Below are 72,089 nucleotides of genomic sequence, written 5' to 3' on the forward strand. Positions count from 1 at the left end.
CGGCTGTTCAGGGCTGTGTGTCAGGTAGGAGGCTGAGTACAGAGGCTGGTGATTTTATCAATAAGAGTTTATCAGTAGGAGAGCGATTGTTTCAGCAGTAAAGAAAGACTTTGCATACAAAGACAGTTATGTGTGTGGTTTAGGACACATGAGGGGACATTAATAAAGTAATGCTGTGACACATAGGGCCATGAGAGGGGCCAGCATAATATGCTATATGTGTGTCATTCACACATATAGCATCTTATGCAGGCCCCCCTCATGGCCCTATGTGTCATAGCACACATCCCCTATAACAGTGCATCATCTATAGGTCCCCCATAACAGTGCCATCCACAGATCCCCTCCATAACAGTGTCATCCACAGATCCCCTCCATAACAGTGTCATCCACAGATCCCCTCGATAACAGTGCCATCCATAGATCCCCTCCATAACAGTGCCATCCACAGATCCCCCATAACAGTGCCATCCACAGATCCCCTCCATAACAGTGTCATCCATAGATCCCCTCCATAACAGTGTCATCCACAGATCCCCCATAACAGTGCCATCCACAGATCCCCTCCATAACAGTGTCATCCATAGATCCCCTCCATAACAGTGTCATCCACAGATCCCCTCGATAACAGTGCCATCCATAGATCCCCTCCATAACAGTGCCATCCACAGATCCCCTCCATAACAGTGTCATCCATAGATCCCCTCTATAACAGTGTCATCCACAGATCCCCTCGATAACAGTGCCATCCATAGATCCCCTCCATAACAGTGCCATCCACAGATCCACTCCATAACAGTGTCATCCATAGATCCCCTCCATAACAGTGTCATCCATAGATCCCCTCCATAACAGTGTCATCCACAGATCCCCTCGATAACAGTGTCATCCACAGATCCCCCATAACAGTGCCATCCACAGATCCCCCATAACACTGCAAATAGACCTCTACCACAATTCCCTTAAAATATCGCATCGCATATCGTTATCGCATCCTGTTTGGGAAAAGCTGGTCTACTGTGATAATATAAACAATGGGGGTTCTACAAAAGAGCTATTGTGGGGCAAAATTCATATTCGTGTTTACACACGTGTTTTAAAATGAATGCTTTCTCCTATTATAAACAAGTAAATAAGGACACAATGCTGTGGGGCTGGTATGCAACTTTTTCCAGGGCTGGTTTTTATCCCCAGTCCGGCCCTGCGCATAGCTCCCTGTCCCGTCGCCTATCACCGCCATAGGCTTCAGGCCTAGTAGGCCTGAGGCCTATGCGGTAGTGAAATCCCGGCGCAAGCGTGCGTGATGACATCATCACGTGCCTGTGCCGGGACACAGCACATTGACGTGTGCCTGCCTCATCCCGCCTTCGTCTGCGATCAAGTGCCTGGCCCTGGACGGTAAGTATTTAGCTTTTCATTTTTTTTTCCAATTTTAATTTTTTTATTTCATGTGCCTACCTTGGGGGACATGTGGGGGACGAGACACAGAGGAGGACATATTAGGGAAGGGACCTCGAGTACATGGGAGGGGGAATGTGGGGCTGTGTGGGGCTAAATTTTTATGGGAGGACTACTATGTGGGGGCAAATTATTATGGGAGCCGGACCACTATGTGGGGGCAAATTACTATATGGGGCAGTGTGGGGGCACATTACTATGTGGGGGCAAATTACTATGTGGGGGAAATTACTATGTAGGGGCAGTGTGGGGCAAATTACTGTGTGGGGGCAGTGTGGGGCAAATTACTGTGTGGGGGCAAACTACTATATGGGGGCAGTTTGGGGGTGTGTGGGGGCAAATTACAATGGGGGAATTACTATGCGAGGGCAGTGTGGTGGAAATTACTATATGGGGGTGTTGCTATTGGGGAGGCACTGTAGGGGCAATTCTATTATTTTTGGGGACACTATACAGGGATTATTACCTGGAGCACAATATAGGGTGTTATTATTACTGGGGGTCTCTAGGGGACATTATAATTGCTGTGGACACTATAGGGACATTTAGGGTAATTTATCAAACTGGTGTAAAGTAGAACTGGCTTAGTTGCCCATAGCAACCAATCAGATTCCACCTTTCATATTTGACAGCTCTTTTGGAAATCCAGTTCTACTTCATACCAGTTTGATAAATGACTCCAATTATGTCTATGAGGGTCACTATTTTTTCAGCAGTATAGTACCTTGGACATTGGGGGGCACAACGGGCACAGTATTGGGAGTGGCAGCAGGATGACACTGTGGGGACACCAGGATGAGGAGGAATTGAGAAATCTAACGTGTCTGTGCTACAAACTGTAGAGACGAGATGCGGCTGAAAGAATTTGCCATGGTGGTCTGGGTCAAATGGAGGAGAAGAGGAAAGAGAAGGTCTACATGACAGGAGATGTCACTGGATGTAAGAGGTATGTGGTGCTGTATTCTCCTCCATGTCTTTTTTATTATAATTATATGTATTTTAAATTTGGCGACCAAATTTTTCAGTTTAGGACCCAATTTTTATTTTTATTTTTTTGTCTGAAGATGTCATATGGCCTAAGAAGAGACTGTGGCGCTGACGAAGCACTGCATCCTCTTCATACAAAAAAGGGGGGGGGGGAGCCCAAGTTGATTAGACAGCCCCGGGCCTATCATGCACTTAATCCGCCCCTGCACTTCAGCCCCCAGTGCTTAAACACCCTGAAAGACCAGGCCACTTTTTACACTTCTGACCTACACTACTTTCACCGTTTATTGCTCGGTCATGCAACTTACCACCCAAATGAATTTTACCTCCTTTTCTTCTCACTAATAGAGCTTTTATTTGGTGGTATTTCATTGCTGCTGACATTTTTACTTTTTTTGTTATTAATCGAAATTTAACGATTTTTTTGCAAAAAAATGACATTTTTCACTTTCAGTTGTAAAATTTTGCAAAAAAAACGAGATCCATATAGAAATTTTGCTCTAAATTTATAGTTCTACATGTCTTTGATAAAAAAAAAATGTTTGGGTAAAAAAAAAAAATGGTTTGGGTAAAAGTTATAGCGTTTACAAACTATGGTACAAAAATGTGAATTTCCGCTTTTTGAAGCAGCTCTGACTTTCTGAGCACCTGTCATGTTTCCTGAGGTTCTACAATGGCCAGACAGTACAAACACCCCACAAATGACCCCATTTCGGAAAGTACACACCCTAAGGTATTCGCTGATGGGCATAGTGAGTTCATAGAACTTTTTATTTTTTGTCACAAGTTAGCGGAAAATTATGATTTTTTTTTTTTCTTACAAAGTCTCATATTCCACTAACTTGTGACAAAAAATAAAAAATTCTATGAACTCACTATGCCCATCATGAAATACCTTGGGGTCTCTTCTTTCCAAAATGGGGTCACTTGTGGGGTAGTTATACTGCCCTGGCATTCTAGGGGCCCAAATGTGTGGTAAGGAGTTTGAAATCAAATTCTGTAAAAAATGACCAGTGAAATCCGAAAGGTGCTCTTTGGAATATGGGCCCCTTTGCCCACCTAGGCTGCAAAAAAGTGTCACACATCTGGTATCTCTGTATTCAGGAGAAGTTGAGGAATGTGTTTTGGGGTGTCTTTTTACATATACCCATGCTGGGTGAGATAAATATCTTGGTCAAATGCCAACTTTGTATAAAAAAATGGGAAAAGTTGTCTTTTGCCAAGATATTTCTCTCACTCAGCATGGGTTTATGTAAAATGACACCCCAAAACACATTCCCCACCTTCTCCTGAGTACGGCAATACCAGATGTGTGCCACTTTTTTGCAGCCTAGGTGGGCAAAGGGGCCCATATTCCAAAGAGCACCTTTTGGATTTCACAGGTCATTTTTTACAGAATTTGATTTCAAACTCCTTACCACACATTTGGGCCCCTAGAATGCCAGGGCAGTATAACTACCCCACAAGTGACCCCATTTTGGAAAGAAGACACCCCAAGGTATTCCGTGAGGGGCATGGCAAGTTCCTAGAATTTTTTATTTTTTGTCACAAGTTAGTGGAAAATGATGATTTTTTTTTTTGATTTTTTTTTCATACAAAGTCTCATATTCCACTAACTTGTGACAAAAAATAAAAACTTCCATGAACTCACTATGCCCATCAGCGAATACCTTGGGGTCTCTTCTTTCCAAAATGGGGTCACTTGTGGGGTAGTTATACTGCCCTGGCATTCTAGGGGCCCGAATGTGTGGTAAGGAGTTTGAAATCAAATTCTGTAAAAAATGACCTGTGAAATCCGAAAGGTGCTCTTTGGAATATGGGCCCCTTTGCCCACCTAGGCTGCAAAAAAGTGTCACACATCTGGTATCTCTGTATTCAGGAGAAGTTGAGGAATGTGTTTTGGGGTGTCTTTTTACATATACCCATGCTGGGTGAGATAAATATCTTGGTCAAATGCCAACTTTGTATAAAAAAATGGGAAAAGTTGTCTTTTGCCAAGATATTTCTCTCACCCAGCAGGGGTATATGTAAAATGACACCCCAAAACACATTCCCCACCTTCTCCTGAGTACATGGATACCAGATGTGTGACAATTTTTTGCAGCCTAGGTGGGCAAAGGGGCCCATATTCCAAAGAGCACCTTTCGGATTTCACAGGTCATTTTTTACAGAATTTGATTTCAAACTCCTTACCACACATTTGGGCCCCTAGAATGCCAGGGCAGTATAACTACCCCACAAGTGACCCCATTTTGGAAAGAAGAGACCCCAAGGTATTCGCTGATGGGCATAGTGAGTTCATGGAAGTTTTTATTTTTTGTCACAAGTTAGTGGAATATGAGACTTTGTATGAAAAAAAAAAAAAAAAAAATCAGCATTTTCCACTAACTTGTGACAAAAAATAAAAAATTCTAGGAACTCACCATGCCCCTCATGGAATACCTTGGGGTGTCTTCTTTCCAAAATGGGGTCACTTGTGGGGTAGTTATACTGCCCTGGCATTTTCCAGGGGCCCTAATGTGTGGTAAGTAGGTAAATGACCTGTGAAATCCTAAAGGTGCTCTTTGGAATATGGGCCCCTTTGCCCACCTAGGCTGCAAAAAAGTGTCACACATGTGGTATTGCCGTATTCAGGAGAAGTTGGGGAATGTGTTTTGGGGTGTCATTTTACATATACCCTTGCTGGGTGAGAGAAATATCTTGGCAAAAGACAACTTTTCCCATTTTTTTATACAAAGTTGGCATTTGACCAAGATATTTCTCTCACCCAGCATGGGTATATGTAAAATGACACCCCAAAACACATTCCCCAACTTTTCCTGAGTACGGCGATACCAGATGTGTGACACTTTTTTGCAGCCTAGATGCGCAAAGGTGCCCAAATTCCTTTTAGGAGGGCATTTTTAGACATTTGGATACCAGACTTCTTCTCACGCTTTGGGGCCCCTAGAATGCCAGGGCAGTATAAATACCCCACATGTGACCCCATTTTGGAAAGAAGACACCCCAAGGTATTCAATGAGGGGCATGGCGAGTTCATAGAAATTTTTTTTTTTTGGCACAAGTTAGCGGAAATTGATATTTTTAATTTTTTTCTCACAAAGTCTCCCGTTCCGCTAACTTGGGACAAAAATTTCAATCTTTCATGGACTCAATATGCCCCTCACGGAATACCTGGGGGTGTCTTCTTTCCGAAATGGGGTCACATGTGGGGTATTTATACTGCCCTGGCATTCTAGGGGCCCTAAAGCGTGAGAAGAAGTCTGGAATATAAATGTCTAAAAAATTTTACGCATTTGGTTTCCGTGAGGGGTATGGTGAGTTCATGTGAGATTTTATTTTTTGACACAAGTTAGTGGAATATGAGACTTTGTAAGAAAAAAAAAATAATAATTCCGCTAACTTGGGCCAAAAAAATGTCTGAATGGAGCCTTACAGAGGGGTGATCAATGACAGGGGGGTGATCAATGACAGGGGGGTTGATCAATGACAGGGGGTTGATCAATGACAGGGGGGTGATCAATGACAGGGGGGTGATCAGGGAGTCTATATGGGGTGATAACCACAGTCATTGATCACGCCCGTGTAAGGCTTCATTCAGACGTCCGTATGCGTTTTGCGGATCCGATCCATCTATCAGTGCACCCGTAAAAATCATGCGGACATCTGAATGGAGCTTTACAGGGGGGTAATCAATGACAGGGGGGTGATCAGGGAGTCTATATGGGGTGATCACCACAGTCATTGATCACTCCCCTGTAAGGCTTCATTCAGACGTCCGGATGCGTTTTGCGGATCCGATCCATCTATCAGTGGATCCGTAAAAATCATGCGGACGTCTGAATGGAGCTTTACAGGGGGGTAATCAATGACAGGGGTGTGATCAATGACAGGGGGGTAATCAATGACAGGGGGGTAATCAGGGAGTCTATATGAGGTGATCACCACAGTCATTGATCACGCCCCTGTAAGGCTTCATTCAGACGTCCGGATGCGTTTTGCGGATCCGATCCATCTATCAGTGGATCCGTAAAAATCATGCGGACGTCTGAATGGAGCTTTACAGGGGGGTGATCAATGACAGGGGGGTAATCAATGACAGGGGGGTGATCAGGGAGTCTATATGGGGTGATCACCACAGTCATTGATCACGCCCCTGTAAGGCTTCATTCAGACGTCCGGATGCGTTTTGCGGATCCGATCCATCTATCAGTGGATCCGTAAAAATCATGCGGACGTCTGAATGGAGCTTTACAGGGGGGTGATCAATGACAGGGGGGTAATCAATGACAGGGGGGTGATCAGGGAGTCTATATGGGGTGATCACCACAGTCATTGATCACGCCCCTGTAAGGCTTCATTCAGACGTCCGTATGCGTTTTGCGGATCCGATCCATCTATCAGTGCATCCGTAAAAATCATGCGGACATCTGAATGGAGCTTTACAGGGGGGTAATCAATGACAGGGGGGTGATCACCACAGTCATTGATCACGCCCCTGTAAGGCTTCATTCAGACGTCCGGATGCGTTTTGCGGATCCGATCCATCTATCAGTGCATCCGTAAAAATCATGCGGACATCTGAATGGAGCTTTACAGGGGGGTGATCAGGGAGTCTATATGGGGTGATCACCACAGTCATTGATCATGCCCCTGTAAGGCTTCATTCAGACGTCCGGATGCGTTTTGCGGATCCGATCCATCTATCAGTGGATCCGTAAAAATCATGCGGATGTCTGAATGGAGCTTTACAGGGGGGTAATCAATGACAGGGGGGTAATCAATGACAGGGGGGTGATCAGGGAGTCTATATGGGGTGATCACCACAGTCATTGATCACGCCCCTGTAAGGCTTCATTCAGACGTCCGGATGCGTTTTGCGGATCCGATCCATCTATCAGTGGATCCGTAAAAATCATGCGGACGTCTGAATGGAGCTTTACAGGGGGGTAATCAATGACAGGGGGGTAATCAATGACAGGGGGGTGATCAGGGAGTCTATATGGGGTGATCAGGGGTGATCAGGGGTGATCAGGGGCTAATAAGGGGTTAATAAGTGACGGGGGGGGGGTGTAGTGTAGTGTAGTGTAGTGGTGCTTGGTGCTACTTTACTGAGCTACCTGTGTCCTCTGGTGGTCGATCCAAACAAAGGGGACCACCAGAGGACCAGGTAGCAGGTATATTAGACGCTGTTATCAAAACAGCGTCTAATATACCTGTTAGGGGTTAAAAAAAACACATCTCCAGCCTGCCAGCGAACGATCGCCGCTGGCAGGCTGGAGATCAACTCTCTTACCTTCCGCTCCTGTGAACGCGCGCGCCTGTGTGCGCGCGTTCACAGGAAATCTCGCGTCTCGCGAGATGACGCATATATGCTTGACTCTGCGCAGGGCTGCCACCTCCGGAACGCGATCCTGCGTTAGGCGGTCCGGAGGTGGTTAAAAAACACCCATTTTGGGCAAGATACTAAATTAGCGGCCTTTGCTGCATTTGTCACAGTGAAATACAAGCTTGAAATACTGCAATTATATTCTGGGTTTAAAAAAACACCAATTTTTTGCAATACCCTACATCTGGGACCTTTGCATCATTTGTCAGAGTTAAATACAGGTTTGAAATATAGCAATAATATTCTGGGTTTAAAAAAAACACCCATTTTTTGCAATACCCTACATGTGGGGCATATGCTGCAATTGTCACAGGGAAATACAAGCGTTAGATATTGTTATTATATTCTGTTAATAAAAAAACACCCATTTTCGGCAAGATACTAAATTAGCGGCCTTTGCTGGATTTGTCTCAGTGAAATACAAGCAATAGGTACTGATGTTATATTCTGTTATAAAAAAACAACTATTTTGGGCAACATACTAAATTAGCGGACTTTGATACATTTGTCACAGTGAAATACAAGCTTGAAATACTTCAATTATATTCAGAATTTTAAAAAAAATATAAAATTTTGCAATACCCTACATCTGGAGCCTTTGTTGCATTTGTCACAGTTACATACAAGCATTTGATACTGCTGTTATATTCTGTTAATAAAAAAACTGCTATTTTGGGCAAGCAACTAAATTAGCGGCCTTTGCTGCATTTGTCACAGGGAAATACAAGTGTTAGATACTGCTGTTATACTGTTGATAACAAAAACACCCATTTTGGGCAAGATACTAAATTTGCGGCCTTTGCTGCATTTGTCACAGTTAAATACAAGCTTGAAATACATCAATTATATTCTGGATTAGAAAAAACACCCTTTTTTTGCAATACCCTTCATCTGGGGCCTTTTCTGCATTTGTCACAGTGAAATACAATCGTTAGATACTGCTGTTATATTCTGTTATTTAAAAAACACCTATTTTCAGCAAGATACTAAATTAGCGGCCTTTGCTGCATTTGTCACAGTGAAATACAAGCGTTAGATAATGTTGTTTTATTCTGTTATTTAAAAAACACCAATTTTGGACAAGATACTAAATTAGCGGCCTTTGCTGTATTTATCACTGTGAAATACAAGCTTGAAATACTGCAATAATATTCTGCGTTTAAAAAAAACACCAATTTTTTGCAATACCCTACATGTGGGGCCTATTCTGCATTTGTCACAGTAAAATACAAGCGTTAGATACTGCTGTTATATTCTGTTATAAAAAAAACACAAATTTTTTACGTCACAGTGAAATACAAGCATTAGATACAGCTGTTATATTCTGTTAATAAAAAAAACTGCCATTTTCAGCAAGATACTAAATTAGCGGCCTTTGCTGCATTTGTCATAGTGAAATTTAAGCTTAAAATACTCCAATAATATTCTGGGTTTAAAAAAAAAACACCCATTTTTGGCAATACCCTACATCTGTGACCTTTGCAGAATTTGTCATTGTGAAATACAAGCTTGAAATACTGCAATCATATTCTGAGTTTACCAAAAAAACACCCACTTATTGCAATACCCTAAAAGTGGGGCCTATGCTGTATTTGTCACAGTGAAATAGAAGCTTTAGATACTGCTGTTATATTCTGTTATTAAAAAAACACCCATTTTGGGCAAGATACTAAATTAGCAGCCTTTGCAGCATTTGTCACAGTGAAATACAAGCTTTAAATACTTCAATTATATTCTGGGATTGAAGAAACACACATTTTTGGCAATACCCTACATCTGGGGCCTTGGCAGCATTTGTCATTGTGAAATACAAGCTTGAAATACTCCAATCATATTCTGAGTTTACAAAAAAAAACACCCATTTATTGCATTAACCTAAATGTGGGGCCTATGCTGCATTTGTCACAGTGAAATAGAAGCTTTAGATACTGCTGTTATATTCTGTTATTGAAAAAACACCCATTTTTGGCAAGATACTAAACTAGCAGCCTTTGCAGCATTTGTCACAGTGAAATACAAGCTTTAAATACTTCAATTATATTCTGGGATTGAAGAAACACACATTTTTGGCAATACCCTACATCTAGAGCCTTTGCAGCATTTGTCACAGTGAAATACAAGCTTGAAATACTTCAATTATATTCTGGGTTTGAAGAAACACACATTTTTGGCAATACCCTACATCTGGGGCCTTGGCACATTTATCAGTGTAAAATACAAGCTTGAAATACTGCAATAATATTCTGGGTATTAAAAAAAACACCCATTTTTGGCAATACCCTATATCTGGGACCTTTGCAGTATTTGTCAGTGTGAAATACAAGCTTGAAATACTTAAATATTATTCTGGGTTAAAAAACAAACACCCATTTATTGCAATTTCGAAAATGTGGGGCCTATGCTGAATTTGTCACAGTGAAATAGAAGCGTTAGATACTGCTGTTATATTCTGTTAATTAAAAAAACACCCTTTTTTTGCACTACCCTACATCTGGGGCCTTTGCTTCATTTGTCACAGTTAAATACAAGCTTGAAATACTCCAATCATATTCTGAGTTTACAAAAAAAAACCACCCCCTTATTGCAATACCCTAAATGTGGGGCCTATGCTGCATTTCTCACAGTGAAATACAAGCGTTAGATACTGTTGTTATATTCTGTTATTAAAAAAACACCTATTTTGGGCAAGATGCTAAATTTGCAGCCTTTGCTGCATTTGTCACAGTGAAATACAAGCTTGATATACTTAAATTATGTTCTGGGTTTAAAAATGCACCCATTTTTTGCAAAACCTTACATCTGGGGCCTTTGTTGCATTTGTCACAGTGAAATACAAGCGTTAGATGCTGCTGTTATATTTTTTAAATAAAAAAACACCCATTTTTTGCACTACCCTACATCTAGGGCCTTTGCTGCATTTGTGACAGCGAAATACAAGCTTGAAATACTTCAATTATATTCTGGATTTAAAAAAACACAAATTTTTTGCAATACCCTACATCAAGGACTTTTGCTGCATTTGACACAGTGAAATACAAGCTTTAGATAATGCTGTTATATTCTGTTCTTTAAAAAACACCTATTTTGGGCAAGATACTAAATCAGCGGACTTTGATACATTTGTCTCAGTGAAATACAAGCGATAGATACTGATGTTATATTCTGTTATTAAAAAAACACCTATTTTGGGCAAGATACTAAATTAGAGGACTTTGATACATTTGTCACAGTGAAATACAAGCTTGAAACACTTCAATTAAATTCTGAATTTAAAAACAAACAAACATTTTTTGCAATACCCTACATCTGGAGCCTTTGTTGCATTTGTCACAGTGAAATACAAGTATTTGATACTGATGTTATGTTCTGTTAATAAAAAAACTGCTATTTTGGGCAAGCAACTAAATTAGCGGCCTTTTCTGCATTTGTCACAGGAAAAATAAGCGTTAGATACTTCTGTTATAATCTGTTGATAATAAAACACCTATTTTGGGCAAGATACTAAATTTGCGGCCTTTGCTGCATTTGTCACAGTGAAATACAAGCTTGAAATACTTTAGTTATACTCTGGGTTTAAAAAAACCTCCCATTTATTGCAATACCCTAAATGTGGGGCCTATGCTGCATTTGTCATAGTGAAATACAAGCTTTTAATACATCAATTATATTCTGGGTTTGAAGAAACACACATTTTTGGCAATACCCTACATCTGGGGCCTTGGAAGCATTTGTCAGTGTAAAATACAAGCTTTAAATACTGCAATAATTTTCTGGGTTTAAAAAAAACACCCATTTTTGGCAATACCCTACACCTGTGACCTTTGCAGCATTTGTCATTGTGAAATACAAGCTTGAAATACTCCAATCATATTCTGAGTTTACAAAAACAAACACCCACTTATTGCAATACCCTAAATGTGGGGCCTATGCTGCATTTGTCACAGTGAAATAGAAGCTTTAGATACTGCTGTTATATTCTGTTTTTGAAAAAACACCTATTTTCGGCAAGATACTAAATTTGCAGCATTTGTCACAGTGAAAAACAAGCCAAAATCGGAGCAGGATCCTCTGAATCACCTCCCCCAGGAAAACTACGAGACAATGCATCGTTGATGTTTTTAACCCCCGGGTGAAAAGTAACCACAAAATTGAACCTAGTAAAGAACAGTGACCATCTAGCCTGTCTAGGATTTAGACCCTTGGCAGTTTGCAGGTAAGCCAAGTTCTTATGATCAGTATATACCGTAACGGGATGAGACGCCTCCTCCAACCAGTGAGGCCATTCCTCAAAGGCCAATTTGATGGCCAGCAATTCCCTATCTCCTACATCATAATTCCTCTCGGCGACCGAGAGCTTCTTGGAAAAAAAAGCACACGGACGCCACTTGCCAGGAGATGAACCCTGCGACAACACTGCTCCAACCCCCACCTCTGATGCATCCACCTCCACCATGAATGGCTGAGACACATCGGGTTGCATCAGAATGGGAGCAGATGCAAAACATTCCTTAATAGCCGAAAAGGCCTGCAATGCCTCATCCGACCAGACAGAAAAGTCAACGCCTTTCTTAGTCAAATCGGTCAGGGATCTTACAATGGTAGAGTAGTTCAAGATAAATTTTCTATAATAATTGGTAAACCCCAAAAACCGCATCAAAGCTTTCTGATTCTCCAGTCGGTCCCATTCCAGAACCGCCCGGACCTTTTCGGGGTCCATACGAAAACCAGAGTCAGAAAGCAGGTAACCCAGAAACGGAAGCTCCTGAACAGTAAACACACATTTCTCCAATTTAGCATACAATTTATTCTCCCGAAGGATCGACAAAACCTGTCTCACGTGATCCTGATGAGTCTTCAGATCAGGAGAGTAAATTAGAATGTCATCCAAGTAAATTACAACGAACCTTCCCACAAAATGATGGAAAATGTCATTAAAAAATCGCTGAAACACTGCTGGCGCATTAGTTAACCCAAAAGGCATAACCAGATTCTCGAAATGACCCTCATGTGTGTTGAAGGCCGTTTTCCACTCATCCCCCTCCTTGATTCTGATCAGATTGTAGGCCCCTTTTTAAATCTAACTTGGAGAACACCTTGGCTCCAACAATTTGATCAAAAAGGTCAGAGATCAAGGGAAGGGGATACGGATCACGGACCGTAATGTGGTTCAATTCCCGGAAATCCAAACAGGGTCTAAGCGATCCATCCTTTTTCTTAACAAAGAATAACCCAACTGCGACCGGAGATTTAGATGGCCTAATATGACCCTTTGCCAAACTCTCGGTAATATACTTCCGCATGACCTCTCTTTCGGGTTGAGAAAGATTGTATAGCCGAGACTTTGGCAACTTAGCCCCTGGGATGAGATTAACCGGGCAATCATATTCACGATGAGGAGGCAATTCCTGAGCCCCACCTTCCGAAAATACATCCGCAAAATCTGAGAGATACTGGGGTAAAACCGTAGTAGACACCCCAGAGATAGAGGCACTAAGACAATTGTCCGAACAAAATTCACTCCAACCAATGATCTGCCTTGCCTGCCAATCTATAGTAGGGTTATGTTTTATCAACCATGGTAACCCTAAGACCATAGGAGCGGGCAAGTCCTTCATGACAAAACAAGAGATGATCTCAACATGTGAATCACCCACCCTTAACTGAATACCATGAGCGATATGAGTGAGACTCCTTTGAGAAAGATGGGAAGAATCGATTGCGAACACCGGAATCTCTCTTTCTAAGGTGCAAGTACTTAGGCCCAGATTTTTAAGAAAAAGATAATCAATAAGGTTTACCCCAGCACCACAATCAAGGAATACTTCAAAATAAAATTTTCTTGAGTCTAGCGCCACCATAGCTGGAAGGAGAAAATGAGTATTGCAGGGAGATTGCATACTTGCTTGCTCTGGCAGCCCATTCATAATTCCAAGAGTCAAGGATGTTTTTTTTTTTCTTTATGTAAACCTCTTTGTGGTTCTTTATCATCAACACGCGATTTAACAAAAGGACAAGCATAAACAAAATGACCACTTTCTACACAGTAATAACATAGCTTATGCAACCTCCTAAAGTTCCTATTACCAGAACGGAACAACACCTGACCCAGCTGCAGGGGTTCCTCCCCTACCCCAGAATTACATGTCATAATACTCTGGGGAACTGGTGGGATGAAACCACTCACAGAAGGGATCCCTCGCGTGGAGGGGACCTTACACCTCTCTCTAATGCGTCTATCTAACCGCACTGCCAAAGACATAGCATTCTCCAATGTATCCGGATACTCATGAAAAGCAAGGGCATCCTTTAGTCTCTCAGACAACCCCTGACAAAACTGACTACGAAGCGCGGGGTTATTCCACCCAGACTCCGTAGCCCATCTCCTAAACTCAACACAATATACCTCTGCAGAATGTTCTTCTTGTAATAAAGTACGCAACTTAGATTCTGCCATCGAGACCTGATCTGGGTCATCATAAATTAATCCCAAGGCTTTAAAAAATTCATCCAACGACCGGAGGGCCAGAGAACCGGTCGGCAGAGAAAAGGCCCAGGACTGCGCGTTCCCTTTAAGCAGGGAAATGATTATTCCTACTCTCTGACTCTCATCACCAGATGAAGACGGCCGCAGCTGAAAATACAACTTGCATGACTCTCTAAGGCTAATTTCACACGAGCGTTCGGAGCGGATCCGTCTGATGTTTCATCAGACGGATCCGCTCCGATAATGCAGACGTTTGCATCCGTTCAGAACGGATCCGTCTGCATTATTACTTAGAAAATTTTCTAAGTCAGAAAGTAGCCTGAGCGGATCCGTTCAGACTTTACATTGAAAGTCAATGGGGAACGGATCCGCTTGAAGATTGAGCCATATGGAGTCATCTTCAAGCCGATCCGTCCCCATTGACTTCCATTATAAGTCTGGACGGATCCGCTCGCCTCCGCACGGCCAGGCGGACACCCGAACGCTGCAAGCAGCGTTCAGGTGTCCGCTCACTGAGCGGAGCGGAGGCTGAGCGCTGGCAGGCGGATGCATTCTCAGTGGATCCGCCTCCACTGAGAATGCATTAGGGCCAGACGGATGCGTTCGGGGCCGCTCGTGAGCCCCTTCAAACGGAGCGCACGAGCGGACACCCGAACGCTCGTGTGAAAGTAGCCTAAAGCGGATAAAATCATCTACACACCCAGAAAACCGATCAGGAAGAGCAACCTTAGGTTTAAGGCTGGACTGACTCCCACCAGCGGAGTCATGAAGCAGAAAATTCTGACAAAGTGAAAATGCATTGCGGAGGTCAGCTACCTCCCAAGTTAACTCCTGCATGCGATCAACCAACGAATCAATTGACTCCATCTCAAAGCTGCTGAGAAATGGCAGTCTAGGTTTTGGTGGGTTATAATGTCACGCTGGACAGGATACAAGATACAACAGAAATCCATAAACAAGTGTCTAGGCCAGAAGCTGGGTAAAGGTCACCTCCTTACAAATCCCTACCAGCTCTCCCTAGACTTCTGTGCCCACGTTCAGACCCTAGAGGTGGGAATAAACATGCCCCCGTGCCTAAGGCTGAAGATTCCCTAAAATCCCTAAGATGGTGACAGGGGGAAAGAGACAGCTTGCTTCCTCGGACCTGGAGGAGGCAGGAGTCTCTCTAACAGCCTAGACAGAACACACACAAGAAAACAAAACCAACTTACCTTGTCACAGAGCAGATACAGCAAATCCTTCTTCCTTTCCTTCCTTCCTTCCTTCCTTCCTTCCACTGAGCAAGATAGAAGCTATAACCCGCACAGGACACTGGGAAGGGGCGTAATTTAAACTCATACAAACGACCCCACCCAGTGCACCTGATGGGAGGCAGATACAGCTCAACTCCAAAACAAAAAACTACACACGTGCTGCTAACCTGGCAGACCTACGCACATAACCTGAGCAGGGCATGACATAAAAGATTAAATACCGTTACATTTTTGGGCTTCAACTTCCCATTTTTGGGTCTAAAGTACCTCCGAGGCCTGCACATGTGACAGGCTGGCACATAAATTCAGCGAATCCATCTGTTCCATTGTAGGGGTGACATATCCACCATTTTTTATGGAAAAAAAAAACACCTTGTGCTTCATTTGAAAGAGTGTTAACAAATACAGTTAAATGCAGTTAAATCCATCTGAGAACAAAAATTTTTTTTGGGCAATAAATTACCTTTGCTGCCTGCACTGCATAGCAACCTGCATAGCAAAAAAAAAACCCTGCTCTGCATTGTTCACAAGGAACTTAATTCAGTAAAAACATCTGTTTAATTTAGGGTTAAAAAAAACCTTTTTTTTGGGAGCAATAAAGTACCTTTGCTGCCTGCACTGCATAGCAGACCAGGCAATAAGTTTAAAAAACTCGTCTGTTCCATTGTTGGGTGACATTAACCCATTTTGGCCATCAAAAAAAACCCTGCTCTGCATTGTCCACAAGGAACTTAATTTAGTAAAAACGTCTGTTAATTTGGTGGGTGAACACAAAAAATGAGGAGAGCGTCAAACAAGGGACGTGGCCCTGGTTGTGGTGCTGCTGGTGTTGGTGGAGCTCCTGTTGCAGGGAGAGGACGTGGTCGATCTGTGCCAGCTACACGCCCAAGTGAAACACCTTCCTCAGGTGCGAGTAGGCAACAGAATCTTCAGCGTTATTTGGTAGGGCCGAATGCGGCTCTACGAATGGTGAGGCCAGAAGAAGTACAGGCGATAGAGCCTGAAACGAGGCATAAACGTTCTAAACCTGAGCACAAACTGCATGACCAGGCATCTAAGTGCAAAGCACGAGCTGCAGTGGAGTAGACACCTCAAAAACCAAGAAAGGTCTCTGGCTCCTCCTACTTTCTCTTCTGCTGCAGTCTCGGCCTCTTCATCCCCCTCTGGAGTGACAGAGGCACCTGTCACTCCGCAAACAGAGGATGTGGCAGCAACGCCACCACCTCGGTCACCAAGCATCTCCACAATGTCCCACGGAAGCGTTCAGCTGTCTATCTCCCAAACACTGGAGTGAAAGAGGAAGTACCCCCCTACCCACTCGCGATCCCTGGCCCTGAATGCCAGCATTTCTAAATTCCTGGCATTTTAAATGCTGTCATTCCGTCTGGTAGACACGGACAGTTTTAAGAATCTGATAGCGGTGGCTGTCCCACAGTACGTTGCGCCCAGCCACCACTACTTTTCCAGGCGAGCCATCCCTTCCCTGCACAAGCAAGTGGGGGACAAAATCAGGTGTGCACTGCGCAATGCCATCTGTGGCAAGGTCCACATAACTATGGATACGTGAACCAGTAATCACGGTCAGGGACGATATATCTCCCTAACAGCACACTGGGTAAATGCAGTGGCACCTGGGCGACAAACCCCACACTGCGCAGGAGCTGTGGACAGGCATGCATGGAACAACAGACCAATGAGTGGTTGGTGCCAGTGAGCCTCAAGCCCGGCCTGGTGGTGTGCGATAATGGGCGAAATCTCATAGAAGCTCTGGGTCTAGCCGGTTTGGCGCACATCCCTTGCCTGGCGCATGTGCTGATTTTAGTGGTGCAGAAATTCCTGAAAAATTACCCGAATATGTCAGAGCTGCTGCAGAAAATGCGGGCTGTCTGTGCGCGCTTTCGGCGTTCTCACCCTGCTGATGCTCGCCTGTAAGCGCTGCAACGTAACTTCGGCCTTCCCGCTCACCGCGTCATATGCGACATACCCACAAGGTGGAACTTCACCTTGCACATGCTGGCCAGACTGTTCGAGCAGCAGCAGGCGATAGTGGAGTTTCAGCTGCAGCACGCTCGGGTGAGTTGCTCTGCGGAACAGCACCACTTCACCACCAATGACTGGGCCTCCATGCTAGACCTGCGTGCCTTGTTGCGCTGTTTCGAGTACTCCAACAACATAGCCAGTGCTGATGACTGCGTTCTCAGCGTTACTATTCCACTTCTATGTCTCCTTGAAAAAATGCTTCAAGCGATGATGGAAGAGGATGTGGCACAGGAGGAAGAGGAAGAGGGATCATTTATAAGGGTTTCAGGCCAGTCAGTCATTCACAAGTGGCTTCGAGGGTGGGTTCCTGCACCAACATACGCCAGGTACACAATTGTCCAGCCAGGGCACAGTTCTGGCGGATGACGAGGTGGAGGATGAGGAGGAGGAGATGGAGGAGGAGGAACCATGTTCACAGCAGGGTGACACCCAAACCATCTCATGGCCATCACTGGTGCGTGGCTGAGGGGATCCAGACGATACACCTCCCACAGAGGATAGCTTGTCATTGCCTCTGGGCAGCCTGGCACACATGAGCGATTACATGCTGCAGTGTCTCCGCAATGACTGCTGAGTTGGCCACTTTCTAACTTGTGCTGATTACTGGGTGGCCACACTGCTAGATCCCCATTACAAGGACAACGTACCATCTTTAATTCCATCATTGGAGCATGATCGGAAGATGCATGAGTACAAGCGCAAGCTGGTACACATGCTTCTGATGGCATTCCTACCTGACAGCGGTGGCGCAGTGCAAGCACAAGGGGAAGGCAGAGGAGGAGGAAGAGGTCGCGAACACAGCTGGGGCACCGCCAGCACCTCAGAAGGCAGGGTTAGCATAGCCGAAATGTGGAAAAGCTTTGTCAGCACGCCACAACAACCAGCACCACCAGCTGATATGGAACATCTTAGCAGGAGGCAGCATTTCAGCAACATGGTGGAGCAGTATGTGTGCACACGCCTACACGTACTGACTGATGGGTCTGCCCCCTTCATCTTCTGGGTCTCCAAATTGGGCACATGGCCTGAGCTTGCCCTCTACGCCTTGGAGGTGCTGGCCTGCCCTGCAGCCAGTGTATTGTCTAAACGTTTGTTTAGCACAGCAGGGGGCGTTATCACAGACAAGCGTAGCCGCCTGTCCACAGCCAATGTGGACAAGCTCACGTTCATTAAAATGAACCAGGCATGGATCCCACAGGACTTGTCCGTACCTTGTGCAGAATAGACATGTATACCAGCCTCACCCAGCCATTGTTGTACTCCAGCGCACTTTCTCTTTGTGTTATTTTTTATATTTCCCAATGCTTTGGGGTCTACCCAAATTTAAACAAAAAAATAAAAAACAAAAAAACTGTGTTGGCTACCTCCTCCGCTTCCACCTACACTGCCACATCCACCACCTCCTCATCCTCCTAGACCTAGTTTATTATTTTTTACTTTTATGTATTTTATGTTATTTTAAGTCATTTCCCTATCCACATTTGTTTGCAGAGCACTTGCCTTTTGCAGCACTCTAGCCCTTTCCATTACTTTTTTTAGAGCCATTTTAGTGCTCCAAAGTACGGGTCCCCATTGACTTCATTGGGGTTCGGGGTCAAGTTCGGGTCCCAAACTAGGAACTTTTTTGCGAAGTTCGGCCGAACCAGTCAAACCCGAACTTCCAGGTGTCCGCTCAAATCTTGTTTTTACTCATGCCTTGCCTAGCTATGACTCATGTACAGCGCAGCAGGAAGGTTATCATGGCAGCCATAGCCATAAGGAAGCTTAAAAACTGTCCAGGCTGACATGGTAACCGATAGGAGCCCTGTGATTTCACTGGGGAAGGGGGCTCTAATCAGAAGGCAGAGGGAGCCACATCCCTCTGCCTTACCTAACAGATGCCGTGATCAGTGTCAATTGTGGCATCTGAGGGGTTAAATGAAGGGGTTCGTCGGGATCACCATTCTCCGTCATTGTGGCCCAGTGTCTGCTGTATGATACTGCTGACACCCACTGCAGCAGCCCGCTCCATACATTCCCTCAGCCACTGTGATGTAAATCAAATTTCTTTTCAAAGTTTGCCGAATCAGCAGAATTGAATTTTTCAAAACTTCGCTCATCTTTATTCACAACACTACAAATAAATATCAGTTGTTGTGTTATGTGTAACAGCAGACCAAAGCATACAGTAGTACAAAGTATTTATGAATAGATGAATTGTTAAGCAAATTGTTCAGCAAATGATACCATTTTTATTAACTTTATAACAGTCCTTTTTAAATGTGGAAGATTACCGGAATTACAGGAGCTTTTACTTGGATACCAATTGATAAAAGCTGCCCTATCTTAAAGGTGGTTTTAAAAGAAGAGATACTCATATCCACCGATCCCCCATCCCTACTATTTCAACGCTGCCCAGGCCACCGCTGCTCCCCACTTCCAGTTTTGTTTGCCACACACAGGAAATGCCTCAAAATGCTATGAAGTTTTTTCTGGATAAACCTAACCAATTCAAGACTGACGCATTTACCTACATTCCTGACCAGACGTAGTTGATGTCTTTTTTACTTTAGTATTTTTTGTTGCTATTTTTGAAACCTGGGAAAATGCAAAAAAAAAGAAAAGGAAAAGACATAAAGACAAGAGCTGAAAAGGAAGAGACATGGCTGCCACTCATTGAGCGCTGTGAGAGGCAGGAATGGTAAAGAGGCAGGAATGCCTCTCCATCGCTCATACAGCGATGGAGAGGCAGGAATGGTAAAAATGTCTCTGCCTTCTTTATGGGGAGCCTTGCTGTCATAGTGGGCTTCCTGCTCATAAGTGTGCATCTGCTAACTCTGCAAGGATGTTCAGGAACATCCTTTCAGAGTTATATGCTGACCAACTGTACTTTTAAACTCTATGTTCATATACAGTGTGGCAATGTGAACATTGAAGTGTGCAGTAAAGTCCCGGGGAAGCATGATGAAAGGGGTGTTGTTTGCACCGGGAGGGGCCCGGCCTTGGTGGAGTAAAGGCCCATAGATAGGTGGCCACCAATAAAGTTAGAATAACTGTTTCCAGCTAGTCTGGGCGGGCTTTTACTGCGAACAGGCAATGTGCTGGGTGGATGCCTGTTCTCCATGCTCCAGTCCGGGACTTAGAAAATGCTCACGTCCAGGGATTCCATTTAATCTGGTTGCTGGAATTGGGTGTATCTCACTCTGGAGAGTGTGCATACAGAGGCCTGGTGAGGCTCTGTCAGTGTGGTCTCAGCTAGGCAAAAGAGAGGCCACGAGGCTATGCAATAGCCTGGACTTTGGGGGACTCAGCGATGCCCGGGAACAAGTGTTGAAGAGTCAGAGTCGGGAGGACTGCTAGAGCACAACCCCCTCCAAAGGTACTGCACTTGTTACAGCCTGAGGGCTGGTGGACTGTATGTCTGGGGGAAGACGCACCTGGTTCCATGTGTGAACGCTATTTGGATCTGAAAGATAATTCTGTGATAATGACCCCCGAATAAGAGACGATCCCTACAACACCTTCAATAGCCGTTGGCCGACAGCTTTTATCTTTCAACTCTCTTATACACATTGTGGGGATTCGCTCTGGTAGGCAGGCAAAAACAAGGTTGTAAAGCAAAGTTCAGTGTTTTATTCACACAATTGGAAAAACAAGCCAAAAGTAACGGTGTTCAGTTTTGGTGCCTGTTCACACCGCACAAAGTCCACAGTGCAAAAAACCTTCACCTGGTCAGCAGTCTTCCACCCGCAGTCCACAGCAGGCTTTAGAGGCCTGTTTCCCCAGCATGCGGCTCTCAAGACACAGCTTCTCTGTCATGGAGGATTATCCACCACAGCTGAACATGCTGGCTGGGTTTTTATATCCCAGCCCAAAACCCGGCCTGGAATCGTGGGGAACAGCCACCCACCCTGCTCTTAGGCTGCTCCCAATAAGAACCGGCCCAGATCGGCTTTACAGCCATACTAAAAGCTGAAGTGTTAGACTGCAACTGCAAAACTGACATTTCAGGGAAAAACCCAGTTCTTACCTCACCGAGGCCAGGAACCTCGGTAACACGTATGTTCCCCTTGTTTCTTCTTACAACATACACACTTGGTTTGGCTGAGCATGTATATGTTCCGGAGCATGTAAAATTCAAAGTGCCCAATCCTTTTCTCACCCCACATGGAAGTAATGGAAACAGCATAGAATAGCTTATTTGGCTGTTTCCTAACCTCAGCTCCTTTGGCTGTCCCAAAGGATGGGTATTCTAAACCGCAACCAACCTCCCCATCAACCCCCCTCCCCGTGGTATATTATTTAAGGGGGTTTTACAGTTAGTAGATGTTGACGACCTACCCTTAGGATAATGAATAGACATGAGTGAATTTCTTAAAAATTCGATTCGGACGCTTCGCCCAATTTGCCAAAAAGATTTGATTTGATCTGAATTTATTTGTGACGAACCACATTAAAAAACAGCTATTTCCTGGCTGCTGAGAGCCTGTATAGTAGTGTAGAACACTGCATTGCAGAAACATGCATGGGGAGTCCTCTGTGGTAGTGAAACAGTACTGTGAGTCAGTATGATATGCAGATGACAGTCGTCACTCTTAGAATCACTTAACACTTCACTAATTTGGTCAGTTACGGGGCCAAAACTGACAAAATAACTCAAGCGTAAACTCAACCTTACATGTTAATGTTAGCGTCAGGTATAAAGAACCGTGCAGCGGCTCAAGATTCTACTATAGAGTGAAAGAACGCATTTCTTTTACACCGTCTTCAGCTGATTCCACATAGATTTCTACAGAACCTGTTCTATTACACGCTGAAACAAGTAGTGTTCCCCTGACAGAGTGGAGAAGAGGGTGTCAGGATTACGTTTGTGTTGACATCACTGTTTATTTTGCCCTTCTTCTCATCCGTTATAAGAACAACCCAAAAAAAATGGATCCTGTCTTTTGAGCATCCCCCTTCACACATTCAGCATTTGCTCAGTAATCCATCAGTATTTCTAAGGCCAAAACAAAACAGAGATGACGCGTGAATAGAATATTTCCATGTCCATGCTTTTCGCTTCCAAATCATGATCCAATCCTGATGCAAAATAGGGACCGTGTGATACAGGCCTTACGGCTGCTCCAAAGGCAGGATCCATTGTGTTTCTAATTTTTCCATCCTTCTGGCAGATCAGAAGAAGGGTAAAATAAATGGTGATGTCAACAAAGCCAAACTGGGACAATAGTGGCCCAGTGACAGAGTGGTGAGGGTGGCAACAGCATGAGGAGTCAACACAGTGGCCCAGTGACAGGATGGTGAGGTGGCAACAGCAAATTCACCCCAAAAGCAAGGATGAACGGACATACTTTTATACACTGCTCAAAAAAATAAAGGGAACACAAAAATAATTCATCCTAGATCTGAGTTAATTAAATATTCTTCTGAAATACTTTGTTCTTTACATAGTTGAATGTGCTGACAACAAAATCACACCAAAATAAAAAAATGGAAATCAAAATTTTCAACCCATGGAGGTCTGGATTTGGAGTCACACTCAAAATTAAAGTGGAAAAACACACTACAGGCTGATCCAACTTTGATGTAATGTCCTTAAAACAAGTCAAAATGAGGCTCAGTAGTGTGTGTGGCCTCCACGTGCCTGTATGACCTCCCTACAACGCCTGTCCATGCTCCTGATGAGGTGGCGGACGGTCTCCTGAGGGATCTCCTCCCAGACCTGGACTAAAGCATCTGCCAACTCCTGGACAGTCTGTGGTGCAACGTGACGTTGGTGGATAGAGCGAGACATGATGTCCCAGATGTGCTCAATTGGATTCAGGTCTGGGGAACGGGCGGGCCAGTCCATAGCATCAATGCCTTCGTCTTGCAGGAACTGCTGACACACTTCAGCCACATGAGGTCTAGCCTTGTCTTGCATTAGGAGGAACCCAGGGCCAACCGCACCAGCATATGGTCTCACAAGGGGTCTGAGGATCTCATCTCGGTACCTAATGGCAGTCAGGCTACCTCTGGCGAGCACATGGAGTGCTGTGCGGCCCTCCAAAGAAATGCCACCCCACACCATTACTGACCCAATGCCAAACCGGTCATGCTGGAGGATGTTGCAGGCAGCAGAACGTTCTCCACGGCGTCTCCAGACTCTGTCACGTCTGTCACATGTGCTCAGTGTGAACCTGCTTTCATCTGTGAAGAGCACAGGGCGCCAGTGGCGAATTTGCCAATCTTGGTGTTCTCTGGCAAATGCCAAACATCCTGCACGGTGTTGGGCTGTAAGCACAACCCCCACCTGTGGACGTCGGGCCCTCATATCACCCTCATGGAGTCTGTTTCTGACCGTTTGAGCAGACACATGCACATTTGTGGCATGCTGGAGGTCATTTTGCAGGGCTCTGGCAGTGCTCCTCCTGTTCCTCCTTGCACATAGGCGGAGGTAGCGGTCCTGCTGCTGGGTTGTTGCCCTCCTACAGCCTCCGCCACATCTCCTGATGTACTGGCCTATCTCCTGGTAGCGCCTCCATGCTCTGGACACTACGCTGACAGACACAGCAAACCTTCTTCCCACAGCTCGCATTGATGTGCCATCCTGGATAAGCTGCACTACCTGAGCCACTTGTGTGGGTTGTAGACTCTGTCTCATGCTACCACTAGAGTGAAAGCACCGCCAGCATTCAAAAGTGACCAAAACATCAGCCAGGAAGCATAGGAACTGAGAAGTGGTCTGTGGTTACCACCTGCAGAACCACTCCTTTATTAGGGGTGTCTTGCTAATTGCCTATAATTTCCACCTGTTGTCTATCCCATTTGCACAACAGCATGTGAAATTGATTGTCACTCAGTGTTGCTTCCTAAGTGGACAGTTTGATTTCACAGAAGTGTGATTGACTTGGAGTTACATCGTGTTGTTTAAGTGTTCCCTTTATTTTTTTGAGCAGTGTATATTTAATATGAACACACCCCAAAACTGTTTGTATCAGACTGCAAGTTCACCCCAAAAGCAAGGATTAATGGACGTACTTGGTATATTTCATCTATTTCATTTAACCCCTTAGGGACACAGCCTTATTTCACCTTAAAGGGCTTCTGTCACCCCACTAAACCTTTTTTTTTTTTTTTTTTGCTTACTTATAATCCCCACACTGCGATTTATGCCTACATAATCAAATTAATCATTTTTGTCCTGTAGATTTTGTTTAAAATATGCTTTTAAAATATGCAAATTACCTTGCTACCAGCAAGTAGGGCGGCTACTTGCTGGTAGCAGCCGCATCCTCGGATCCTAAAGACGCCCCCTCCGCATTGTGATTGACAGGGCCAGGGAACGGAATCGTTCTCTGCTGGCCCTGCCTGTTAGCATTCAAAATCTGGCGCCTGCACCGCGGCCGTACCTGTCTTCAATCGGCGCAGGCGCACTGAGAGGTGCCTGCGCCGATGACGTCACATCTACACCCGGCGCAGGCGCATTGAGGATGGAGCGGCCGAGCGAGCGGCCGCCTCTCAGTGCGCCTGCACTGATTGAAGACAGGTACGGCCGCGGTGCAGGTGCCAGATTTTGAATGCTAACAGGCAGGGCCAGCAGAGCCCTGTCAATCACAATGCGGAGGGGGCGTCTTTAGGATCGGAGGATGCGGCTGCTACCAGCAAGTAGCCGCCCTACTTGCTGGTAGCAAGGTAATTTGCATATTTTAAAAGCATGTTTTAAACAAAATCTACAGGACCAAAATGATTAATTTGATTATGTAGGCATAAATCGCAGTGTGGGGATTATAAGTAAGCAAAAAAAAAAAAAGGTTTAGTGGGGTGACAGAAGGCCTTTAAGGACCAGGCCATTTTTTGCAAATCTGACCAGTGTCACTTTAAGTAGTGATAACTTGAAAACACTTTGACTTATCCAGGCCATTCTGAGATTTTTTTTTCGGCACATATTGTACTTCATGACACTGGTAAAATGAAGTAAAAAAAATTCATTTTTATTTATAAAAAAATACCAAATTTACAAAAAAAAAATCAAAAATTGCAAATTTCCAAGTTTCAATTTCTCTACTTTATTAATACATAGTAATACCTCCAAAAATAGTTATTACTTTACATTCCCTATATGTCTACTTCATGTTTGGATCAATTTGGGAATGATATTTTATTTTTGGGGGATGGTACAAGGCTTAGAAGTTTAGAAGAAAATCTTGAAATTTTTCTGAAATTTTCAAAAAAACATTTTTTAAGGGACCAGTTCAGGTCTGAAGTCACTTTGTGAGGCTTACATAATAGAAACCACCCAAAAATGACCCCATTCTAGAAACTACACCCCTCATGGTATTCAAATCTGATTTTACAAACTTTTTTAACCCTTTAGGTGTTGCACAAGAGTTATTGACAAATGGAGATGAAATTTGTGAATTTCCATTTTTTGGCAAATTTTCCATTTTAATCCATTTTTTCCAGTAACAAAGCAAGTGTTAACAGCCAAACAAAATGCTATATTTATTGCCCCGATTCTGTAGTTTGCAGAAACACCCGATATGTGGCCGTAAACTACTGTACGGGCACACAGTAGGGCGTAGAGGGAAAGGTGCGCCGTATGGTTTTGGGAAGCCAGATTTTGCTGAACTGGTTTTTTGACACCATGTCCCATTTGAAGCCCCCCTGATGCACCCCTAGAGTAGAAACTCCAAAAAAGTGACCCCATTTTAGAAACTACGGGATAGGGTTGCAGTTTTGTTGGTACTAGTTTAGGGTACATATGATTTTTGGTACCTCTATATTACACTTTTTGTGCGGCAAGGTAACAAGAAATAGCTTTTTTGGCACCGTTTTTTTTTTGTTATTTACAACATTCATCTGACAGGTTAGATCATGTGGTAATTTTATAGAGCAGGTTGTCACGGACGCGGCGATACCTAATATGTATACAATTTTCTTATTTATGTAAGTTTTACACAATGATTTCATTTTTGAAACAAAAAAAATGTTTTAGTGTCTCCATAGTCTAAGAGCCATAGTTTTTTCAGTTTTTGGGCGATTATCTTAAGTAGGGTCTCATTTTTTGTGGGATGAGATGACGGTTTAATTGGCACTATTTTGAGGTGCATATGACTTTTTGATCGCTTGCTATTACACTTTTTGTGACGTAAGATGACAAAAAATTGCTTTTTTTACACCGTTTTTATTAGTATTTTTTTACAGTGGTCACCTGAGGGGTTAGGTCATGTGATATTTTTATAGAGCCAGTCGATACGGACGCGGCGATACCTAATATGTATACTTTTTTTTATTTATGTAAGTTTTACACAATGATTTCATTTTTGAAACACAAAAAATCATGTTTTAGGGTACTTTCACACTAGTGTTTTTCTTTTCCGGCGCTGAGTTCCGTCCTAGGGGCTCAAATCCGGAAAAGAACTGATCAGTTTTATCAGGATGATCAGGATGTCTTCAGTTCAGTCTTTTTGACTGATCAGGCTTTTCAGAAAACCGTAGCATGTTGTATTTTTACCTCCGGCCAAAAACCCTGAACACTTTGACTGAACGCCGGATCCGGTCTTTTTCCCTTTGACTTGCATTAACGCTGTGTGTTCAGTCAAACCGGGGACGGCTTTTGCATGTTAAACCTGAAAATGTGAAAAAAAGTTAAAGTCCATAAATGGCGGATCCGTTTTTTCCAATGCAATTTTTCATTGTGATCAGGATTCAAATGTAATCCGTTTTCACGCGTTTTTCCGGATCCGGCGGGCAGTTCCGGTGTCGGAATTGAACGCCGGATTTAAACAATGCTAGTGTGAAAGTAGCCTTAGTGTTTCCATAGTCTAAGAGCCATAGTTTTTTCAGTTTTGGGCGATTATCTTGGGTAGGGTATGATTTTTGTGGGATGAGATGACGGTTTGATTGGTACTATTTTGGCGTACATGCAACTTTTTTGATCACTTTTATTACCTATTTTGGGAAGTAAGGTAAGCAAAATTTCAATTTCATCATAGTTTTTTATTTTGAATTTTTATAGCGCTCACCGTTCGGGTAAAGTAACATGACCGTTTTATAGATCTGGTCTTTACGATTGCGGTGATATCAAACATGTGTAGGGAATTCTATTATTTTCATTTGTGATAAATGTGTTTTTTGATTTTTACTTTTTTTTCACTTTTTTTTTACCCAGACCCACTTGGTTCTTGAAGATCCAGTGGGTCTGATGTCTGTATAATACAGTACAGTACACTATATAGTGAACTGTTCTGTATTTTACTTACACTTTGTCTGAACAGGTCTATGCCTTTAGCACCGATCTGTTTAGCACCATGGACCTGAGAAGGCGTCCTGTTGCCATGGGAACCTGAGAAGGCGTCCTGTTGCCATGGGAACCTTCCCCGTCTGCTCAGTTGTGGCCACAACTGCGCAGACAGGGAAGGGTAAGGAGGGGGGCTCCCTCCCTCTGTCACCCCATCATCCTGTCGGGGGGCTGAAAAGGCACAGCAGCCCCCCGATGGGAGAGGGAGGGAGCTCCCGACTGTTAACCTCTGCTATTACGGACCGCGGTATGGAAAGGGTTAAACGGCTGACATCGCATCACAGATGTCAGCCGTTTATACCAGAGTGTCAGCAATGTGCTGACACTCTGGTATAACCACTGGCCACCAACGCACCGCCCACACCGCCCGCAACCCCCCCTGCACCTCCCGCCGCCATAAAATCATTCAGGGGTGCAGGGGGGGTGAAAAATCTATATTATAGGCATATAAAGTTTCTGATCCCCGCGGTCAGGGACCGCGTGGATCAGAAACTGCAGAAAGGGCAGCAAACCGCAGGTCTGAATTGACCTGCTGTTTGTTGAGATCGCCGACATGGGGGGGTCACGGGACCCGCCCACGCATTTAGACGAGGTGCCTGCTCCATGATTTGACCAGGCACCTTGTTCCGATCACCGCCGGCCGGGCGGCAGTGTTCGGAACAACACATGACGTACCGGTACGTCCTTAAGGACTCTGGAAACATGCCGTACCGGTACGTCATGTGTCCTTAAGGGGTTAATGTTTGTGTGTGTCGTTAAAAGATATCAACACTAACCCCCCATAACAGTGACATCTACTGTACCCCGGCATCTTAACAGTGACCTCCAAGCCCCCCATCCCTTAACACTGCCCCCCCAGAGTGCCCCATTTCCTTAAAATGGGACCTCCACAGCAGCCCACCCCCTTCACTTTTACCTTCACAACAGCCTGCCCCTTTAACAGTGAGTTTCACAGCACACCACCCGCTTGACAATAACCTCCACAGGGGTCTGCCCCCTTAACAGTGGCCTTTACAGCAATCTGCACTTTAGCACTGAAATCCATAGCGGACCATCCCCTTAACTGTGACCTCCACAGCAGCCTGCCCCTAGGGTGGCCAGAGGTCCAGTTTTAAGCCGGACAGTCCGGCTTTCATACCCCCTGTCCTCCGTCTGGTGCAGGGCCTGGACGGACACAGGGATGTCCTTTTGAACAGTTCACTCTCAGCAGCACTGTGCTGTCTAAGCATGAGCTGCAGGGAGAAAGTCACACTAACTCCCACCCCTGCAGCTGACAGAAGTTGATTTTTAACTTCATTTTTTCAATCCCTGTTTGCTGAGGAGAGGGAGGGGTGTGGCCTAACCAGATCAGGAAAGTGTCCTTTTGAACAGCTCACTCTAAGACAGCAGCACTGTGCTGTATGAGTGTGAGCTGCAGGGAGAAAGTCACCGTCCCTCCCACATCTGCAGCTAACAGAAGTTGATTTTTAACTTTATTTTTTCAATCCCTGTCGGCTGAGGAGTGGGAGGGGGCATGACCTAACTGGATCGGGGGCGCAACTTAGCGGGACCTAGAAGTTGTTTTTTTACTTCAATTTTTCAATCCCTGTCAGCTGAGGAGTGGGAGTAGGCATGGTCTAACCAGATCAGGGATGTGTCCTTTTGAACAGCTCACTGTAAGACAGCAGCACTGTGCTGTCTGAGCGTGAGCTGCAGGGAGAAAGTCACCGTCCCTCCCACATCTGCAGCTGACAGAAGTTGATTTTTAACTTCATGTTTTCAATCCCTGTCGGCTGAGGAGTGGCATGGCTAAACTGGATCGGAGGAATATCTTAGTGGGACCTGGGGGCAGGGTTTTACTTCAATAGCGATTATCTTGGTGACAGATTTCCTTTAAAGCTCACCTACAGCAGTGAAGAAAATGGCTGGGTTGTTATGGAAACCTGGAGTAAAACTGTGTATGTGGAGGTTAACGGCCTGCAAGATTCTATTGGCTGATAAGGGTCATTTGATCAAGCTTATATTGGCTAATGCATTTTTGGGGAATATCTCAGGAACGGTACGTCCTAGAGAGCTGAGACCTGGTCTAAAACCTTTACGGACACCTGATATACCTGTGTGCCAAATTTCGTGGTTGTAAATGCGAAGGTGCGGATTTCTTTAGCGGAAATACATACACACACACACACATACACTCAGCTTTATATATTAGATGAACACACCCCAAAACTATTTGTATCAGACTGCAAATTCACCCCAAAAGAAAGGATCAATAGACTTAAAATAAATATACTTGAAATAAATATACCCCAAAACTGCTTTTATCAGACAGCACTTTCAACCCAATAACCGATGCTTGGATCACTGTAATTACTGTTTAAAACAATCTAAAATCTGTAGTAATAGATCACTTTTAGTAACTCCAATTAGTGGAGCAAGGTATAATAGAATAGCTCCTATTACCCTAGAATAGCTCCTATTACCCACGCATTACAATCTCCTATTGGTCCCTGCTCTCTCCCTACAGTGTGAATAATGCCTCCCTATCCTTTCCCTACACTATGAATAATCTTTCCCTGAACAGCTCAATCGTTTTTTTTTTTTTTTAATAAAGTACCGTATTTTTCACTTATCGCTTTATAAGACACAATTTTTTCCCCCAAAAGTAAGGGAAAAATTGATTAGCTTGGTGAGGCGGCAGTGGTGGCAGCGACTCCTCTCTCAACCTCACACCGCGACCAGCGCTCAGGCCCCATGACCGACACACTGCAAAGACCCTGAAAGATGCCCTCAGCCACAAGCAGCAAGGCTGTGCCGGGCTCCAGCGAGGCAGCGGCGACTAGCACTGGAAGCATACAGAGTGAGGCCATGAAACAGATCCTGGTGGTCCTTGACAAGAAAATCCGTAACCTTGAAAAGAAGAAGGGCAAGTTGGATGACTACCAGGAACAAATGAGCAAAGGAGAGCCGCTGAATCAGGACCAACTGTATGCGGTGGCGAAATATCAAGAGGTTGTAACAAACATGGAATTTGCTTGTGAGCTTCAAAGAAGTTTCATGTCTTTGGGACAAGATATCCAGAAAACGATCAGAAAGACAACTCGTCGTGAACAGCTCATGCGTGAAGAAGCGGAACAGAAACGTTTAAGAACGGTGCTAGAGCTCAAGTACATCTTGGATAAGCTCGGAGACAAGGAGGTCCGCAATGACCTGAAGCAAGGTTTAAATGGCGTTCCTGTGTTTTCTGAAGAGAAACTTACTGTCTTGGATGAGTTCTACAAACTGGAGGAACCAGATCGGGACCCAGCCATGAGGTTGAGTGAGCAGTACGAACCAGCTTCCATTCACCTGTGGGATGCCCTCGAAGGGAAAGACAAGACTGTTTGTGGAACCACATATAAAACCCTGCGTGAACTGCTGGATCGTATCCTTTAGAGCGGATATTATGATACCCCCCATAATCACCAGAATGGGCTCTGTGAGGAGGAGGAAGCCCTTGCAGTGCCGCCTGCAGAAGAACAGGCGCCCGAGCTCGAACCTGTAGAAGCTGTGGAGGAATATGCTGAGCCCACTGAAGTAGAGTCCACTGAGTTTGTGAACAGACAGTTCATGGCAGAAACCCAGTTCAGCAGTGAGAAGGAACAAGTGGATGACTGGACAGTAGAAACTGTTGAAGTTGTGAACTCGCTCCAGCAACAGCAGGCGGCATCCCCTCCAAATCCTGAGCCCCTTCAGTTAAGTGCTATTCCTCGAATTCAGCCTGACCCCGTGGTCCGAAGGCAGAAGGTTCAGGATCTGATGGCTCAAATGCAAGGTCCATACAATTTCATGCAGGACTCTATGTTGGACTTTGACAACCAACTGATTGATCCAGCCATTGTGTCCGCACAACCCATGAATCGATCTCAAAGCCTGGAGCTGCCACAGATGGTTTGTCAGCTAGTTCACTCTGAGCCCAGGCTATCTCAGCCCAGCCAAGGTCCTGATAGCACACAGGTTCCAATGGTATCTTCCACTAGTGAAGGCTATGCTGGTTCTGCACAGATGTACCAAACGTCTCATCCCTCAGAACAGAGGTCCCAAAAAGACGCCATGGAGCAAATTCAGGCATCTCTAAACTTAAGTACAGATCCAACACAGACTTCCTCGTCGATTCCTGCTGCTTCCCAACCTCAGGTGCTTCAGACTGGGTCGAACAAGCCGCTGCATAGCAGTGGCATCAATGTGAATGCTGCGCCATTCCAGTCCATGCAGACCATATTTAATATGAATGCACCTGTCCCTCCTGTGAACGAGGCAGAAACGCTTAAGCAGAACCAGTACCAAGCCAGCTACAATCAGTCTTTCCCTGGCCAGCCTCATCAAGTGGAACAATCTGAACTTCAGCAAGAGCAGCTACAAACAGTGGTAAACCCTTACCATGCAGCACCGGACCAGTCACACCAAGCTTCTGCCGGGCGCCAGCAGACACAACAGCAGAATCCCGGATTTCCTCGCAACAGCCAACCTTTCTACAACAACCGAGGGATGCCCCGTGGTGGACAGCGTGGTGGCAGGGGCTTAATGAATAGCTACAGAGGATCATCCAATGGCTTCAGAGGAGGTTATGATGGCTACCGCCCTGCCTTCTCAAACACTCCAAACAGCAGTTATTCACAGCCACAGTTCAGCGCTCCCCGGGATTATACCAACAACTACCAACGGGATGGCTACCAACGAAACTTTAAGCGTGGTGCTGGACAAGGAGGTCCTCTGGGCTCCCCCCAAGGTAATGCTCAAGTGATGCACTCCTAATACAGCTTCCAGGCATCATGGTTTCAAGCCTGAGGAGCAGAAGGAATATTTTATTCCCTCTACAATAACATGCCTAGATAATGTCAGCCACAGCATCTAGTGTGAGGTGTAGCATTTCGCTCGGGTGTTGAGCGAGACATTATGCGTTTTTGTATAGGATCCATTGAAATTCCGTTGAGCATCAAGTTAGCACTCGGTTAAAAACTTTGCCTTTTACTAGAGTGACTTGGCTTTTTTCTTCTTCTTGTTTTTAACAACAATCTCTCCTGAAAACTTTTAACTTAATTTTTTTTTTACATTTTTTTCCCCCCCTCTCCCCAACCAAGATGGGGCTGTGTACTGTACATTCATATATTTTTTTTTTTCACTTCAACTTTTGCAAGCAGAACTAAATTGTTTTTACCCCTGCTATTAAAATTTTGCCCCACCAAAAATCTCTAAACTTGTGACTGATTCAAATAAAGTTGTGTTAACGTAAAAAAAAAAAAAAAGTTGGGGGAAAATGGCCGTGCATCATATAAAGTGAATACTAGTGAGCGCTTCCATTATGTAAGCGCTTACTAGTATGCATTAGGTGTAGGAAGCGGGGAAGAAGCGATACAAGCGCTTCCGATACTCACCCTCCCTTGTCTTCTTGGTAGGGCCCGTTCTCCACTGTCCTGACCCCATACAGCATCAGGACGTAGTGTGCACACTATGACCTGATGCTGCACGCAGTAAAGTGACAGTGCAGCGCGGGCCGTAGAGGACAGGGGAGCACGACGCCAGACCCGTAGAAGAGCAGTGGTGCAGGAGAGGTAAGGAAGTTTTTTTATTTTAGTCTGATGGTTGTCTGAAAGAAAAGGACTGATCTGAGGTCTGATGGGGGTCTGAAAGAAAAAGGGCTGATCTGAGGTCTGATGGGGGTCTAAAAGAAAAAGGGCTGATCTGTGGTCTGATGGGGGTCTAAAATAAAAGGTCTGATCTGAGGTCTGATGGGGGCCTAAAAAAAAAGGGATGATCTGAGGTCTGATGGTAGTCTAAAAGAAAAGGGATGATCTGAGGTCTGATGGGGGTCTGAAAGAAAAGGGCTGTTGTGAGGTCTGTTGGGGGTCTGACATAGAGGGCTGATGGGGTTCTGACATGGAGGGCTGATATGGGGGTCTGATGTGATGTCCTGATATTTATGGGGGTCTCATCTGAGGGTCTGATATGAGGTCTGATGAAAAATATTTTTTTCTTACTTTCCTGGGGTGCGTCTTATCATCGGGTGTGTCTTATAAAGCGAAAAATACGGTATTTTCTAAACACTGTCCCTAGTGCCTGCAATGTATCTCCCTGCACTAAGTTCACAGTAAAATGGCGGAGACTGGGCATGAGAAGGCTTTTCATAGAGCTGTGACATCGCAGGGGGTGGCTATCTGCTGATTAGCTGTTTGCATGGCATTGTGGGTGCTCCCTCATTTCAGGGCTTCTAAGGTTACTTTCACACTCGCGTTTGGTGCGGATCCGTCATGGATCTGCACAAACGCATCCATTCAGATAATACAACCACATGCATCCGTTCAGAACGGATCTGTTTGTATTATTCTTAACATAGCCAAAACGGATCCGTCTTGAACACCTTTGAAAGTCAATAGGGGATGGATCCGTTTTCTATTGTGCCATATTGTGTCAGAGAAAACTGATCCATCCCCATTGACTTATATTGTGTCAGGACGGATCCGTTTGGCTCAGTTTTATTAGACGGACACCAAAACGCTGCAAGCAGTGTTTTGGTGTCCGCCCCCAAAGCGGAATAGAGGCGGAACGGAGCCAAACTGAGGCAAACTGATGCATTCTGAGCGGATCCTTATCCATTTAGAATGCATTCGATCAAAACTGATCAGTTCTGGAACGCTTGTGAGATCCCTGAACGGATCTCACAAACAGAAACTAAAACGCCAGTGTGAAAGTAGCCAAACTTTCACTTTGTAACATGTGCAGCAGCCATTTTAGAAAAAATTTGATTCGTTACCACTAGAGTTGAGTGGACACTTTGAGTTCGGGACCCGAACTTAACCCGAACTTGACCCCAAACCCGAACCCCATTGAAGTCTATGGGGACCCGGACTTTGGAGCACTAAAATGGCTCTAAAAAAGTAATGGAAAAGGCTAGAGAGCTGCAAAAGGCAGCAAAATGTGGTTAAGAGCTTGGCAAGTGCTCTGCAAACTAATGTGGATAGGGAAATGGCTTAAAATAACATAAAATACATACAAAATCAAATGTATAATCTTGATCTAGGAGGATAAGGTCCTTATGGAGTAGGAGGTTGAGGAGGCGGTGGAGGAGGAGGTAGTCAACACTGGTTTTTTATTGATTTTTTATTTTATTATTTATTTATTTTTGCTCAAATTTGGGTAGACCCCAAAACATTGGGAATATAAAAAATAAAACAAAGAGAAAGTGCGCTGGAGTACAACAATGGCTGGGTGAGGCCGGTATACATGTCTATTCTGCACAAGGTACGGAAAAGTCCTGTGGGATCCCTGCCTGGTTCATTTTAATGAACATGAACTTGTCCACATTGGCTGTGGACAGGCGGCTGCACTTGTCTGTGATAACCCCCTCCTGCCGTGCTAAATCAGACAATACACTGGCTGCAGGGCAGGCCAGCACCTCCAAGGTGTAAAGGGAAAGCTCAGGCCATGTGCCCAATTTGGAGACCCAGAAGTTGAAGGGGGCAGACCCATCAGTCAGTACGTGTAGGCGTGTGCACACATACTGCTCCACCATGTTGCACGTCCCCGTGACATCCACGATCCAATTGGATATCTTCCCTATCAACTTTCGATGTTGTTTTCTGCGCCTACCATAGTGATCATGGGTAATTGGGAATCAGGGTTCCATGCCGGAGAGGGAGCGTGAGAAAGGGATACCACATCCAAGGTAGGTCAATGGCTGAAATGTGATTGAGCGGAAATGTGGGACAAGTTATTAAAGCTGAATCATCCAAATAATGGAGGGGGCGCTCAGCTATTAACCATTTCCGACTCAGGGAGGTAGTGACGATAAATAACAAAACAGGACTCTTAAGATGCCCTGTTATTGGAATGATTAATACAAAATTACAGGGAATGTCACTGCGGTATTTTGGATTAGGAAACGTTAGACAGGAGAGACTCCTGCCGCTTTCTTTTAGGCGCCTACCATGGTGATCACGGGTAACGGGGAATCAGGGTTCCATGCCGGAGAGGGAGTGTGAGAAAGAGATACCACATCCAAGGAAGGTCAATGGCGGAAATGTGGGACAAGTTATTAAAGTGGAAGGATCGAATGAAAGGAGGGGGCGCGCGTCAATTAAAGACGAATTTTAGAAATTTAAGTCCCTGTCACCTATGCAGAGCAGGGGTTTTTCAACGGCAAAAATCGGTTTATTTCACCCACCAATGGAACAGACGATTTTTTTAAATTTCGGTCCCTGTCAACTATGCAGAGCAGAGGTTTGTATACGGCAAAAATGGGTTCATGTCAGCCACCAAATGAACAGACAATTTTACAAAAATTAGGTCCCTGTCACCTATGCAGAGCAGGGGTATGTATATGGCAAAAATGGTAAAATGTCACCCAAGAATGTAACAGAGGCTTTTGCACCCTGCTCCCTCTTTTGCTGTGCTGGTGCCTCTGTGCGACCACCGCCTCTTCCTCCAAACTGCACACGTCAATCGCATGACCTTGATTCCATGTGGGGTCTAGTAGCTCATCATCCTCCACATCATCCGCCACATCATCTTCCACCCAATCTTTACCCCTGCCCTCCTTGTCGGTCTGCAGACTGCAGAAAGCCGCAGCAGTTGGCACCTATGTTTCGTTATCATCAGAGACGTGCTGCGGTGGTCTTCCCATGTCCTCATCCTCAAACATAAGTGGTCGGGCATCAGTGCACTCAATATCTTCCACTTATGGGGCAGGGCTATGTGGATGGCCCACAGAAACCCTGCCAGCAGAATCATCAAAAAGAGATAAACATAACTTGGGGCTCAGAATGCTTGCCTGATTTGCAAGGGGGTGAGTTGAAAGACAGATGGCCATGGACTGTAGGTGCCAACTCTGATCTTTCAGCAGTTAACTGGGTGGGAGACAATGTAAAGGAACTGGAAGCACTGTCAGCCACCCAATCTACCATCGCCTGTATTTGTTCTGGCCTCACCATTCGTACTGTCCTAAATGCAGTGTAGGCCGAAAATGTACTTTCTAGCTCAAAAGATGAGCATTTGTCACCCAACAATGTAACAGACAAATTAGTGAAATGTATTTCCCTGTCCACTAGGTAGAGCAGGGGTATATCACAGCCAAAAATTGGTGAATGTCACCCAACAATGTAACAGACGAATTTGTGAAATGTATTTTCCTGTCCACAATGTAGAGTAGGGGTATATCACATTGAAAATAATAAAGATTTTATTAGAATCAGAGAAAAGGGGTAATAGATAAAATCAGGCATACAGGGAATCAGAGATGATGAGAGGTATAAGGTAAATAGCCATCCGACACTCTGAAGGCCTGATTGGTAACCTGTTGCTGGCTATCACTCTGTACAGTTTAAACAGCTGGCCATCACAGCGCCGATGCATGCACGCTACAGTGCAGCAGCTTCATTCGCATCTGATACTATCATTTATTATGTATCGCTCCTGATGACACAGTGTAGTTATATAGAAACGCGTTGAGCGATCTGATGTGTCACTTTTCGCTCAATAAGCAGGGCAGTCTTTATTAGTGAATCTGTACCATCACTGACCGTCCAGACTTGAGTGATTCAAAGCATTACATACCGCTCACTTAACAGGGCAGCGCTAACAGGGTGCACCAGGACCCATTGTAGCTGCTTAAACTGTGCAGATCATCTACCCTATTGCTCAACACAAAGAGCATTAGGACAGATGTAAAGTGGATTAGATCTGCATGGTCAGTCCCTGATCTGAGTGTAGCGATACTATTACCTCGTTGCTACTGGCTACACTTATATCAGTGTGTTCCAACACTGAGTGATAGCCAGCAACAGGTTACCAGTCAGGCCTTCAGATTGTCGGATGGCTATTTACCTTATCCCTCTCCGCATCTCTGATTCCCTGTATGCCTGATTTTATCTATTACCCCTTTTCTCTGATTCTAATAAAATCTTTATTATTTTCATTTTCAACGTTCCTTCAGGCTGAAACTTAATATATATCTACTGAACGTGTACCGTTACACCTACCCTTTATTGTGAATTGACAGGGGTATATCACACTCAAAAATTTGGGAATTTCACCCGACAATGTAACAGACATACTAGTGAAATGTATTTCCCTGTCCACTAAGTGAGCAGGGGTATATCATAGCCAAAAATTGGTGAATATCACCCAACAATGTAACAGACGAATTAGTGAAATGTATTTCCCTGTCCATTATGTAGAGCAGGGGTATATCACAGACAAAAATTGGTAAATGTCACCCAACAATGTGACAGATGAATTAGTGAAATGTATTTCCTTGTCCACTAGGTAGAGCAGGGGTATATCACAGCCCAAAAATGGTGAATGTCACACAACAATTTAACAGACGAATTAGTGAAATGTATTTCCCTGTCCGCTATGTAGAGCAGGGGTATATCACAGCCAAAAATTTGGGTATGTCACCCAACAATGTATCAGACGAATTAGTGAAATGACTTAAAATAACATAAAATACATAAAAATAAAATATAATAATCTTGATCTAGGAGGTGGAGGTCCATATGGAGTAAGAGATTGAGGAGGCGGTGGATGTGGTGGTGTAGGTGGAAGTGACGGTGGAGAAGGAGGAGGTAGCAAACACTGGTATTTTATTATTTTTTTTGTTTGAATTTGGGTAGACCCCGAAACATTGGGAAATATTAAAAATAAAACAATGAGAAAGTGCGCTGGAGTATAACACTTAGATGCCTGGTCATGCCTGGTCATGCAGGTTGTGGACCTTTCTTTGTTTTTGAGGTGTCTACTCCACTGCAGCTCGTGCTTTGCACTTAAATGCCTGGTCATGCAGGTTGTGCTCAGGTTGAGAACGTTTATGCCTCGCTTCAGGCTTTGATTGCACAGCGTGCAAATCCCTCGTTTCTTGCCGTCACCACATTGTCTGAAGAACTGCCACGCCAAGGAACTCCTTGGAGCTGGCTTTGGTGTGCTCGGTCCCTTGGTGTGGTGGGCAGTAGCAGGCGTACTGTCTAGGGGACGGCCGCTCCGCTTTTGCACCCTGCTCCCTCTTTTGCTGTGCTGGTGACTCTGTGCGACCACCGCCTCTTCCTCCGAATTAGACAGGTCACTCGCATGACTTTGATTCCATTTGGGGTCGAGGACCTTATCGTCCTCCACATCATCTTCTACCCAGTCTTCACCCCTGCCCTCCTTGTCGGTCTGCACATTGCAGAAAGCCACAGCAGTTGGCACCTGTGTTTCGTCATCATCCGAGACGTACTGCGGTAGTCTTCCCATGTACTCATCCTGAAACATAAGTGGTTGGGCATCGGTGCACTCAATCTCTTCCACTTCTGGGGCAGGGCTATGTGGATTGCCCTGGGAGACCCTGCTAGCAAAGTCATCAAAAAACAGAAGAGACTGCTGCATAACTTGGGGCTGAGATTGCTTGGCTGATTTGCAAGGGGGTGAGTTGAAAGACTGATGGCCATGGGCTGCAGGTTCCAACTCTGATCTTTCTGGGTGGGAGACAATGTAAAGGAACTGAAGGCACTGTTAGCCACCCAATCTACTATCGCCTGTACTTCTTCTGGCCTCACTATTCATAGAGCCGCATTTGGCCCTACCAAATAACGCTGAAGGTTCTGTCGCCTACTTGCACCTGAGGAAGGTGTTTCACTTGTGCATGTAGCTCGCACAGATCGACCATGTCCTTGTCACGGATGGTGTTGCAGAAAGCTGGAACTTATAAATAAACATCCGACTGGCTTGATCCCAAAATAAGGAGCATATGGGTGAGCCCTATAAAACCCCTAGAGCTCTCCCTGACTGCTATGCCCATGCAAAGATCTTTATGGTAGACGATTGCATGCCCTCGTACCTTATATTATGTGACACCTGAAAACCCTATAATAGTGAGGGGACATGACCACCGGCTCCCTGCACTTAATACGGATGGAGTCAGGGTCACCTACAAACAAGCCAGCAAGAAACTGTCACGGATGGTGTACAGGAAACAAGATAATACAATACAAACAATGACTCACTGGACCCACAACTAAGGAACAAAAGGGAGACCCCTGCAATCGACCTGCCGCTCTCCCTTATTGCTCAGCCTATGCGACCACCCCAAAGGTGGATGGGCGCATATCCACGTACCTCGGCTATCTTAGACCTGAAGGCCCTACAATAGTGAGGGGACACGACCACCGGCTCCCTACACAGACACGGAGGGAGTCAGGGTCACCTGGATCCAGAAAACCGAAAATCATAAATACATAAACAGAACTTATCTTGCAGACAACTCGGAACTGGGACAGCATGCACACACACTCCAGGAAGTTGTATCAGCCGCACACTACTGCCTTATGGGTAGGAATTTAAAGGGAAGTAATCAGTCCGACTGCATGACAGCTGAGATAGACTAACGAGGTGAGGAACAGAAACCAAAACAAAGAAACTCAAGGAGGAGGATCTGGACGGCTCCTGTCAGAGCTTCTCAGCTGTCTGGTTGTGACAGTACCCCTCCCTCTAGGAGTGGACTCCGGACACTCAGGGCCCACCTTCTCAGGATGGGACCTATGGAAAGCCCTGATGAGACGAGAGGCCTTAATGTCCGTCACTGGGACCCACATCCTCTCCTCAGGACCATAACCCTCCCAATGAACGAGGTACTGGAGGGAACCGCGGACAAGACGAGAATCCACAATCCTAGAGACCTGAAATTCAAGATTTCCATCAACAATAATCGGAGGAGGAGGCAAAGGCGAGGGTACAATAGGTTGAACATAAGGTTTCAATAAGGACTTATGGAAAACATTATGGATCTTCCAAGTCTGAGGAAGATCAAGACGGTAGGCAACAGGATTGATGACAGACAGGATCTTGTAAGGCCCAATAAACCTAGGACCCAACTTCCAGGAGGGAACCTTCAATTTGATATTCTTGGTAGACAGCCACACCAAATCACCAACATTCAGGTCCGGACCAGGCACACGTCTCCTATCCGCCACACGCTTATATCTCTCACTCATGTTCTTTAGATTATCCTGAATCTTTTGCCAAATAGATGACAAAGACGAGGAGAATCTGTCCTCATCAGGCAAACCAGAAGAGCCCTCTCCAGAGAAAGTCCCAAACTGCGGATGAAACCCATATGCACCAAAAAATGGTGACTTATCAGAGGACTCCTGACGACGGTTATTTAAAGCAAACTCAGCAAGGGACAAAAAAGAACACCAATCCTCCTGATTCTCCGCCACAAAACAGCGCAGATATGTCTCCAGATTCTGATTGACACGCTCTGTCTGGCCATTCGACTGCGGATGGAAAGCAGAAGAGAATGACAAGCGAACCCCCAAGCGAGAACAGAAGGCCTTCCAGAATCTGGAAACAAACTGCGTGCCCCTATCAGAGACTATGTCTGAAGGAATCCCATGCAATTTGACAATGTGGTCAACAAATGCCTGCGCCAGCGTCTTAGCATTGGGCAAACCAGGAAAAGGGATAAAATGCACCATTTTGCTAAAACGGTCCACCACCACCAGAATCACAGACTTCCCCGAGGAACGAGGCAAGTCCGTTATGAAGTCCATGGACAGATGTGTCCAAGGACGGGAAGGAATGGGCAAAGGAAGGAGAGGACCTGATGGCCGTGAATGAGGGACCTTGGCACGAGCGCAAGTCTCGCAAGCTGCCACAAAACCCTCAACCGACTTACGAAGCGCAGGCCACCAGAATCTCCGGGCAATGAGATCCAGTGTGGCTCTTGTCCCCGGGTGCCCAGCAAGGACCGTATCGTGGTGTTCTTTAAAAATCTTGTGTCTCAAAGCAAGAGGCACAAACAACCTCCCAGGAGGACAAAGATCAGGAGCTTCTGACTGAGCTGCCTGCACCTCTGCCTCCAATTCAGGAAAAAGAGCAGAGACCACCACACCTTCAGCCAAAATGGGACCCGGGTCTTCAAAATTCCCACCTCCCGGGAAACAACGTGATAGGGCATCTGCCTTCACATTCTTAACCCCAGGGCGGAACGTAACAACAAAATTAAACCTTGAAAAGAACAAAGACCATCTGGCCTGTCTCGGGTTCAGACGCTTGGCTGACTCCAAGTAGGCCAGATTTTTATGGTCAGTAAACACGGTAATAGGGTGTCTGGCTCCCTCTAGCCAATGGCGCCATTCCTCAAAAGCCAACTTGATGGCCAACAATTCCCTATCTCCCACATCATAATTTCTCTCTGCGGAGGAGAGCTTCTTTGAGAAAAAGGTACACGGTTGCCATTTGGCAGGAGAGGAACCCTGAGACAAGACCGCACCCACCCCTACCTCAGAAGCATCAACCTCAACTATGAAGGGTAACGAAACATCAGGTTGTACTAGGATGGGAGCGGAAGCAAAACTCTCCTTGATATTAGAAAAGGCCTTACGCGCCTCTACCGACCAGGAAGAAAAATCTACCCCCTTTCTGGTCATATCAGTGAGTGGTTTAACAACAGAGGAATAATTCAAAATAAATTTTCTGTAATAATTAGCAAAGCCCAAAAAACGCATCAGCGCCTTCTGATTCTCAGGAAGCTCCCACTCAAGCACAGCGCGAACCTTCTCGGGGTCCATGCGAAAACCAGAAGCGGAGACAAGAAACCCCAGAAATTGGATCTCTGGAACCGCAAACACACATTTTTCCAGTTTCGCGTATAATTTATTCTCCCGCAGGATGAGTAAGACCTGACATAAGTGTTCCTTATGAGTCTTGAAATCAGGAGAAAAAATCAAAATGTCATCCAAATACACTAATACAAATTTTCCCATTAAATGATAAAAAATGCTGTTGACGAAATGCTGAAAAACGTCTGGGGCATTCATCAAACCAAAAGGCATAACTAAATTCTCAAAATGGCCCTCAGGGGTATTGAAAGCCGTCTTCCATTCGTCTCCTTCTCTGACCCTAACCAGGTTGTATGCCCCTCTTAGGTCTAATTTGGAAAAGACTTTCGCCCCAACAACCTGGTTAAACAAGTCCGGGATCAGAGGAAGCGGATAAGGATCACGAATAGTGATACTGTTCAGCTCCCTGAAATCCAGACAAGGTCTTAAAGAACCATCTTTTTTCTTAACAAAGAAAAAACCAGCGGCAACAGGTGACTTCGAGGGTCGTATGTGTCCTTTTCTCAGACTCTCAGAGATATAAGCACGCATAGCGACCCTCTCAGGTTGGGAAAGATTGTATAAACGAGATTTAGGCAGCTTGGCGCCTGGGATGAGATCAATAGGGCAATCATACTCCCTGTGCGGAGGTAAACCCTGAACTCCACTCTCAGAGACGACATCCAAAAATTCAGAGAGGAAAGGTGGTACAGTTTTAGTAGAAACCTCAGAAATAGATGTTATGAGGCAATTCTCTCTGCAAAAGTTACTCCAACCATTTATTTGCCTCGCTTGCCAATCAATGGTGGGGTTATGTTTAGTGAGCCAGGGTAGCCCCAACACTAGAGGAGTAGGCAAACCGCTAAGGACGAAACATGACACATCCTCAACATGAGCATCATTCACAATTAAACGGATATTGTGAACTATGCCCTTTAATGATTTCTGAGAAAGTGGAGCTGAATCAATAGAAAAAACAGGAATATCTCTTCCCAAAGTGCATACCTGGAAACCATGAGTTATTGCAAATTGATTATCAATGAGGTTGACAGCTGCTCCACTATCCACAAAAATCTCACAAAAAATGCTCTTGCTCTCTAGCGCCACCCTAGCAGGCAGGACAAAACGGGAACTACAAGCAAAAGGAAAACCTTCAATTTCCGCCTCAACCCTGCCAATAGTAACAGACGGAACATTCTTAAAAGATTTCTTCCTTTTTGTCTCTTTATTACTCCCAGAAAACTGCCTGAATCTCCTAGAGGGACAAACATTTGCCAGATGATTTATACCTCCACAACAAAAGCAAACCCTCCCCTGCGGGCTGAATCTTCTATTGTCAGAGGCAATCAACCTAAGCTGCATGGGCTCCTGCTCAGAAGGGGCTGACAGCGACTGAGACCCCTGTGCACAGAATGAGACCGCTGCACTGTCCCGGGACTGAGTATGACAGGAAGGAGAGATCTCTCCTCTCTCTCTAAGACGCCTGTCAATACGAACAGCCTGAGACATAGCAGAATTCAAGGAGGTAGGTCTTTCATGAAAGGCAAATGCATCTCTCAATCCCTCTGAAAGACCATAGCAAAATTGACTTCGGAGTGCAGCATCATTCCAACCCGTATCTGCTGCCCATCTCCGAAATTCTGAGCAGTAAATCTCTGCGGATTGTTTACCCTGGCATAACAGACGTAGTTTAGACTCAGCCAGAGCAATACGATCCGGATCATCATATATCTGACCCAGGACTAAAAAGAATTCATCCACTGAACGGAGGGGCCGTGCCCCCTCCGGCAGCGAAAAGGCCCAGGACTGAGCGTTACCCCTGAGCAGCGATATAATGATACCCACTCTTCGTTCTTCATCACCAGAAGAATGGGGAAGAAGGCGAAAATGGAGTTTGCAAGCCTCTCTAAAACGTACAAAATTCTCACTACCCCCGGAAAACGTATCCGGGAGCGAAATCTTAGGCTCAGCACAAACTCCATAAACGCAAGCTGAACCGGTCACTTGAAACTGAGAAAAAGTCTTACGGAGATCAGCTACCTCCAAAGCAAGACCCTGAAAGCGTTCAGCCAAAAGTGTAACCGGATCCATGCTTGAGACGGTTTTGGCGGCTGATAATGTCACGGATGGTGTACAGGAAACAAGATAATACAATACAAACAATGACTCACTGGACCCACAACTAAGGAACAAAAGGGAGACCCCTGCAATCGACCTGCCGCTCTCCCTTATTGCTCAGCCTATGCGACCACCCCAAAGGTGGATGGGCGCATATCCACATACCTCGGCTATCTTAGACCTGAAGGCCCTACAATAGTGAGGGGACACGACCACCGGCTCCCTACACAGACACGGAGGGAGTCAGGGTCACCTGGATCCAGAAAACCGAAAATCATAAATACATAAACAGAACTTATCTTGCAGACAACTGGGAACTGGGACAGCATGCACACACACTCCAGGAAGTTGTATCAGCTGCACACTACTGCCTTATGGGTAGGAATTTAAAGGGAAGTAATCAGTCCGACTGCATGACAGCTGAGATAGACTAACGAGCTGAGGAACAGAAACCAAAACAAAGAAACTCAAGGAGGAGGATCTGGACGGCTCCTGTCAGAGCTTCTCAGCTGTCTGGTTGTGACAGAAACACAAATAAAGGAAACAGACTTATCTGAGGAATCAGGAGAAGCAGCCTCCAGCAGTGAACACAATCCAGGAATAAGTATAAACCGCAAAGTGAGGCAGTATGGGAGGGACTATAAAGGGAGACAATCAGTGCAAATAGGTGACAGCTGGGAGAAGGAAAGGAGATGAGAAAGTGAAACCAAAACAAAGAACATCATACAACAGGTAGAGAAGAACGTCTGCCAGATCTTCTCACAGAGCTGGCGGTGACAGTACCCCTTCCTCTACGGGTGGGCTCCGGACACTCAGAGCCCACCTTCTCAGGAAGCTCCCAATCAAGCACAGCGTGGACCCTCTCAGGGTCCATGCAAAAACCAGAAGCGGAGAGAAGAAAACCAAGAAATTGAATATCCGGAGCCGCAAATACACATTTTTCCAGTTTAACATACAATTTATTATCCCGCAGAATCAGCAAGACCTGACGTAGGTGGTCTCGATGAGTCTTGAAATCAGGAGAAAAAATCTAAATGTCATCCAGATACACCAGTACAAATTTCCCCATTAAATGATGAAAAATGCTGTTCACAAAATGTTGGAAGACGGCCGGAGCATTCATCAAACCAAAGGGCATAACCAAATTCTCGAAATGACCCTCAGGAGTATTGAAGGCCATCTTCCATTCGTCCCCTTCCCTGACTCTGACTAGGTTGTATGCCCCTCTTAAATCCAACTTAGAAAAAACCTTAGCCCTAACAATCTGGTTAAACAGGTCCGGGATCAGAGGAAGCGGATATGAGTTACGAACTGTGATACGGTTCAACTCCCTGAAATCCAGACAAGGTCTTAAAGAACCATCTTTTTTCTTAACAAAAAAAAAAAAGAGCGGCAACAGCTGAATTCGAGGGTCGGATGTGTCCCTTTCTCAGGCTCTCAGAGATATAAGTATGCATAGCGACTCTTTCAGGTTGGGAGAGATTGTATAAACGTGATTTTGGCAGTTTGGCGCCTGTGATGAGATTAATAGGGCAGTCATACTCCCGTTGCGGGGGCAACTCCTGGACACCACTCTCGGAAAATACATCCGAAAATTCAGAGAGAAAAGATGGCACAGTCTTGGTAGAAATCTCTGAAAGAGACGCCGTGAGGAAATTCTCTCTGCAAAACTCACTTCAACCATTTATTTGCCTTGCTTGCCAATCAATGGTGGGGTTATGTTTAGTGAGCCAGGGTAGCCCAACACTAGAGAAGTAGGTAATCCGCTTAAGACGAAACATGACATATCCTCAACATGAGCACCACCCACAGTCAAACGGATATTGTGAACTATGCCCTTTATTGATCTTTGAGAAAGTGGAGCAGAATCGATAGCAAAAACAGGTATATCCTTTTCCAAAGTGCATACCTGGAAACCATGCGTTATTGCAAATCGATTATCAATGAGATTGACAGCTGCTCCACTATCTACAAAAATCTCACAAACAATGTTCTTGCTGTCTAATTGCACCTCTTTAAGGCCGTGTCTATGTGTCAAGGATGATGTTGCAGAAAGCTGGAACGTATAAATAAACATCCGAATAGCTTGATCCCAAACTAAGGAGCATATGGGTGAGCCCTATAAAACCCCTAGAGCTCTCCCTGACTGCTATGCCCATGCAAAGATCTTTATGGTAGACGATTGCATGCCCTCGTACCTTATACTATGTGACACCTGAAAACCCTATAATAGTGAGGGGACATGACCACCGGCTCCCTGCACTTAATACGGATGGAGTCAGGGTAACCTACAATCAAGCCAGTAAGAAACACAAATAAAGGAAACAGACTTATCTGAGGAATCAGGAGAAGCAGCCTCCAGCAGTGAACACAATCCAGGAATAAGTATAAACCGCAAAGTGAGGCAGTATGGGAGGGACTATAAAGGGAGACAATCCGTGCAAATAGGTGACAGCTGGGAGAAGGAAAGGAGATGAGAAAGTGAAACCAAAACAAAGAACATCATACAACAGGTAGAGAAGAACGTCTGCCAGATCTTCTCACAGAGCTGGCGGTGACAGTACCCCTTCCTCTACGGGTGGGCTCCGGACACTCAGAGCCCACCTTCTCAGGAAGCTCCCAATCAAGCACAGCGTGGACCCTCTCAGGGTCCATGCAAAAACCAGAAGCGGAGAGAAGAAAACCAAGAAATTGAATATCCGGAGCCGCAAATACACATTTTTCCAGTTTAACGTACAATTTATTATCCCGCAGAATCAGCAAGACCTGACGTAGGTGGTCTCGATGAGTCTTGAAATCAGGAGAAAAAATCTAAATGTCATCCAGATACACCAGTACAAATTTCCCCATTAAATGATGAAAAATGCTGTTCACAAAATGTTGGAAGACGGCCGGAGCATTCATCAAACCAAAGGGCATAACCAAATTCTCGAAATGACCCTCAGGAGTATTGAAGGCCATCTTCCATTCGTCCCCTTCCCTGACTCTGACTAGGTTGTATGCCCCTCTTAAATCCAACTTAGAAAAAACCTTAGCCCTAACAATCTGGTTAAACAGGTCCGGGATCAGAGGAAGCGGATATGAGTTACGAACTGTGATACGGTTCAACTCCCTGAAATCCAGACAAGGTCTTAAAGAACCATCTTTTTTCTTAACAAAAAAAAAAAAGAGCGGCAACAGCTGAATTCGAGGGTCGGATGTGTCCCTTTCTCAGGCTCTCAGAGATATAAGTATGCATAGCGACTCTTTCAGGTTGGGAGAGATTGTATAAACGTGATTTTGGCAGTTTGGCGCCTGTGATGAGATTAATAGGGCAGTCATACTCCCGTTGCGGGGGCAACTCCTGGACACCACTCTCGGAAAATACATCCGAAAATTCAGAGAGAAAAGATGGCACAGTCTTGGTAGAAATCTCTGAAAGAGACGCCGTGAGGAAATTCTCTCTGCAAAACTCACTTCAACCATTTATTTGCCTTGCTTGCCAATCAATGGTGGGGTTATGTTTAGTGAGCCAGGGTAGCCCAACACTAGAGAAGTAGGTAATCCGCTTAAGACGAAACATGACATATCCTCAACATGAGCACCACCCACAGTCAAACGGATATTGTGAACTATGCCCTTTATTGATCTTTGAGAAAGTGGAGCAGAATCGATAGCAAAAACAGGTATATCCTTTTCCAAAGTGCATACCTGGAAACCATGCGTTATTGCAAATCGATTATCAATGAGATTGACAGCTGCTCCACTATCTACAAAAATCTCACAAACAATGTTCTTGCTGTCTAATTGCACCTCTTTAAGGCCGTGTCTATGTGTCAAGGATGATGTTGCAGAAAGCTGGAACGTATAAATAAACATCCGAATAGCTTGATCCCAAACTAAGGAGCATATGGGTGAGCCCTATAAAACCCCTAGAGCTCTCCCTGACTGCTATGCCCATGCAAAGATCTTTATGGTAGACGATTGCATGCCCTCGTACCTTATACTATGTGACACCTGAAAACCCTATAATAGTGAGGGGACATGACCACCGGCTCCCTGCACTTAATACGGATGGAGTCAGGGTAACCTACAATCAAGCCAGTAAGAAACACAAATAAAGGAAACAGACTTATCTGAGGAATCAGGAGAAGCAGCCTCCAGCAGTGAACACAATCCAGGAATAAGTATAAACCGCAAAGTGAGGCAGTATGGGAGGGACTATAAAGGGAGACAATCCGTGCAAATAGGTGACAGCTGGGAGAAGGAAAGGAGATGAGAAAGTGAAACCAAAACAAAGAACATCATACAACAGGTAGAGAAGAACGTCTGCCAGATCTTCTCACAGAGCTGGCGGTGACAGTACCCCTTCCTCTACGGGTGGGCTCCGGACACTCAGAGCCCACCTTCTCAGGAAGCTCCCAATCAAGCACAGCGTGGACCCTCTCAGGGTCCATGCAAAAACCAGAAGCGGAGAGAAGAAAACCAAGAAATTGAATATCCGGAGCCGCAAATACACATTTTTCCAGTTTAACGTACAATTTATTATCCCGCAGAATCAGCAAGACCTGACGTAGGTGGTCTCGATGAGTCTTGAAATCAGGAGAAAAAATCTAAATCTAAAGGAAAGGAGATGAGAAAGTGAAACCAAAACAAAGAACATCATACAACAGGTAGAGAAGAACGTCTGCCAGATCTTCTCACAGAGCTGTTGGTGACAGTCCTCTCCCTGCAACAGGAGCTTCACCAACACCAGCAGCACCACGACCATGGCCACGTCCCTTATTTGACGCTCTTCTCATTCTTTGCATTCACCCGCCAAACAAACAGATGGTTTATGTAACCGCCAATAGTTAACAATTAAGTTCACTGAAGGCTGTGCAGGTGTCTTAAAGAGAAAAAAATTATTGAGGTCACACAACAGTGTGACAGGCCAATTTTATACAATTACTTCACGGTCACAATTTTTTTTAAATTTGTCAACCAACAATGTAACAGCAGTATTGACTGGTTGCATTGGACTGTCAGAAATGCAGCAAAGGCCACAAATGTAGTATCTAGCACAAAATGGGTGTTTTTTTTCAAACCACAATATAACAGCAGTATTTAACGCTTGTATTGGACTGTCAGAAATGCAGCAAAGGCCGCAAAGGTACTTTCTGGCAAAAATATTCTTTTTTTCACCCACAGTGAAAGAGATGGATTTACTGATTATATTTCACTATCAGATTTGCAGTGCAGGCCGCAAATGTAATTTATGGAAAAAAATATATGATTTTTTTCACCCACAATTAAACAGATGGATTTAACAGATTTTCTTTCACTCTCACAAATGCAGTGCAGGGCGCAAATGTAATTTTTAGCAAAAAATATAAATAAATTGTCCCCACAGAACAGATGGATTTACTTGGATTATACCTTACAGAATTATTTTGGAATATGTCACCCCCTGGGTCCCTGAACTCTGACAGATTCCCTATATTATTTTCCCTTCTCCTATGACACATATGCACTTTAAAAAAAATGGGTATATGTTGCCCACTGAACTAAAAGAACAGGATTAATGTATTGTCCCTGGCATATATGCAGTGCTGGTGCACTGAACTTGCACAAAATGGCCACCGACGACCACCTAACTAAAAGATGGATACAACTTAGTAGGCATGGCTGTGATGGCTTCTAAGGGCATACGAGTTAAACGCTTGCTGATTGGCTGCCCTGCAGCCTTTCAAAAAGCTCCATTAAATCGCCGAACACCAAACTCGAACCCGAACTTTTACTGAAATGTTTGGGTTCGGGGCTGGGGTCAAAAAATCCTAAAGTTCGGTACGAACCCGAACTTTACAGTTCGGGTTCGCTCAACCCTAGTTACCACGAACCGCAAGGAAATTTGACTTCGGGACTAATTAAATTTTTCCCGAAATTCGGATCAAATTCCACTTTGTCAACTTCGATTTGCTCATCATTAATAATGAACAAATAATCCAATGTAGATAGCACTCCATGTATTCAGGAGATGCATGCACACCTCCAAAGGGGTAAGGTTCAAGTTCCATAAATGAATGGATAATTCATAGACAATGGAGGCAGCACTCCTAATGCAAACAAGTGATCCTTTTTCAAGCCTGGGTTAAGATGAAACTATGCATCTGGAATAAACAGGATCACTTGTTTGCATCAATTAGAATTGCTTTCTCCATTGTCTATCTTTGTGTACTGTCCTTAGAATAGTTCATCAATATCAGATTGGTGGATGTCCGACACCTGTTACCCCCAGATCAGCTGTTTTCATCAGCTGCAGGCCTTCTGCTTCCAGCTCTGTTCACTCTTTGTTTCCAGTGGCAGTAGCTGATGAAAACAGCTAGTACCTCCATTCATCCCTGCTTTTGGGGTGAATTTGCAGTCTGATACAACCAGTTTTGGGGTGTGTTTATTTCATATATAAAAGTACTTTCATTCATCCTTGCTAGAGAAGAGCGAATCGAAGCTGACGAAGTGGAATTTCCTCACACTTCGTGGTAACGAATCACATTTTTTCCTAAAATGGCTGCTGCACGTGTGAGGACATGGAGCAAGGAACTCTGGGAAGGCAGGATCACCCATAATGCCATGCATGCAGCCATTCAGCAGCCAGCCAGCCCTGAGATGTCACAAGCCCTATAAATAGCCTCATCCATCTTGGATTCTGCCATTTTCCAGTGTACTTAGAGCAGGGAGAGACGTGAGCAGGCGCTAGGGGCAGTGTTAGAAAAAACTTCATTGTGCTAAAAAAAAACTAATTACAAGTGCAGGGAAAGCTTATTCAAGGTGTAGGGGAAGGATAGGGAGGAATCATTCCACAGCATTTATGTTGAACAGGATTCAGTAGAGGAGGTTACAGCCTGGGTAATAGCAACAATCCTACTACACCTTGCTGCACTGAGTGGGGACCCCACATTGCCATTATACAGCTCTGTAATACCAGCAAACGGTTCTTGTTATTGAGCTGCAAGTGTTGTTTGATACAGCCATTAACAGGGTTTATTACAAGGAAATATTTATATGTCTTATTTGCCCTTGTGCGGTGCAGTTATATGTTCTAAAGCATTTTTGGCTTGTATTAGTGGGGGGAAAAAACTCATTAGCCGTTGTGTGGTGAGAAAATTACAGCTATTTTTGTTGTGTATTTGTGGCAACAATAAAATATATTTGGCATTCAGTGATGCACTTATATGTTCTAAAGCCTTTTGTGGCATGTATTTGCCATTCAGCGGTGCAGTTATATGTTCTAAAGCCTTTTGTGAAGTGTATAAGTGGAAAAAGAAAAATGTATTTGCCGTTCAGCGGGGCAGTTATATGTTCTAAAGCCTTTTGTGGCATGTATAAGTGGAAAAAGAAAAATATATTTTCCGTTCAGTGGTGCAGTTATTTGTTGTAAAGCCCTTTTTGCTGTGTATTAGTAGCAAAAGAAAAATATATTTATCATTCAACGGTGAATTGTGATTGTTATATTTTATTTTTTGGGGTGTATTAATAGGAAAAAGAATACTTCTTATTAGCCGGTCGGCAGTGAACCGACATTGTTATACAGTGTGGGGATTTGCTCTGGTAGTTGGGATAAGCGGGTGCAATACAGAGGCAAAGTACAAGTTCGTATTTCAAATGTCTGTGTTTAAGGTCAACCAAAAAACACTCTTTGCAGGGTTGGTGTTTGTTCACACTGAGTAGAAAGTTCATGCATAACAAAAAACATCACCTTGTCGGCGGTTCAGCCTCCAGCAGTCTAAATGCAGGCTTTAGGGGGCCTGCTCTCCCAACACACGGGTCTCAGCTTTTCAGCCCAGCACATGGCTCAGATCACAACACACAGAGCATTCGCTGCTGCTGTGCCCAGCTGCCTTTTTAAGGATAGCCAGGTGCTGTCAAAACCTGGCCTGGAACGTGGGGAGTAGTCACCCACCCAGCACTTTGACTACTCCCAATAAGAGCTATCTCCAAAACAGAAAAATACCGGGCTTGGCCTAACCTCTCAATAAGCTCATCGACCCGAGGCATGGGATACACATCAAATATGGAAATCTCAACTGCTTCCCTTGCATCAGACCATGGGGCTGGAACCTCTTCCCCTAAAAAACCCGGCCGCAGGCTGTCGTCTGTACACTGCGTGCAGAATTATTAGGCAAATGAGTATTTTGACCACATCATCCTCTTTATGCATGTTGTCTTACTCCAAGCTGTATAGGCTCGAAAGCCTACTACCAATTAAGCATATTAGGGGATGTGCATCTCTGTAATGAGAAGGGGTGTGGTCTAATGACATCAACACCCTATATTAGGTGTGCATAATTATTAGGCAACTTCCTTTCCTTTGGCAAAATGGGTCAAAAGAAGGACTTGACAGGCTCAGAAAAGTCAAAAATAGTGAGATATCTTGCAGAGGGATGCAGCACTCTTAAAATTGCAAAGCTTCTAAAGCGTGATCATCGAACAATCAAGCGTTTCATTCAAAATAGTCAACAGGGTCGCAAGAAGCGTGTGGAAAAACCAAGGCGCAAAATAACTGCCCATGAACTGAGAAAAGTCAAGCGTGCAGCTGCCAAGATGCCACTTGCCACCAGTTTGGCCATATTTCAGAGCTGCAACATCACTGGAGTGCCCAAAAGCACAAGGTGTGCAATACTCAGAGACATGGCCAAGGTAAGAAAGGCTGAAAGACGACCACCACTGAACAAGACACACAAGCTGAAATGTCAAGACTGGGCCAAGAAATATCTCAAGACTGATTTTTCTAAGGTTTTATGGACTGATGAAATGAGAGTGAGTCTTGATGGGCCAGATGGATGGGCCCGTGGCTGGATTGGTAAAGGGCAGAGAGCTCCAGTCCGACTCAGACGCCAGCAAGGTGGAGGTGGAGTACTGGTTTGGGGTGGTATCATCAAAGATGAGCTTGTGGGGCCTTTTCGGGTTGAGGATGGAGTCAAGCTCAACTCCCAGTCCTACTGCCAGTTTCTGGAAGACAACTTCTTCAAGCAGTGGTACAGGAAGAAGTCTGCATCCTTCAAGAAAAACATGATTTTCATGCAGGACAATGCTTTATCACACGCGTCCAAGTACTCCACAGCGTGGCTGGCAAGAAAGGGTATAAAAGAAGAAAATCTAATGACATGGCCTCCTTGTTAACCTGATCTGAACCCCATTGAGAACCTGTGGTCCATCATCAAATGTGAGATTTAGAAGGAGGGAAAACAGTACACCTCTCTGAACAGTGTCTGGGAGGCTGTGGTTGCTGCTGCACGCAATGTTGATGGTGAACAGATCAAAACACTGACAGAATCCATGGATGGCAGGCTTTTGAGTGTACTTGCAAAGAAAGGTGGCTATATTGGTCACTGATTTGTTTTTGTTTTGTTTTTGAATGTCAGAAATGTATATTTGTGAATGTTGAGATGTTATATTGGTTTCACTGGTAAAAATAAATAATTGAAATGGGTATATATTTGTTTTTTGTTAAGTTGCCTAATAATTATGCACAGTAATAGTCACCTGCACACACAGATATCCCCCTAAAATAGCTAAAACTAAAAACAAACTAAAAACTACTTCCAAAAATATTCAGCTTTGATATTAATGAGTTTTTTGGGTTCATTGAGAACATGGTTGTTGTTCAATAATAAAATTAATCCTCAAAAATACAACTTGCCTAATAATTCTGCACTCCCTGTACTGGTCTCCCTATCTTTCTGGGGTTTGAGTAAATTCACATTGTACACCTGCTCCGGCTTTCTCCGCCCTGGCTGGTGTACCTTATAGTTTACCTCACCAACTTTTTCAAGTACTTCATAGGGTCCCTGCCACCTATCCAGGAACCTACTGTCGACCGTCGGTACCAGAACCAAAACCCGATCTTCCGCGTTAAAGATCCGGACCCGAGCCTGCCAATTATAGACCCTACCCTGGGCTCGCTGGGCTGCCTCCATATGTTCCCTAACAAGTGGCAACACTGTCTCTATCCACTCTTGCATCTGGGTGACATATTCAATTACACTTTTATATGGTGTGGGTTATTGTTCCCACGCCTCTGGCTATGTCCAACAGACCGCGAGGATGTCTGCCATATAGCAATTCGAAGGGCAAGAACCCAGTAGAAGCCTGGGGACCTCTCGCACTGAGAACATGAGATAGGGCAGAAGAAGGTCCCAATCCCCCCATCCTTAGACACCACTCTATTTAACATGTTTTTTAATGTTTGATTACACTTTTCTACCAGGCCGTCCATTTGCGGATGATAAACGGACGTCCGTAGCTGTTTTTATGTGCAGTAATTTACAGAGTTCCCTCATGACCTTTGACATAAAAGGGGTCCCTTGGTCGGTCAGAACCTCTTTAGGTAGCCCCACTTGGGAAAACATCTCCATTAACTCCTTAGCTATGAGTTTGGCTGATGTATGTCACAGGGGCACCGCCTCCGGCACCGAGTGGCATAGTCTAGGATGACCAAGATGTGTTGGTGCCCTCTAGCGGACTTTGGTACTGGGCCTATGAGATCGATAGCGATTCGCTTGAATGGAACCTCGATAATAGGGAGAGGTACCAGGGGACTACGGAAATGTGTCTGGGGGCTAGTTATCTGGCAGGTTGGGCAAGACTTACAAAATTCTTCCACCTCTCTGAAAACATTGGGCCAGTACAACCTCTGTAGTATCCGGTCCTGCGTTTTATGCCATCCCAGGTGTCCCCCAAGAACATGTTGGTGGGCTAGCGCCAACACGAGCTTGTGATACTCCTTGGGCACCACCAGCTGTTCAACATGCTCACCCCGTAGTTGGTTTACCCAATACAGCATCTTCTGATGAACCACAAAACGGGGAAACTTTAAATTCGGCTCCCGGTTGTTGAGGTTCACCATCAACAATTACAACATTTTCCCAGGCCCGAGATAGTGCTGGGTCCCGGTGCTGTGCTGTACTAAAATTTTCCCCGGAGACGAGATCTACTAACTCAGGACCTGGTGGCAAATCCTCCACGTCTGCCACCATTACACTCAGCGGGGTTGTCTCCCCCTCTTCCACCGAAGTGGCGGCCACCCCTACCGCTGGCCCTTCGGTCTCACGTTCCCAGGGTTCTGGCCTCCTCCTTGAGCAAGGCCACTCTACTGGGGTTACGCCACTCTCAAGAGGATCAGTAACTTTCGTATTAGGCCACAGTGTCGGCCCTTATGTGGCCAGGGTCCTGACACCGCCAGCAGACTATTGGAGCTAGGTCTGTAGGGGGTATATCCCGGGCGGGTTATGCTGGCACCAGTCGCCGAGTCTGGGGTGGAGATTTCCGGGGTTTCACTGCCACCCACCCAAAAAAACTCCCCTGTAGAGTCCTGGTAGCCTCATAGCACTCCACCAGGTCGACCATCTCAAGGGCATTACCAGGAGACACCTGGCCTATCCAGTGGTGGAGAGGGTACGGCAAAGCCCACAGAATACATCAGCCAACAGACGGTCTAGCATAGCAGTGGAACTCAGCACGTCAGGCTGTAGCCATTTTTGCAACCGGTGTAACAGATCATAATACTGAGGTCTTGCAGGTCCAGCCGGGTTAAACTCCCACCGATGTTCCCGCGGGGCCCGGACCAACACATTCACCCCCAGTCTTGCCAGAATCTCACCCATTAGTGTTGTGTAATCGGCCGCTTGATCATCTGGTAAGTCGAAAAACACCTGCTAGGGTCTGAATGCCAGGAACGGAGCGATGACCTTAGCCCACTGATCTCGGGGGTAGTTTCTCCCTTACGGTCACCTTTTTGAACACCGCCAGATAGGTCTCGATGTCATCCGAGGGGGTAATCTTAGGGATCGGCGCACAAACCGCTTTTCGGGCATCGTAGACGCTCTGGGATGCTCCTGCCACTTGTAAAGCCATCACATGTTGCAATAGCAGCTGGTTGGTTCCTGCTGCTGCTTATTAGCCTCCTGCTGTTGCAAGTTAGCCTCCATGAGTAGGGTTGAGCGAACCCGAACTGTAAAGTTCGGGTTCGTACCGAAATTTAGGATTTTTGGACCCGGACCCAAACCCGAACTTTTCAGTAAAAGTTCGGGTTCGAGTTCAGTGTTCGGTGATTTATTGACACTTTTTGAAAGGCTGCAGAGCAGCCAATTAACAAGTGTTTTACTCTTGTGCCCTAGAAGCCATCACAGGGCACAGGCTGTGATTGGCCAGTGTGGCATGTGACCCAGCCTCTATATAAGCTGGAGTCACGTAGCTCTGCACGTCACTCTGCTGTGCTTAGTGTAGGGATAGGATGCTGCTGCTGTGAGGTAGAGAATAGGAAAGAATCTTTAATCTGAAGTGCTTGTTAACTCAGCGATCTACATAGATTTAGTTTTGTGGGTGCAGTGCACAATATTTTTACCCTGCCCTGAGCCCAGTGACACAGAGAAAGAGCTTTCATCCGTCTGTTAGTTAGGTGGGCTGCGGCGGCCATTTTATGCAAGCCCTGTGCAACAGCACAGCATATGTGCATTTGTGACATTTAAATCCAAGGGTTTAAAAAAACACCCATTTTTGGCAATATCCCACATCTGGTGCCTTTGCAGCATTTGTCAGTGTGAAATAGAAGCTTGCAATACTTCAATAATTTTCTGGGTTTAAAAAAATCACCAATTTTTTGCAATACCCTACATCTAGGGCCTATGCTGCATTTGTTAGTGTGACATACAAGCTTGAAATACTGCAATAATATTCTGTGTTTAAAAATAAATAAAAAAACATTTTTGGCAATCCCCTACATCTGGGGCCTATGCTTTATCTGTCAGTGTGAGATACACGCATTAGATACTGGTGTTCTATTCTGTTATTAAAAAAACACCCATTTTGGGCAAAAAACTAATTTTGCAGCCTTTGCTGCATCTGTCAGTGTGAGAAACACACGCGTTAGATACTGGTGTTCTATTCAGTTATTTTTAAAAAAAATACCCATTTTGGGCAAGATCTTAAATTTGAGAAATATGGTAAGCGCCGACAGGTTAGGGAGGGTGTTTAGGGACTGGTGGTTCCCCTTCTGTCACGGATGGTGTTGCAGAAAGCTGTAACTTATAAATAAACATCCGACTGGCTTGATCCCAAACTAAGGAGCATATGGGTGAGCCCTATAAAACCCCTAGAGCTCTCCCTGACTGCTATGCCCATGCAAAGATCTTTATGGTAGACGATTGCATGCCCTCGTACCTTATACTATGTGACACCTGAAAACCCTATAATAGTGAGGGGACATGACCACCGGCTCCCTGCACTTAATACGGATGGAGTCAGGGTAACCTACAATCAAGCCAGCAAGAAACACAAATAAAGGAAACAGACTTATCTGAGGAATCAGGAAAAGCAGCCTCCAGCAGTGAACACAATCCAGGAAGAAGTATAAACCGCAAAGTGAGGCAGTATGGGAGGGAATATAAAGGGAGACAATCAGTGCAAATAGGTGACAGCTGGGAGAAGGAAAGGAGATGAGAAAGTGAAACCAAAACAAAGAACATCATACAACAGGTAGAGAAGAACGTCTGCCAGATCTTCTCACAGAGCTGGCGGTAACACCTTCCCTGTGTACAGTTCTGGATCAGAGATTGCCCCATGGCGAGGGTTGATGGAGTATTTCTGGGCAGGCGGGGAATAATTACTGAAACATCTCCTGGGTTCAGCCTTGGGGGGGGCTTTGTAACCCCTCCTATCTTGAGAGCATATTTACCCCCCTCTCCCTGCTGGACTTCCTCTTGTCCGTGGAAGTCGAGTTGCCCGTCCTCCCTCCCTTAAGTGGGTGTTCATTGATGTTGTTTCAAGGTGATGTTGGATACTTGTTTATATTCTTTTCTTTTTCTTTCAAGAGCGATTCTGTTTGTTTCTGGTTGCGAAATCACAGCTGGCGGCATATAAGACAGTGGAGTTTGGTTGGAGCTATTGGCGTACTTGCCCACTGGGAGACCGGCGGATGGCATTACCGCCCGATGTTATAATTACCTGAGTTTGCCGTATTAATAATAAAAGCTGTGGCCGATCACCTCCCAGCAAACAGTTAACATGTCACTGTGTTTTTTATAGAATAAAAGTAATTAAAAAAGGGGGCCTTGGTGAAGAAGAGGAGGTTCTCCCCCTGCCCTTCCCTGCTTTGCCAACAGTCTGAGGAGAGCGTCAAATAAGGGATGTTGCCCGGTCGTGCAGCTGCTGGTGGAGCTCCTGTTGCAGGGAGAGGACGTGGTCGATCTGTGCCAGCTACACGCACAAGTGAAACACCTTTCTCAGGTGCGAGTAGGCGACAGAACCTTCAGCGTTATTTGGTCGGGCCTAATGCGGCTCTACGAATGGTGAGGCCAGAACAAGTACAGGCGATAGTAGATTGGGTTGCTGACAGTGCCTCCAGTTCCTTCACAATGTCTCTCACCCAGTCTCCTGTTGAAAGATCAGAGTTAGCACCTGCAGCCGATGTCTATCAGTCTTTCAACTCACCCCCTTGCATATCAGCCAAGCAGTCTGAGCCCGAAGTGCTAGCAGGGTTTCCCAGGGACATCCACCTAGCCCTGTCCCAGAAGTGGAAGAGATTGAGTGCACCGATGCCCAACCATTTATGTTTCAAGATGAGTACATGGGAGCACCACCACAGCACGTCTCGGATGATGACGAAACACAGGTGCCAACTGCTGGGGCTTTCGAAAGTGTGCAGACTGACAAGGATGGAAGGGGTCAAGACTGGTTGGAAGATGATGTGGAGGACAATGAGGAACACCACATGGAATCAAGGTCATGCGAGTGACCTGTGTAGTTCGGAGGAAGAGACGCTGGTTGCACAGAGCCACCAGCACAGCAGAAGAGCAGGGTGCAAAAGCGGAGCGGCCGTCCCCTAGACAGTATGCCTGTTACTGCCCACCGCACCAAGGGACCGAGCACACCAAAGCCAGCTCCAAGGAGTTCCCTGGCGTGGCAGTTCTTTAGACAATGTGCTGACGTCAAGACATGAGTGGTTTGCACGCTGTGCAATCAGAGCCTGAAGCGAGGCATAAACGTTCTCAACCTGAGCACAACCTGCATGACCAGGCATCTAAGTGCAAAGCACGAGCTGCAGTCTCGGCCTCTTCATCCACCTCTGGAGTGACAGTGGCACCTGCCACCCTGCAAACATCTGCCAGCAACACCACCACCTGGGTCACCAAGCATTTCCACAATGTCCCACGGAAGCGTTCAGCTCTCCATCTCCCAAATACTGGAGCGGAGGAGGAAGTACCCCCCTACCCACCCGCCATACCTGGCCCTGAATGCCAGTATTTAAAAATTACTGTCCTTTTAAATGCTGTCAGTTTTAAAAGCCTTATGGTGGTGGCTGTCCCATGGTACGTCGTACCCAGTCGCCACTACTTTTCCAGGCGTGCCATCCCTTCCCTGGACAACCAAGTGGGGGACAAAATCAGGTGTGCACTGCGCAACACCATCTGTGGCAAGGTCCACCTAACTATGGATATGTGGAACCAGTAAGCATGGTCAGGGACGTTATAGCTCAATAACAGCACACTGGGTAAATGCAGTAGAGGCTGAGCCTGAGGCGGATAGCAGTTTGGCGCATGTCCTTACACCACAAAGGATTGCAGGGTGCTTCAGTTTGCCTCCTGTTGCTTCCTTCTCCTACTCCGCTTCCTCATCCTCTACCGCCTCCTCATCCGGTCAGCGTAACACCTTCACCACCAACTTCAGCACAGCCAGGGGAAAATGACAGCAGGCAGTTTTAAAACTTATCTGTTTGGGGGACAAACCCCACACCGCGCAGGAGCTGTGTATGGGCCTTGAACAACAGACCGATGAGTGGTTGGTGTCAGTGAGCCTCAAGCCCGGCCTGGTGGTGTGCGATAATGGGCAAAATCTCGTAGCAGCTTTAGGACGAGCCGGTTTGACGCACATCCCTTGCCTGGCGCATGTGCTGAATTTGGTGGTGCAGAGGTTCCTTAAAAATTACCCCGATATGTCAGAGCAGCTGCATAAAGTGCAGGCCGTCTGAGCTCTCTTTTGGAGTTCTCACCCTGCTCCTGCTCGCCTGTCAGCGCTGTAGCATAACTTCGGCCTTCCAGCTCACCGCCTCATATGCGACGTGCGCACAAGGTGGAACTCCAGCTTGCACATTCTGGCCAGACTGTGCGAGCAGCAGCAGGCGATAGTGGAGTATCAGCTGCAGCATGCACGGGCGAGTCGCTCTGCGGAACAGCACCACTTCACCACCAATGACTGGGCCTCCATGCGAGACCTGTGTTCCTTGTTGCGCTGTTTTGAGTACTTCACCAACATGGCCAGTGCAGATAATGCCGTTATCAGCGTTACAATACCACTTCTATGTCTCCTTGAGAAAACTCTTAGGGCGATGATGGAAGAGGATGTGGCACAGGAGGAGGAGGCGTAAGAGGGATCATTTCATAGGGTTTCCGGACGGTCATTCAAAAGTGGCTCCGAGGGTGGGTTCCTGCACCCACAAATGCCAGGTACACAATTGTCCAGCCAGGGCACTTTTCTGGAGGATGACGAGGTCGAGGATGAGGAAGAGAAGATGGAGGAGAAGGAACCGTGTTCACAGTGGGGTGGCACCCAAACCAGCTTATGGCCATTACTGGTGCGTAGCTGGGGGGATACAGAGGACACAGACAATACACCTCCCACAGAGGACAGCTTGTCATTGCCTCTGGGCAGCCTGGCACACATGAGGGATTACTTGCTGCAGTGTCACAGCAACGACCACCGAGTTGCTCACATTCTAATTTGTGCTGATTACTGGGTGGCCGCGCTGCTGGATCCCCGTTACAAGGACATTGTACCGTCCTTAATTCCGTCACTGGAGCGTGATCGTAAGATGCACGAGTACAAGCACACGCTGATAGACGCGCTGCTGGTGGCATTTCCACCTGAAAGCGGGGGCACAGTGGAAGCACAAGGCAAAGGCAGAAGAGGAGGAAGAGGTCGCCAACGCAGCTGGGGCACCACCAGCACCTCAGAAGGCAGGGTTAGCATAGCCGAAATGTGGAAAAGCTTTGTCAGCACGCCACAACAACCAGCACCACCAGCTGATATGGAACGTCTTAGCAGGAGGCAGCATTTCAGCAACATGGTGGAGCAGTATGTGTGCACATGCCTACACGTACTGAATGGGTCTGCCCCCTTCAACTTCTAGGTCTCCAAATTGGGCACATGGCCTGAGCTTGCCCTTTACGCTTTGGAGGGGCTGGCCTGCCCTGCAGCCAGTGTATTGTCTGAACGTGTGTTTAGCACGGCAAGGGGGCGTTATCACAGATAAGCGCAGCCGCCAGTCCGCAGCCAATGTGGACAAGCTCACGTTCATTAAAATGAACCAGGCATGGATTCCACAGGACTTGTCCGTACCTTTTGCAGAATAGACATGTATACCGGCCTTACCCAGCCATTGTCATAATACAGCGCAATTGCTCATTGTTGTATTTTGGAAATTTCCCACTCTTTTGGAGTGTACCCTAATTTAAAAAAAATAATATTTAAACCAAAAACGAGTGTTGGCTACCTCGTTCTCCTCCACCGCCGCTTCCACCTACACTGCTACGTCCACCGCCTCCTCAAACTCCTACTCCATATGGGCCGCCACCTTTTTAAATTTGTACGTATTTTATTTTATATCATTTCACTCATTTGCCGGTGAAATTTACCAATTTTTGGCTGTGATATAGCACTGCTATACCTAGTAGACAGGTAAAAAAACAAAACATTAATTTGTCAGTTATATATTAGGGTGAAATTAACAAATTTTTGGGTGTGATATACCACTGCTCTACCTAGTAGACAGGTAAAAACATTTCACTAATTTGTCTGTTACATATTCGGGTGAAATTAACCAATTTTTGGGTGTGATATACCCCTGCTCTACCATGACGACTCATTTGATTCTTCATGCGATTCCCAACCTTACCACTCTGTGACTGGGGCACTGTGTTTACTACTCATGCTGTTTGCCACCTCACCACTCGGTCATGGGGGCATGTAACAGAACAGGTTCTGTAGAAATCTATGTTGAATCAGCTGACAATGGTGTAAAAGGAGTGTGCTTCTTCTTGACACTAACATTGACCTGTAAGGCTGAGTTCACACTGTTTTGGATGCACACAAGCTACGCTGTCTTATTGACTGTCTGCTCCAAATTACAAGCTATTAGTTTATCGTGCACGGAAAGACCACACTGAAGTATCAAAACAGAACTCATTTATTACAGGAAGTTATGCATTTTTTATATCATCAGAGAGGGTGTTCCTCTACTGAGGCTCATGCTATTGTTTCATTGGCCAAAATACAAAAACAAGAAAAGAGATTTTGGCATCTGCGCATTGTGCATTATTTCACAAACTTTGCTATGTAAACTATCTAAACATCTAGGTGCCAGCGCCATACTGTAATGGTTTCACATTTTTATCATGACATTCTCAAAATGGCTTCACATTAATATCATGACATCCTCAAGAACACAAGTTATTTGGTGAGTTTTGGCCTCGTAATTGCCCAAATAAGGGAAGTGTGAAGTGATTCTAAGAGTGACGCTTGTCATCTGGTTGTCATACGGACTCACAGTACTGTTTTATTACCACAGCAGACTCCCTATGCGTGTTATTGCAAGGCACAGTGTTCTACACCACTATACAGGCTCTCTGCAGCCAGGAAATAGCTGTTTTTTAACATGATTCGTCACAAATGAATTTGGATCGAATCAAATCTTTTTGGGAAATTTGGTGAAACGTTCTTATCATATTTTTGAGAAATTCGCTCATCTCTAATCATTAGTAGGGATGAGTGAACCCGGACCACCATGTTCGGGTTCATACCGAACATTACGGTGTCCAGGTACCGGAACATGGACATTGGCGCGAAAATCTGTGTTGGTGTTCGGTGTTCAGAGTATAAATAAAATTTGTTGAAAGGCTGCAGCGCAGCCAATCAAAAGACGTTTAAGCTGGGAGCACTTGGAAGCCTTTACAGTCTTGCCTAATTTTTGGGGATTCATCACACTGCATTCTCATCTGTCTGAATATTAGAAGAGGTTTAATCAGTGTACTAATTGTGTTGGTGAAACCAGAAGCGTAGCTATAGGGGGTGCAGAGGTAGCAGTCGCTACTGGGCCCAGGAGCCTGAGGGGGCCCAAAGACCCCTTGTGCTGCATAAGAAGACACCAGTATTATAGAAATGCTGGTCAAGTTACACCTGGCTGGAGGGAAGGGGTTGGTTCAATAATTTGGCGTGGGGGTAGTTTCAATTTTTACCTCAGGCAGCACAAAGGCTATATGCTTCCCTGCCCCTGACCACAGAGCACTGAGGGAAGGGGGTCCCAAATGGAACTCTTGCAACAGGGCCCATGAGCCTTTAGCTACGCCCCTGGGTGACACAAAGCCATAAAAAAAAAAAAATAACACTGCATTTTCATCCGTATTACTGTAATAGGAGAGTTAATCAATCTGTTAATTTTGTCAGTGACATACAGTAATTTTTTGGGGTTCCAAAGTCCACTGTTGCATCCGTCTTATTGTAATAGCAGCATAAACGATTCTGTTAATTGTGTCAGTGACTTATAGCCATTTTTAGGGGTGCAAAACAATTAATTTGCACCTGTGACACAGAAATACAATTGTTCGCCTGTCAGACAATTTGGTGGGTGACCATAAAAAAAAATGAGAGGAGCGTCAACTAAGGGAAGTGGCTGTGGTGCTGCTGCTGGTGTTGTTGGTGGTGGTGGATCTCCTGCTGTATCGATTTGTGCCAGCTATGCGCCCAAATAAAACACATTCCTTTGGTGCACGCAGGCGACAGGAGGTTCTGCGTCATTTTGCAGGCCCAAATACTGCTCTATGAATGGTGAGGCCAGAACAAGTAAAGGCGGTAGTAGATTGGATGCCTGACAGCGCCTCCAGTTCCTTCACATTGTCTTCCGCCCAGTCCCCTGCTGAAAGTGCAGAGTTGGCACCGGCAGCCCACGGGCATCTGTCTTTCACCTAAACCCCTGTTAAGCCCCAAGTCATGCAGCAGTCACTTATGCTTTTTGATGACTTTGCTGGCAGGGTTTCCGTGGGCCAAATTGAGTGAACTGATGCACAAGCAATTATGTTTGAGGATGAGGATGTGGGAGGACTGCCGCAGCGCGTCTCTGCTTATGATGACAAAACACAGGTGTCAACTGCTGCGGCTTTCTGCACTGTGCAGACCCGTCATGAGGGAAAGGGTGATAAAAATAAAAAAATAAAAAATTGTTGGCTACCTCCTCTTCTGCCTACATTGCCACGTTCGCCTCATCCGCCTCTTCGCTAACATTGCCACATACGCCTCCTCCTCCACTTGTACCCCCACCTCTTGGCTCAAGATTAGGGTTGAGCAAACTGTAAAGTTCGGGTTCGTACTGAACTTTAAGATTTTTGGACCCCGGACCCGAACATTTCCGTAAAAGTTTGTGTTCGGGTTCGGTGTTCGGCGCTTTCTTGGCGCATTTTGAAAGGCTGCACAGCAGCCAATCAACAAGCGTCATACTACTTGCCCCAAGAGGCCATCACAGTCATGCCTACTAATGGCATGGCTGTGATTGACCAGCATGTGACCCAGGCTCTATATAAGCTTAAGTCACATAGCGGTGCACGTCACTCTGCTGTTACAAGTGTAGGGAGAGGATGCTGCTGGACTTTTGATTTCAGGGAGAGAATAGGAGAGAATCTAACTCCGCGATCCACAGACAAATAGTTTTGTGGGTGCAGGGCACAATCGTTTTACCTTGCCCTGAGCTCATTGACCAAAAAAAACTAACTTTTATAATTCTGTTAGTTAGGTGGGGGGCGGCGGCGGCCATTTTATGCAAGCTCAGTGCACCAGCACTGCATCTGAGCTTTTGGAACATTGCAAATCACCATTGTTTTGGCAAACTACAACATCTGGATTAGTCAGTGTGAAATTTAAGCTAGAAATACACCCATCATTTTCTGTGGTATAAAAAACACTCTTTTTTTTCTTCAAAAAACTGTATTTTCCAGATCTGCAAGTGTTAAATTCAAATTTAATATATACAGCTTTCATATTCTGTTACCAAAAAACACATTTTGGCAATCTACAACCAGGGGCGGATTAAGTGCATGATAGGCCCGGGGCTGTCTACCCAACTTGGGCCCCCCTCCATTTTAGTTTAGTTTTTTTTTTGTATGAAGAGGCTGCGGTGCTTCATGTGCGCCACAGTCTCTTCTTAGGCCATATGACATCTTCAGACTAAAAAAAATACCCCAAATTGGGTCCTAAACTGAAAAATTTGGTCGCCAAATTTAAAATACATATAATTGTAATAAAAAAGACATGGAGGAGAATACAGCACCACATGCCTCTTACATCCAGTGACATCTCCTGTCATGTAGACCTTCTCTTTCCTCTTCTCCTCCATTTGACCCAGACCACCATGGCAAATTCTTTTAGCTGCATCTCGTCTCTACAGTTTGTAACACAGACACGTTAGATTTCTCAATTTTTCCATCAACCTCCTCATCCTGGTGTCCGCACAGTGTCATCCTGCCACCCCTAATACTGTGCCGGATGTGCTCCCCAATGCCCCAGGAACTATACTGCTGAAAAAATAGTGACCCTAATAGACATAATTGGGGTAATTTATCAAACTGGTGTAAAGTAGAACTGGATTTCCAAAAGAGCTGTCAAATATGAAAGGTGGAATCTGATTGGCTGCTATGGGCAACTAAGCCAGTTCTGCGTTACACCAGTTTGATAAATTACCCCAAATGTTCCTATAGTGTCCACAGCAGCTATAATGTCCCCTAGAGACCCCCAGTAATAATAACACCCAATACTGTGCTCCAGGCAATAATCCCTGTATAGTGTCCCCAGAAATAATAGAATTGCCCCTACAGTGCCTCCCCAATAGCAACACCCCCATATAGTAATTTCCACCACACTGCCCCCACATAGTAATCCCCCATAGTAATTTCCCCCCACACAGTAATTTCCCCCAAACTGCCCCCGTATAGTAGTTTGCCCCCACACATTAATTTGCCCCACACTGCCCCCACATAGTAATTTTCACCACACTGCCCCCACATAGTAATTTGCCCCCACACTGTGCCCACATAGTAATTTGCCCCCACATAGCAATTACCCCACACTGTCCCCACATAGAAATTACCCCACACTGTCCCCACATAGAAATTACCCCACACTGTCCCCACATAGAAATTACCCCACACTGTCCCCACATGGCAATTTCCCCCAAACTGCCCCCACACAATAGTTTCCCCCACACTGCCCCCATATAGAAATTTGCCCCCACATAGTAGTCCCTCCCATAATAATTTGCCCCCACATAGCAATTTGCCCCCACACTGCCCCCACATAGCAATTTTCCCCCACACTGCCCCATCTAGTAATTTGCCCACACATAGTAGTCCCTCTCATAATTATTTGCCCCCACATAGCAATTTGCCCTCACATAGTAATTTGCCCCCACATAGTAGTCCCTCTCATAATAATTTGCCCCACATAATAATTTGTCCCCACATAGTATTCCCTCCCATAATAATTTGCCCCCACACTGCCCCATCTAGTAATTTGCCCCCACATAGTAGTCCCTCTCATAATTATTTGTCCCCACATAGTAGTCCCTCTCATAATAATTTGCCCCCACATAATAATTTGCCCCTACATAGTATTCCCTCCCACACTGCCCCCACATAGCAATTTGCCCCCACTGGACCATCTAATAATTTGCCCCTACATAGTATTCCCTCCCATAATAATTTTCCCCCATAAAGCCCCCACATACCCCCCCACATGTACTCGATTTATCTTCCCTAATATGTCCTCCTGTTTGTCTCCCCCAAAGTAGGAACATGAAATAAAAAAATTAAAAATGAACAAAAAATGAAAAGATAAATACTCACCTATGTCCAGGGCCATGCGCTTGCTCCCAGAGGAAGGCGGGATGAGTCAGGCGCGTCACAGTGCTGCGTCCCGGCACAGGCGCGCGATGACGTCATCACGCACGCCTGCGTCGGGATTTCACTACCGCATAGGCCTCAGGCCTACAAGGCCTGAAGCCTATGGCGGTGATCGGCGATGGGACAGGGAGCTATGTGCTCCCGTGCCCCGCCGCAGTATGTGGGCGTTCGGGTCAGCGTTGGGCCCCCCAGCGGTGCTGGGCCCGGGGCTGCTGACCCGAACGTCCCTATTGTAATTAGCCACTGTCTACAACATCTGGATTAGTCAGTGTGCAATTTAAGCTAGACATACACCCATCATTTTCTGGGGTTTGAAAAACACACTTTTTTTTTCAAAAAACTATATTTTCCTGTTCTGCAAGTGTTAAATTCAAGTTTAATATATACAACTTTCATATTCTGTTACCAAAAAAACACTTTTTTGGCAATCTACAACATCTTGATTAGTCAGTTTGCAATTTAAGCTAGAAATACACCCATCATTTTCTGGGGTTTGAAAAACACACTTTTTTGACAAAAAACACTATTTTCAGGCCTTGCAGCATCAGCACATGTGAAATTACAGGCTTATATACTGCTGTCAAATTCAGTTGTTAAACAAACACTCGTTTGGGCACAAAAAATTTACTTGGCAGCCTTTGATGCAGATGTCATTGTGAGATACACACTTAATACATTTGGGTTACATTCTGAGATTTTAAATACCACCATTTGGTGCACCAATATTGAATTCAGGCCTACACTGGTTCAGGCCCTGTGAGATACACCCTCTACATACAGGGGTTTGAATCAGGGATTTGAAATACAGCCAATTGAAATACAGCCATTTTGTGCAAAGAAATATTAACTTCAGGCCTACACTGGTTCAGGACCTGTGAGATACCCCCTCTACATACAGGGGTTTGATTCAGGCATTTGAAATACAGCCATTATTATTTTTATTTTTTTTAATTAATGATTTTTATTTTCATAAAAAACATACATGTGGAAAAACACGTAACATTACAGGTACATATATCTCATGCACAAAATAATTTTAAGAGTACGCGGTGAAATAAAGACGTTATCATCAGTACACTACCCAAGTAGTACTAGTAGGCCAGATATTGAAAAGACAGCTCAATGCGTATAAGTTAGGCAACTTAGTAATCGAGAGGGGGGGGGGAGAGGGAAAAGAAGGGGGGGGAGGGAAGGTAAGGAAAATAGACAAGGGGACAAGGGGAGGTATCTCCTTGGCTTGATATGTCATATGCTTGTTTGAAAGACATTATGAGAAATGCCTGAATTCTTTTCACGGATTCCAGATTTTTAGAAAAACAGATCTTGTTCTCAGTTCCCAATGAGAGATTTCCTCCAGTCTATATATTTGGTCTATCTTAGTATACCAACTCTCAAGGCTGGGTGTATCTTGAGTAAGCCATAGTTTCGGGAGAAGTAGTCTAGCTGCGCTTAGCATAAGTAAGAAGAGAGAAGCCTTATATTTATAAATTTTCTGGACTCCCAGGGAGAGAAGGGTTAGTTCCGGGGTACAGGAAATATTAGTCTGGCATATTTTGTTGATGGTTTTCAGTATCTCCTCCCACCACCTTTTGATCACACGACAAGACCACCATATGTGAAAATAAGAGCCTTTCTCTGTTTGACACCTCCAACAGAGAATCGAAGAGTCTCTGCTGTATAGGCAGGTTTTGTCTGGGGTTTTATACCAGCGGGATAGGATCTTGTAGCTATTTTCTTGCGCTCGGGTGCATCTAGATATTTTATGTGGGGAAATCAGTATGGAGGAAATCTCAGCTTCTGATAGGGAGCGTTGTAGATCTCTCTCCCATAAGCCTACCATAGCTTGTCGGTGGGTAATAATTCAATTAATTATTAATTATGGTCATAAAAATAATTAACCAAAAAAAAAATTAAAATTTATAAAATTTGTCATAAATTCTTAAAATCATGACCTGGTGAATTGTAGACAACCTAATTGATACAATTCACATCTGAGTCTGACTATTTCCTCAGATAAATAAGTTCTTTTTGACGTGAGATGACGTTAATGATAAAATGTAGGTCTGCATTATACAATAATACACAGGTATTATAAAAATATGCAGATTTATTGGTTACAAGATTATAAACATATATAAGTAAATAAACACAATGATACATGCAAATGAATATATATAGCGTTAATATAAAGCATTACAAGCTTAACAATACATGTGAGTGGAAATAACTTGTCACATTATACACAAGCTATTATTAGGTTAGGATATCAAAATATGAACATAAGTTATATATATCACTTCTGTTCAGAGAAAACCTCATGATATCAGGATGGGCATGTCTAATCCTAGACATCAATATAGAATGCTAAATACATTCTGCACCCCTCTAACCAACTACACATCACATGGCTTCAGGCATGGGCAAATCCATCCAAGGATACAACTTAGAAGAGATAACTGTATCCTTCCGCCCCATCCTGGACTATTTTCACATATATAACTTTGGTAAGACTATTAAGACGAATAACAGGGATCTAGGATCTTGCTAGACCATATCTTAAATGGGAAGGATTTGATATAAGTCCTTCCTGTGGGAATCCATCACTTAGGCTACTTTAACACTAGCGTTCGGAGCAGATCCGTCTGATGTTTCATCAGACGGATCCGCTCCGATAATGCAGACGTTTGCATCCGTTCAGAACGGATCCGTCTGCATTATTACTTAGAAAATTTTCTAAGTCTGAAAGTAGCCTGAGCGGATCCGTTCAGACTTTACATTGAAAGTCAATGGGGAACGGATCCGCTTGAAGATTGAGCCATATAGTGTCATCTTCAAGCGGATCCGTCCCCATTGACTTACATTGTAAGTCTGGACGGATCCGCTCGCCTCCGCACGGCCAGGCGGACACCCGAACGCTGCAAGCAGCGTTCAGGTGTCCGCTCACTGAGCGGAGCGGAGGCTGAGCGCTGGCAGGCGGATGCATTCTCAGTGGATCCGCCTCCACTGAGAATGCATTAGGGCCAGACGGATGCGTTCGGGGCCGCTCGTGAGCCCCTTCAAACGGAGCTCACGAGCGGAGCCCCGAACGCTAGTGTGAAAGTAGCCTTAGCTTGGCGAAGAATGTTCTTTTAATATATATATTTATATATATATATATATATATATATATATAAAAGCAATTATTTAATGCTTTGCTAGATTATAAGTCTAGATTCTTCTGCAGGTAGAATGAAGCCTCACAATATCCTAAGACTACATCTCAATATGGAGATGATCAATTAATTTAATTATTTATTTATTCGCCAATCTAGATGGTATAATTTCACCCACACTATCAAATTAGTCTTAATAAAATGAAATATAATTTTCTGTGTCTCTTACCAAGTCCTAGTAGGAATCTCACTTCTGCTCCTAGGAAAGCTGGGTGGTCCATCATAGCACATCTCACCATGGCTTTCATCTTGATAGACCTCAACTTCTCCTCTTCTTTCTCTCTTTTCTCTCCTTCTGTGTATGGCTTATGATCCCAAACTTATCAGTTAGACACACCTTCCTAGTTTGGACCTTTCCAATCATTGTCGGATGGGCGTGACCATTGATAAAAATTGTGACATCATAACCTTACCCAGAATGCATTTTTGCTACTGTTGTAATGTCACCTACTGATACATAGGTGGCACTGCTGTATAAGCTATCTGCATCATAGTATAAAGGGTTAACTTATGTAAGTCTGAATATACATTTTGACCTTAGAAGCTTTAATTCAAAGCTATAGGGATTAATTCTGACACTTGTAGCAATTAGAGACAGACCTCTAGGCGTCTCTCTGAAGGTTTCTCACATTTAATTTATGGATCGTAAATGGCTTGTTTTCTCACAGAGATATCAGTACCTCCTCTGTCATACCAAAGATGTGATTAATTGTTACAAAACACACATCTTCACAGACACTCTTCTAATGAGAAATATATACAATATACTGGATACATGTTGTCTTCGTAACATATAACAATATAATAAACAAATATATATGTCCTACTGATTGTCTTATGCTAAGGACTAAGGCTCATTAAATGAATACATACATATTATATATTTTGCTTCATTAATAAATGCCTAATTGTATAGGTAATTATCACCAGCTGCACAGAGCTTATCTTTATCGCCCGTCATAAATTTAAGTAAGTAAACAAGGAGGCCTCTTCTCAGACTGGTACATTCATGAGAAGAATAACATTAAAGAGCAGAAACCTTTGTGTGACCTTAATTTGGCCTACTCAAGACATACAAAATTGTAACTATAGTCGATCATGGCTCTTAAAGGCAATGAAGATCCATCTTGACAATAATGAATTGGATATCAATGCATTTACCTATGAAAAGGCACAACAAGCTGGTTTGGGGTCAGAAACTGAGCTTTTTAGGTTCCTATATATTGTGGAGATAGTCTTGGGGGGTATAGTTTAGTGTTTAAGAGTTTTTCAAACCAGGAGAGTTCAGTATGGGTCGGAGTGCTTTTGAGTGAAGAAAGAGTTTCTGTTTTCAGAAAGCTCAAT

The 72,089-nt window shown here is 44.9% G+C and overlaps 1 pseudogene; it reads left to right on the forward strand.

The window, feature by feature from the left end:
* The first annotated feature begins 30,604 nt into the window (after positions 1-30,604).
* Positions 30,605-32,645, forward strand: LOC120995154 (annotated as a pseudogene).
* The last annotated feature ends 39,444 nt before the right edge of the window (positions 32,646-72,089 follow it).

Source organism: Bufo bufo, chromosome 3 (assembly GCF_905171765.1).
Source record: "Bufo bufo chromosome 3, aBufBuf1.1, whole genome shotgun sequence".
NCBI lineage: Eukaryota > Metazoa > Chordata > Amphibia > Anura > Bufonidae > Bufo > Bufo bufo.